Here is a 72089-nt window from a genome sequence, read left to right as displayed (position 1 = left end):
TTTCTTAATTATTATGATGTTCTTCATTTCCTGCAGAGCTTTTTTTTGTTTGAAAGTCAAATTGGAATTTTTACTCATATTCTGATTACATTTATCCTTTAATTTCTTCAAATCTCCCTCAATTATTTCCTGGAATCTCTCCATACACTCCACTCTTGTTTGTACTGGATAGAAATAAGGGTTTTTTGTTTTGAAATTTTCTGATTGAATTATTTTTTCTGTTTGCAAACTTTGTTCTGATGATAAGTCTTGTAAAGTGATTAGTGCCATTTGTTCCTTAAAATCCAACTCTTTATACTCATTCTCTGCAGTTTTAATTGGCAGAGTATTTTCTCTTTCTTCTGCGTAAAAATGTTTCTTAATGGTCAGATCTCTAACAAATTTATTAATGTCCAGAATAGTCATAAATAAATTAAAACTGGTAATCGGTGCAAAATTCAAACCTAAAGAGAGGACATTTAACTGGTCTTCTGTAAACATCTGTTTTGATAAATTTACTACATAAAAATGTTATTTTAGGCTACTTTCACACTAGCGTCGTGCACGTCGCAATGCGTCGTTGTGGAGAACAAACGCATCCTGCAAAGTTGCCTGCAGGATGCGTTTTTTCTCCATAGACTTTTATTAGCAACGCATTGCGACACAGTGCCACACGTTGCAACCGTCGTGCGATGGTTGCGCCATGTTTTGGCTCACCGCCACAAAAAAGTTACATGTAACTTTTTTTGTGCGTCGAGACCGCCATTTTTGAAAGCGCATGTGCAGCCGAAACCCCGCCCCCTCATCCCTGGACCTTGCAATGGGGCAGCGGAATCGTCCTAAGACTGCTTTATCTGCCCACGTCGGGCATTTTTTGCACAGTATGCGTCGGTACGTCGGGCTGATGCAGCACGACGGCCCCGTACAGACGCTAGTGTGAAAGCAGCCTTACTTCAATTTCTTCTTGAAACGAGTGGTCACTCCTGGTTGATCTTTTATGTTTCCTTCCTCCTCTCCTCTTGCGTTTTTTGACAACTTGGAATTCCTTTTTCTATTTTCCTTTGTATTATATTCCATTGAAACATCTGATGTACTAGCATACACATCTGATGAATCAGAGTCTGAGGAAAAAATACTTACTTGTGGTCTGTGTTTTTTTCTGAGCATATGGCTGTTTGAGAATGGATCATGGTGATCTATGTGATCTCTCCCACTGTCCCATTTATAAACTTTCTCTTTAGCATAATTATTCAAATCCCTTTCAAATTTGCGTTTTTTCCGGTTCATGATACCATTTTCCAACGCACTTACATTTTCATGCATTTTAGTAACGGATACTTCATAATGTGGTAAGGTTTTAAATTCTTCCAAAGATTTTTTGATCTCTTCTATGTTATTTTGTACTTCCTTTAATTTTACTTCTTCATTTTTAACTATAAGTTTCATCAGATTTAAGGAACAGTCCGTTAATATTTGATTCCATTCTCTATTAAAATCTTTGGAATATGAGGTAGTTGATTCTTTTTTTATTCTTAATCCTCTCGGAATCATCTCTTTTGTTATATAGTTTTGCAAAGTAGTGAGATTCCACCATATTTTAGTTTCCAATTTGGCTAGTTTTTCAGCCTCATTCACATGTGCTAAAAAATCAGAGTTGCCACTTGCATTCGTGTCAGCATTGCCGAACACCTGTGCTGCTTTTGCCAATCTGTCTCCTGACTGCAGCATAGTCAGCGATATATATATGTGAAAAAACAAAGTGTGCTAGTGATTTAAAACCAAACCTCTGTCTGCAAAATTCACACCAAATAATTTATGGTAGGACATAAATAGTCAGGAGATCACGGCAAAATTAATATACATAAAGATAAGAAAGGCGGCTTAAACAGCCTCAGCCAGCTCACCGACAGACCTATGAAGCACGGGAATCTCCGTCCTGACCCAGACGTGAAACAGCATGCATGAAGAAAAAAAAAGGGTTGTAGATACCAGCTTCTTAAAAACTTGAAAGTCTTTATTAGTGCATTCCAATATAAAATATCGCAAGTCCTTACTTCTAGGTGGATGCAGATAGAGAGTATAGACAACGCGTTTCGATCTAACCGATCTTACTCATGTCTAATAACTTGTGTATGAGTGATGCTATTAAAGTACTATGTGACCTATCCTGATAGGATTTAAGGTCACATGATCTCAAGAGTGGAAGGTCCTAGTGCCTTAACGCTGCACAGTTCTAATATATGTAGTAAATTATGTTAAAACCAACTTATAATAAACTAATTAACAATAGTGATAAAGAATTTAATTTTTCTTGTTAAGTCCTAGAGGGGATCTGGTTTGTAATTGTAAATCCAGTACACCTCTCTTGTCAAGAGGCGTCTCTTAGTATCTCCTCCCCGACTAGGACATTTCACTTTCTCTATACCCTGAATAGTCATAGCTGCGGTATTACCATTATGACAGATGGCAAAATGCTTAGCTACCATAGATACATTTCTATTGCAACTACTATAATTATTAATATCTCTGATATGCTCTGATATTCTTAATTTGAGTTTTCTCGTGGTGCATCCCACATATGCAAGTCCACATTCTGAACAATTTATTTTATAAACCACGTTTTTTGAATGACAGTTTATGAAATCTTTAATTTTATCATTTTTAGAATTTTCAAAATTAGTAAATGTTTTACTCTGTTGACTAAATGCGCACGTACTACACGCAGTTGTACCACATTTAAAGAATCCCTTACATTCTAACCATGTGTTAGTTCTAGCTTTTGATATATACTGACTAGGGGAAATTTTATCACCAATCGTAGGGGCTATTCTAGCTACTACATTAATACCATCTTTAAGTATATTAGACAGTATATCATCCTGTTCCAAAATAGGTAAACGTTTATGTATAATGGATTTAATTTCCTTAAAATGGGCACTGTATTGTAAACATACATACGTTTTTTTTCTGTACATCCTTTTCTTTTACACCTGCCTCCATTTTTTGCCAGATATTAAGAGTTTTTCGCTATCTTTTCTATCCACTATATTACGGGCTAAAGCAGTTGCCTGACCCTGAGAACCAACCTTTCCCATTTTACAGACAAATAAAGGAAATACAGCGGGCATATAAGTGTACATGGGCAGACCTAGAGAGCTTGGTGAGTTCAAAGGCAGGTGACATACTAGGACACATAATTAAGACACATACAGATGTGCCAAGGGATCAAGCATGGGGCATGGATGATAAATCTGCACAGTCTGGGGAGACGTACTGTGAATCACTAAAACAATGGGCTATAGTGAAACAATCAGAGCAGTCTGTACTCCTGACTGATGTGACACAGCAAATAGGAGAGAGTACTCCAACTAAAAGAACGCACCAAAAAGAACCAAAAGTAAGAAAGTACAAAATTTTATTATTTATTACACAAAATCGCATAAAAAGTACAAGGAATGTGACAGGGGAATAGCCAGAACGTGAGACAGCACAGGGAAACCATTGCACTAGCAGGCACACATAGTATAAATCCAGTAACATTCCTCCATAGTGTGTAAGATAAGAGATTCAAGTACACAGACCCAAGAAATGGGCACACACCTCAGAGCAGAACATACGACCAGTAAAGGGGCTGTAAACCACCTCAAAGTCTATAACCGCAAAAGTGTCAGAATTTGGAATAAATCATAAATGACATTTACCTGCAAGTGCCTGGAGCCCTGTGAAGCCCACCGTCCCCTACGCGCGTTTCGGCGCACAAGCCTTCTTCCGGGGGAGTGGCTTCCAAGTAAAATGGGTTGTCTTAAAAAGGCAGGCTAACCAATGTGAAAGGTGGATCAATCTACTGCTATTAAGCGGCGCATGGAGCGCCGACATCTCCAGGAAGTCAGTGTCACCAAGGGCGTCACAAGGCAGGGCGGACCGAGAGTGAAACCCCGCCCACGTATGCCGTCAGCGGGGAATCCAAGCCCGGACAAAGCCCTGCCCAGAGAGACACCATCAGCGGCGCCGACCAGATGGGAGTCAGCCTACATGCGCACAAGCAGGTAGAAGTTACATCTAAAGGGGGAGAGGGACCCAGCGCTAATAAAATGGAATAACAGTGTATAAAAAGGGGATAACAATCCCATCAGTTGAGGCAATAAAGCGCAAGTGTTGAAAATATGATATGCAGTACAATAGAATATACATACTGCACAGTGCAAGTGATCATATATGGAGGCACACATATTACCATGCGTACAAACAAAAATAGGCATAATAATAAAAATACATATCAAATGAGTAACCTCACAGTGCAAGAATATGAAATAAGAAAAAGATGACATCCATTACAACAGTAACGTGCAAATATTAAAAAATACAATGCAAAACATGTCATGTGTAGACAAATACGCTACCAATTATATAATGAAGAACTATAAACACATAAGTAAAACAATTGAACATGTGAACGTGATAAATAGTGTATCAAAAAAAGCTAAATCTTCAAATTCAGTGAACGATGTCATGTCCAAAGCGATGTGTCCCAGGAAAAATCCACTTGAAATAAGGAGGGAGGCCAGCCAAATATAATATAAGCCTAGGGTATACATATAACAAAAAAATATTAAAATAAATTGACAGTACCAACACTGATTACATTTGGAAGAACACAGAAAATATTAAAAACGGATTAAGGTGACAATCATAAAAAGGGAACAAAACTCAAGATCTCCTTAAGGCCATGAGGATGTATAGTGCGCAGATTCCAAATCCAGAAAACCTCCCTCTGTGCCAAGAGACGGCCCAAATTACCCCCACGAGCGTTCGAAACAATGCAGTCAATGCCCTTAACCTTAAAGCCCGAAGGGTCACAAGAATGAAAGGCTTTAAAATGGCGTGGAATAGTTTTCAGGGTTTCCACATTATCCTCCTTCGCAGCCGCTACGATATCTCTGACGTGCTCCCGTGTTCGAACTTTAAGAGCTCTTGTTGTAAGACCAACATATGCTTTATTGCAAGGACATGAAGCATAGTATATTACCATGGTCGTAGAGCAGGTAATGGTTTGTGTAATGATAAAATTGCAACCGTCTGAGAAGTCTCTAGCATGAATGATGTTGGGACACGCCACACACTTTCCACAAGGCTTGCACCCCCACGGCACAATGTGAGGTGGCCGACTGGAAGAAAACAAAGGGGGAGGGATCTGGGGTGGAAAATAACTTCTTACCAGATGGTCACCTAAGTTACGTGACCGCCTGGCTGTAACTGAGGGCCGATCAGGTAAATACTGCTTCAGTACAGGGTCAGCAAGAAGTATTGGCCAATATTTGACCAACACCTCCTGCATCTTTTTCCATTGTGAATGGTACTGGGTAATCAATCTTACCTGAGAATTGTCCTTGACTTTTGCCGTTGAGTAGAGAAGCTGATGTCTTCGAGTATTTCTTGCCCGATTATATGCTCTTTTTAGGCACCTTTTACTGTAGCCTCTGTTCAGAAATCGATTGGTCATATCCTTAGCCTGAGCCTCAAAGTCCTCATCTGATAAGCAGATCCTTCTAATTCTAAGGAATTGGCCAGTTGGAACAGAATTAATCACATGGGGAGGGTGGGAGGAAGACGCATGTAGGACAGAATTGACTGCCGTGTCCTTACGGAAGGCATCGGCAACCAAAACTCCATCCAAGCCTCTCCTCACAGTGACATCCAAAAAATCAATCTTATTGAAATCAAATTTAACCGTTAACCGTAAATTCAAATCATTCTTTTTTAAATCTGCAACAAAATTTTGTAAATCAACTGAAGACCCCCGCCAGATCAGGAATATATCATCAATGTAGTGGGCCCAGAATATGACCTGCTCCATTGATGTGCCCTGATCCGACGAGAATAGGTCCCTCTCCCACAGCCCCAGGAAGAGATTTGCATAGGCGGGCGCACAAGCCGCGCCCATCGCAGTCCCCTGGAGCTGCAGGTAGAAGGACCCATTAAAAAGAAAAAATTGTGAGTCAACAAAAATTGTAAAAGAACAAGAAGAAAATCGTTGTCACTGGGGGAGAAGCTGGTCATGGATAGAAAATAAGATACCGCCCTCAGACCATCCTGGTGGCGAATGCTAGTGTATAGAGACTCTACGTCACACGTGACCAAGATCATATCTTCATCAATGTGGACGGAGTCAATCTTTTTGAGAAAATCTGGAGTATCCCTCAAATATGAGGGAATGGTCTCCACCAGGGGCCTGAGGAACGAGTCAATATATTTGCCGATGCCCTCCGTAAGCCCACCCACCCCCGAGACTATTGGCCTACCTGGAGGATTATGTACACTCTTGTGAACCTTAGGAAGAAGGTACAGAGTTGCAATGCATGGATTTTTGACGATCAGCACATCCCGTACCTGTGGGGTTATGACACCATCTGTAACCGCTCTTTGCATGATTTTTAACAATTCATCCTTGTAGGAGACAAGAGGGTTAAATGTTAATTTCTTATAACAAGAAGAATCCCTCAGTTGGCGATATGCCTCAGCAAGATACATTTTAGAAGGCCAAATCACAATGTTCCCGCCCTTGTCAGCTGGTTTGATTACAACATCCTTAAGGCTTTTCAACCTCTTAAGGCCCAAAAGTTCAGCCCCATTTAGGTTATTGCCACGTGTCGATGTAGGAATCCCATCAAATTCATGGGAGACCAATTTGACAAAGATCTCCACATTAGGGCATAGTGACAAGGGCGGGAACTTGGTAGACCTAGGGTGAAGTGATGGTGGTAACCTACCCAAGGTGGGATTAGAGTGCTCAACTGCAAGCTCTTCTAATGTCTGTAATGCCAATTGTTCCTCAGGTAAGGGAAAGGCCTGCTTAATCTCCTCGCTGTGGTGCCATTTTTTGAAAATCAAGGACCGAGCAAACATGTGAAGGTCCTTAAGGGCCACAAACGGGTCAAACCGCATACTAGGAGAAAAAGTAAGGCCTTTAGAAAGCACTGATACCTCATCAATACTCAAAGTATGCTCAGATAAATTAATTACCTTAGGTGTATCTCTTTGGTGAGAGGGAGGTTGGTCACGTTTATTGGCTTTAGATTTTTGATCCCACTTCCTTTTGCCTGAGGTACCAAAACGGGTCTGCATAGATCGTTGAGAAGTACCTGAAGTCTCACCAGATGAGGACACAGAGGAAACAGAAGGAGATCTCTGGCTCCTATTGGTCGATATTGGTCTATTCCACCTATAGGCAGTTTTCTGCTGAAAGTCTGTACTATCACGAAGAAGTTTTTTTGCCTGACTGGTTTTAATTTGGGTTTCCCAATCAACCGAGGTTTTATCCAAACTACTGTTAAACGTTGTAATCATATCTGGAGATGCCACTTTCTTAAATTCAAGAAACAGGCTATCAATTTCAGTCTCCAAGGTAAAAACCGATTTCTTGTTTAGCTCAACAAGTAGTTCCATGAACTGAAATGAGGCCTTAGTGCATACTTCCTCCCATTTAGTCACAAACATTTCATCATTTACTGGGAATGAAGGAAAGACCTGGATACGTAATCCACGTGGAATTAAATTTTTCTTCAGGTAATTTTCCAAGAAGGCCCTGTTCCACCATAGTTTTGTGCGCTTATGCAGTAGCCTTTTAATTTGAGTTTGTAGAATATTAATATCCCCATTGTCACCTATTGCCATACTGGCAGAACCACTGTCAAACACCTGTGCAACTTGTACTTGCCAGGCAGCATCCCTGATTTTATAATCCATTTGGGCCTAGCAAAAACCTGTGAAAAATACACAGTAAGATAATTAAGCCTACAACCAAGGCCAAAATCCACATACACACACCAAGATCAGATGTGGAACCAACATACGGAAAGGATTCAGTGCAAAAATTGATAATACTCCAACTAAAAGAACGCACCAAAAAGAACCAAAAGTAAGAAAGTACAAAATTTTATTATTTATTACACAAAATCGCATAAAAAGTACAAGGGATGTGACAGGGGAATAGTCAGAACGTGAGACAGCACAGGGAAACCAGGCACTAGCAGGCACACATAGTATAAATCCAGTAACATTACTCCATAGTGTGTAAGATAAGAGATTCAAGTACACAGACCCAAGAAATGGGCACACACCTCAGAGCAGAACATACGACCAGTAAAGGGGCTGTAAACCACCTCAAAGTCTATAACCGCAAAAGTGTCAGAATTTGGAATAAATCATAAATGACATTTACCTGCAAGTGCCTGGTGCCCTGTGAAGCCCACCGTCCCCTACGCGCGTTTCGGCGCACAAGCCTTCTTCCGGGGGAGTGGCTTCCAAGTAAAATGGGTTGTCTTAAAAAGGCAGGCTAACCAATGTGAAAGGTGGATCAATCTACTGCTATTAAGCGGCGCATGGAGCGCCGACATCTCCAGGAAGTCAGCGTCACCAAGGGCGTCACAAGGCAGGGCAGACTGAGAGTGAAACCCCGCCCACGTATGCCGTCAGCGGGGAATCCAAGCCCGGGCAAAGCCCTGCCCAGAGAGACACCATCAGCGGCGCCGACCAGACGGGAGTCAGCCTACATGCGCACAAGCAGGTAGAAGTTACATCTAAAGGGGGAGAGGGACCCCACTGTGCTCTGATGTACGGCCGGCCGGCGCTGACACAGGATGCAGGAGGAGTGCAGGAAAGCTGAAGGAGTTGAACAAATAAGGATAATAAGATGACCTGTCATGTATACTGAGCACAAGGAAAACAGTGGAGACATAGTAGGGGACCTAAGGACCTAGAAACAGTGAGGTGCTGGAATTGTGGAGAAAATGGACATTATGTCAGCCACTGCAAAAACTCTGCGAAGGAGACTAAGCAGACCAATCTTCCACCTCCTTCACCTTCAGACTAGGAAACTGGCAACCCAGTGACAAATGTTTGCCCTGTTCTTGTCCCCTCCAGACCTGGTCCTGCCTTGATGACCACCATAAGAATGCCAGGGGGGAAAGAGGCAGAATTTTTGATTGACACTGGGCAGCCGGGACTGTGGTGCACAAAGACTTGATAATACCAGACATGATTACTAACAAGATTGTGGAATGTGTAGGGGTAAAGGGACAAGTTACTAAAGCCCCTATGACTAAACAAATTCTGCTAAAATTACTAGATAGCCAAGAGGTGCTTAGAAAACTTATTGTTAGCGACAATACCCCTATGAATTTGCTGGGAGCAGATGTGTTGAGTGCTATCCAGGCCACCATGCAATACTCTCCTGAGAGTATTACAGTCACAAGTCCCCTCTCAGATAAACACTTGTGTAAGATTGCAGCAATGGTGTATATGACAAAAGCAGTGAAAGTAACGTGTGACATCAGAATGTCTGAGGATGGGGAAATGAGTCAGGTGCCAGACATCGTTTGGGCAAAGGGAAAAATGGATGTGGGTCGGCTGCCCATTCCCCCGATCATAATAAAATTAAAATAGGGAACCACTCCTCCTTGTGTAAAAGAATACCCCTTGAGCCAAGCCAAATCAATGGCCCTGAACAGGGATATTAAAGAGTATGTTAAGGCAGGGGATCTGGTGCAAAGATCTTCCCCCTGCAATACCCCTTTGTTTCCCATTAAGAAAAAATGACCCAAGGGTTCCCCTGACACAGAATGGTTCATGACTTAAGGGCTATTAATGTGACCTCAAGTGTCCCTAACCCACACACCTTACTGTCACAGATCCCAGCGATGTCAAAATGTTTTACAGTGATTGATTTGGCAAATGCATTCTTCTCTGTACCCCTGCACCCTGACTGTCAGTATCTTTTTTCTTTTACTCATGAAGGTAAACAATACTGTTGGATGGTCCTCCCACAGGGAGGAAATAACTCCCCTACAATCTATTCAACAGCAATGGCAGGGATCCTTGAGCAGTGGCAACCACTTCATCCACAGATTGTACTATTACAGTACGTGGATGACCTCTTGCTCTGCTGCCCGGACCAGAAGTCCTGCAAGAAAGCTACAAATTCCTTGCTATGCTTTTTAGAAGAAAAGGGTTGCAAAGTCTCACGTGACAAATTACAGTATTGCAAACGAAAGGTGACATTTTTAGGTCACTGTATTGCTGAAGGTATAAGACACCTGACTGAAGAGAGAAAACAGGCAATTCAAAATCTCCCTTTACCCAGGTCACACCAGCATCTACGAACTTTTCTAGGCTTGGTGAATTATTGTAGGCCTTGGATAAGGTCTGCTTCAAAGATTATGCAATCACTCTATGACTGCTAGTCATCTGACCCCTTTAACACTAGAACTACTGAACTCGTGACCCGACTAGAACTACTGAATGTAGTCATTTTGACTACTGACTTGTTTTTGTTTATTTTTAGAGTTTAATTTGTGGTTATTTATTAATATTTTTAATGTATTATTATTGTGAGATCCAATAGTAATGCTTTGGAATGTTTTTTTTCTGATTTTTCATATTTTTCTACAGGAAATAACAAAAGTAAACTAAGTAAAACAATAATAATAGACGTATAATGTTCGTTCATTTTTGACTGGACCTATAAAAGTCTTGATGTTTTAGCTAATTTATACATTTTTTCACAGAATTATACTGTATGTGAACATGGTTGATCATAAACAAAAGAAACCATTACATTGCATTATTGCTATATTCATGCATATTGCCCATTTGCAGATAAAAAAATATTCTTTCTAGCTGTAAACTATAACTAATAACATCAAGCTGTATGCAAATATAGTTTTTCCCCCCAAAAAATTGCTGCTTCACACTATAAAGTACAAAATAATTGAATAATATGACAATGAAATGTTGTATCTGCTATATACTTGTATGAGTTTTTTGAGCTCTTATGTCTGCATGTGTTCGCTTTGTCTCTTCAGCTGAACTGAAAGTAAACTTACTATCCAGACTACTGTCTACTGCTAGGACCAGAGAAAAACAACACCCTTCTTTAGCAAAAGATAAGAGCCTACAGTATTACAAACAAGCTCTTTTCAGTTCAGCATTACACAGTATGCATGATACAGGGATTGGATTATAACCAAATTGGATTATGTAACCCATGCTTTAGGCCATGTGCACACGTTCAGTATTTTTCGCGTTTTTTTCGCTATAAAAACGTGCGAAAAAAACGCTAACATATGCCTCCCATTATTTTCAGTGTATTCCGCATTTTTTGTGCAAATGTAGCCTTTTTTTCCGCGAAAAAATCGCATCGCGGAAAAAAAAGCAACATGTTCATTAAAATGCGGAATTGCAGGGGATTCCGCACACCTAGGAGTGCATTGATCTGCTTACTTCCCGCACGGGGCTGTGCACACCATGCGGGAAGTAAGCAGATTATGTGCGGTTGGTACCCAGGGTGGAGGAGAGGAGACTCTCCTCCACGGACTGGGCACCAAATAATTGGTCAAAAAAAAGAATTAAAATAAAAAATAGTCATATACTCACCTTCGATGTCTTCCCGCCTCTCCGCTGCATGCTGCCGCTTCGGTTTCTATAGCTGGTGTGCGGTGAAGGACCTGCGATGACGTCGCGGTCTTGTGATTGGTCGAGACCGGTCATGTGACCGCTCACGTGACCGCGACATCATGGAAGGTCCTGAACCACACCGGCATCTATAGGAACGGACGCCTGCAGGTGAGTATAACCATTTTTTTTTATTTTTTTTATTATTTTTAAACATTCTATCTTTTACTATAGATGCTGCATAGGCAGCATCTATAGTAAAAAGATGGTCACACTTGTCAAACGCTATGTTTGACAAGTGTGACCAACCTGTCAGTCAGTTTTCCAAGCGATGCTACAGATCGCTTGGAAAACTTTAGCATTCTGCAAGCTAATTACGCTTGCAGAATGTTAAAAAAACACGAAAAAAACGGGAAAAAACGCAAAAAAAAAAAAGCGGATTTCTTGCAGAAAATTTCCGGTTTTCTTCAGGAAATTTCTGCAAGAAATCCGGACGTGTGCACATACCCTTACACTACACCTCTTCTCTCTGAAGTCAGTGCTATGGTAGGTGACATTGGATAAGGCTACTTTCACACATCCGCTGCCCCCGTTGTGATTTGATTTCACAGGATGCGTCGGTACGTCGGCCCGACGCACTGCGACGGGTCCGTACCGACGCTAGTGTGAAAGTATCCTAACACAAGGAAAATGTGAAAAGTTGCCATCTGAATTGAACTACATCTATATGAACATCAGGATAAATAAGATACAGTGAAAAAATTATGCACAAAACTTTACAGCAACATTTAGTGACAAAAGGACAGCAAAATATAGTAGGTAGTCAAAATGACTACCTTTAGTAGTTAAGGTAAATTGTGAAAAAAAAACGCAATTTTTTCACCAAAATTATTTATTGTCACAAAATCTTTTTTAACATCCTATTTTAGGAAAAGTCACTGAGTCTCAAGCCGGAATTCCGAAAAACGTAGTCACAGAAGAGAAATAAAAAATGAAAATAGTAAAAATGACTATACCAGTAGTTCTAGTGTTAATCTCACTCAAGAAGCAATTGATTCCTCGCTTTCTCTCAAACTGCTTATTGTGTCAGCCCCATTCCTAGGCATTCCAAACTATGATCAGCCATTTTTCTTGTTCTGAACAGAAGAAGGAGGACATGCTACAGCAGTACTTACACAACAACAAGGAGGAAAACAGAGACCGATAGCTTACTACTCAGCACAATTAGACCCAGTGATCAGAGGGTCTCCTACTTGTGTCCGTGCTGTAGGGGCTGCTGCACTACTGCTAGGAAAGGCATGTGAAATCACACTGACTTTTCCTTTGACAATTTACTCACCACATGACATCCATGCCATACTTGTACAAGTTCAACCAAAAGACCTGTCTATGGCCAGACAGCTCAGACTTGAATGTGCTCTACTAATTCCTGAATATGTTACCCTCAAAAGATGCAATGTTCTGAATCCAGCCACCCTTCTACCTGTGGATTCAGAAAAGGGGGAATTGGTGACAGTATTAGCTAGTGAGGAAGAGTACTTTGACATGACACATGAACATGACTGCATAGAACTGATGAGTCAGGAGACAGTGGGTTTTGCACATATTCATGAAAAACCTGTTCCTAATGCAGATTCTTCTGGGTACATGCTAAATAAAGGTCAGCATGACCCAGGGTATCAGGGGGGCTACATGAGTTACATTTGCTGTACTTTTGCTGTAAATGGTATAAAATACTGCCTATTGCTCCATTAAATCAGATAAAGTGATTTGCTCACAACACGTGTGTATTTTTCTTTTCTCCAAAATAACTTCACAATTTGGACTCACTGGTGATCTGGCTATCTGACTCTGGGTCAGAACAGAAACAGCTATAACAATCCTACCACAATATCTGAGCAACATGACTGGGAAAAAGCGAGGCTGTAATGGAAGGGGAATTAGGCTTGGTGTTGAAGGTGGGGTAGGTGGTAATATTTGTGAAAGCACTAGTGAACCAACAACGTCATGTCCTATGCAAAGACTTGTGAAACTTCTGTTACTAGAAAGGCTACTCCACTACCTTTCTTTGGTAGATGCACAGCTGTACGCCTTGTTGATAAGGCCCAGACAGAGCATGTGCTTGAGTGGATGGTAAGCGCAGCTTGAAGTGGCCTCTTCTCCTCTTCCTTCACCTCAACATCACACCCAATACAGTCCACAGAGATGGCACCCAAATTAATCTTGCTTTCCCCCACATCCCAACTCGCCAACTGTACAACTGACTGTACGGAACCACAGATGGGAGAGTCTGAAGAGTTGCTCATGTGGACTGTACTCTGCTGCCAGGGCAGGTAGATGTGGAGGGCAACTACAAGGATGAGGAATTTGATAACACAGATGATGATTATGATGATGAGGTGTTAGATCCCAGTTGGCATGAACATAGAGGCACACTGCTTAGTAGGTCATCTGAGGAGGAAGACGAGGACGTTATGTTGGGCCATAAGTCGCAAAAACACGTAGTGATGCAGCCACAACGAGCAATGGATCCTCAGCCATAACTGTGGCTGTAATCAGCAGCGTCCACGGGTTTGCAGCTTGCAGGGGTGGCAAGGGTTACCTAGCCTGTGTCTTTGTGACACTTCAAAAGATGAGCCAACTCACATAATCTGCCAACTTTGCAAAAAAATTGAGTAGTTGTAAAAGGTGCAAAAATTTGACTACTACATGTGTGAATCTTCACATGTGCAATCAAAATGCATTACTCTGGGAATCCCACTGTGCTAAAATGTGGACGAGCGGCCCTCAACTACAATCAGCCACCCTTCAATTGCATCTGCTGCTTCTTCCTCCTCTGTTATCGCGCCAACTATTGAGACACAGGTCTTCGACCGTAGAACCTCGTGTTATTTACCTGCTCCAGTGTCGATGACTGAGAACCCACTGCCAGCTGTAATGGAAGAGGACATGCCTGCTGTTTTTGACTGATCTCAGTGAACGAGCACACCACAACTTTATCAATCCACTGTAACATTTCCACCTGCACCTCTCTCATGGTCCAGCAGTTCGTTCGGTTCACCATACTCCGCCCTCTCTCGGCACTACAGCCAGCCCCCGGTACCACAGTTATGGTCACGTAAAAGATTGTTTCCTCCTACGCATGACAAACCTAAGAGGTTGAACTCCACCATCTCCAATCTGTTGGCCTTGGAAATGCTGCCTTTCCAACTGGTAGATACAGACGGTTTCCAAATGTTGATGGCCGTCGCTGCCTCCAGTACCAATTGCCCAGTCGCCATTACTTTTCTAAGAAAGCTGTGCCTACACTACACCAGCATGTCGCAGACAACATCACCCTTTCCTTGACTAAATCTATGTCTGCCAGGGTGCATTTCACCACAGACACTTGGACGAGTAAGCATTGCCAAGGGCATTACATCTCACTGACTGGGCACTTGGTGACTCCGGTGGCTGTGGGGGCAGGCACTGCTCCACAAGTCTTGGAATTCCCAAGGCTTGCAGGACAAACCTCTACATTAACACTTCCTCCACTGCTTCTGCCTCCTCCTCTATCTCTTCTACGGCCTCCACCTGCATCCTCAACCTCTGCCTTAATGTGATAGGCCTTCGAACAGTGCAGAGCGAATTCCCACCACCTCTGTACTTCGCAGCCAAGGCTCATTGCAATCAGGCAGTGTTAAAATTAATATGTCTTGGATATCGCAGTCATACAGCTGAAGAGTTGTGGACAGCTCTCCAGGCTGAGTTTGATCAATTGCCATATCCAATAATGGTGTACACCTCGTGGCAGCCCTACGACAAGGCAAGCTGGTAGTACAAGCCAAGCTGGTGGTACAGCATTTTCTACATCACTATCCTGGCCTGGGTGTGCTGCTACAGAAAGCACAGAAGCTGTGTGCTCCTTTCTGACATTTGCACCCCTCAAGTCATCGACTTGCATCGATACAGAGAGATCTTTGTTTCTTTGTCTATGCCAGTTAACAGGTTGATATGCGATGTGCAGACAAGGTGGAATTCCATTCTGCACATGTAGCTGTGCCTTTGGTAGCAGTGATGAGCCCTGACTCAGTATGTCATGTTGTATAGACTGGGCCAATGCAGTACAGATGTGGTGCATATCATGATTTTAGAGTGGACACAGATTAAGGACCTCTGCACCCTTCTGCAGAGTTTCAAAATGGCTTCTAAGATGGTTAGCACTGACGTTGCTGTCACCAGCATCCCTATTCTGGTCATCTATATGCTGGAGAAGACTTTGAATAGCCTGTGGGAGGAGGTGGTGGTCCCAGAGGAAGAGGAGGAAGCAGAGGAGGAAGCAGAAGGGATAACATTGTCTCAAAGTTCCAGACTATCATCCCACAGGCGGGTGCCAAGGGATGGTAGATTACTGTGGTAGAGGGGGGCTGGTGATAACAGACAAACTTTTCGTGAAGGTGCAAGATCTGAGGAACAAATGGAGGAGGAAGAGGTTATGAGTGAGCAACTGTCAGGAGATAAAGAGAATAATCATCCCTTTTCTGTTGCTCAAGGTTGACGGGAGGGGTGGAGGAAACAAGGATCAGTGTTACCCAGCAACCAACACAGCATGGGCTTGGACCTCATGGTAGAACCTGACATATGAGTGCCTTCTTGCTGCCATATCTTCAACATGATCCCTGTATAGTTATGATTAGAAATAGTGCTGACTACTGTGTTGCCACTCTGTTATATTCACATTATAAAACCACATTTTGCCAGATGCTTCCCGCCCTGAAAAGGGACCCGCGAATGTTGAAGTATCAAAACACGCTGTTACACAACCTTACGAGAGCTTTTCCCCAAGACAGCAGTGAAGCACACATTTCGCATTTCAGCTCTAGACTTACAACCTCCAGCACGTCAATTCATCAACATCAAAACATTAGCAGTAGCAGCAGTAGTGTCAGTGGAAGAAGCAATTTCTATGAGTCTTTGACACTTGTTTTAAACCAGCTTGGGAACCAGCACAACAGAGTCCATGTCTTACACATGATGAGCGAATGTAGAGGATGATGCAGGAGTATCTAGAACTGTATATCAATGCCACCAGAGAGTGTTTGGACCATTTCACATTTTGTTCTTCCAAAATGGATGAGTGGCCTCACATACCATGGAGGTTTTATCATGCCCGGGGGCCATGCATTCTCTCAGAACACATCTTCAGCGCTGCTGGTGGTATCCTGACAGACAAGCACATCCGGCTGTCCCCTGAAAGTGTAGCACACCTAACTTTCATCAAGATGAACAAGTCATAGATCCCCATGGACTTTTGCACTATACAAAAATAAAGATTATGATTATTATTTTGCACCACAATTGCAGACTGTACAGACCAGGTGCTATTGCATTTTTTAGTGTGCTGCATTAATGTCACGTAACTGCACTCTGTGATATCTTTAGTGTGGCTTCTATGCCTGCTGTTGCTGCTGCTGATGTTAGCACAAATTTGCGGAAATGTGAACAGTCATGGTTGGTCTACATCTGCTGGGTTAGCTGTAGTGGAAGACATATCAGTCCCAATTATACTATTTTTACTCTCGTTAAATTTATGCTACTTCGGTGGTGCTGACCCTCATTTGTTTAAATGTAAACACTCCAAGTTGTGTGTCCATCTGCTGGATTGGGCGTAGTGGAAGATCTGTTGGTCCCTATTATACTATTTCACTATATTTATACTATTTTAACCATTCAGACAGGTGCTGACAAACCTGACTCGTAAGGGTGGAATCTTTCCACATGGTGTCAGTGGCCCATCTATGGAATTCTGAACAAAATTCCTCTGCCATTCAGTCTCCCTGCTGGTTATTATGTTGTTTAGACTCCACAACGGAGACCTGGTCATCATAAACAAGGCCAAGAGCCCCAAATAATCCATCCACCGACTGGAGTGACAGTGAGTCGGATGAGAGTGAGAAGGCCCAGGATTGAGGGTCTCCTTGAAGGAGGGAGACAACAACCCTCACCCTCTGTACCTCACTCCCAGATGACCACGGACAAAGCCTGAAATAGAGCTTACAGGCTTCCCAGAACATGACACCTTTGTCCTGACCCCCCAAAAACCTATCCGAGAGTGCCACTTTAGGTTCCCGTCCAGCTGTCTGGTGTGAAAAAACCTTACATCATAGGTCTGGTAGCTCAAGACAAACCCTGCAACTGTCTCACAAGGCTAGCGATGGGATCCATGTCAGGATCAAAACTTATGTGGCCTGTGAAAATGTCATCCTGTGACCGTCTTCAGTAAGGAATGGGGGCCTCAAACTTTCCCTGGAATTGGGACCATAGCTATCCTTATCCTGGAGGATTCTTAAAGGTAGAGAGGCTCGAGTCTCCAAATTTATTATGCTCCTGTTAATGGCCTAAGCTGTCCCCTCCCCCCAGGAGGCCTGGGACAGATATGGTAGTGTATATGCACTTAAGACAAACAGGGATAACCAAAAGCAACTTAAGGCCCCGTCACACTTAGCGAGATCGCTGCTGAGTCACAAGTTTTGTGACGCAACAGCGACCTCAGTAGCGATCTCGCTATGTTTGACACGTACCAGCGACCAGGCCCCTGCTGTGAGATCGCTGGTCGTGTCGGAATGGCCTGGACCTTTTTTGATCGTTGAGGTCCCGCTGACATCGCTGAATCGGTGTGTGTGACACGGATTCAGCGATGTCTTCACTGGTAACCAGGGTAAACATCGGGTTACTAAGCGCAGGGCCGCGCTTAGTAACCCGATGTTTACCCTGGTTACCATCGTAAATGTAAAAAAAAAAAACACTACATACTCACATTCCGGTGCCCGTCAGGTCCCTTGCCGTCTGCTTCCCGTACTGACTGACTGCCGGCCGGAAAGTGAAAGTACAGCACAGCGGTGACGTCACCACTCTGCTGTTAGGGCCGGCGCTCAGTCAGTGCAGGAAGCGGATGCCGGGGGACGCGAAGGTGAGTATGTACTGTTTGTTATTTTACATTTTACACTGGTAACCAGGGTAAACATCGGGTTACTAAGCGCGGCCCTGCGCTTAGCAACCCGATGTTTACCCTGGTTACCCGGGGACCTCGGCATCGTTGGTCGCTGGAGAGCGGTCTGTGTGACAGCTCTCCAGCAACCACACAGCGACTAAACAGCGACGCTGCAGCGATCGGCATCGTTGTCTGTATCGCTGCAGCGTCGCTAAGTGTGACGGGGCCTTTACATACAAAAAATACTCATCAGGGGTAGAAAGGAATAATAAAGGGATGGATAGGAAGGTACAAACCAAAAGGGAATAGGATAATGGAGAAAGCATACACCAAAAAACAGCAGAAAACAATGTCCAGCAGCAACTACGAACTTTACTTTCAGCACACCAACTCCAGGAAGCAAAACTTTCATAGACAGGGATGAGAAGGTCTGGCCAGACTTTATAGATAGAGAAAATTAGCAGGTCAGCAGAAGCCGTCAGATGGAGCTGCATGTCTCTAACCAGCATACAAAGAGTTGTTAGTTACCTTTAACAAAATACACAGGCTAAATGCTTCCATACTGTGATTTACAGTATAAAAAGATCACCTAACCCCAGATCTCCCAGGAGGATGTGACACACTCGTGACAAGGCACTTCAGGAAAAATGCTCACGTTTCCTATTGACTTCCATTATATTCATTAGTCGAGTCGATCCCATACGAGAGTTTGAGCTGCTCAATTCGAGTACCAAGCCGTCGATCATCACTAAACACTACTAAACACTAGATGAGCATGTTCATATGAGACTTACTCTTCATCAGAAAAGCTGGGATCCACTATCACTGCTTCTGTTTTACATAGGCAAGATGAGAAAATGGTCAGATTTTCCACAATAGAAACACTGATTTTCCTCAAGTCTCCATTCTTTTCCATCTGCGTTTTCACATTTTAATAGTCTGTCAATCTGCATGAGTTCACCTTCAAATATCTTAGTACTCTTTATTTCAAAGTCTCTAGGACTGGTGGTTGGAGCAGGTAGATCACAGTGACTGTTATAAACCCAGGTTGAATTCCGTTTCTCCAGTCTTCTCTCTAACAATCATGGGATTATTTAAATTTAGTGGTGAATGAAGTCTTTAAAATTTGTGGGAGCATTAGCCCAGGCTAGTTCGTCTTTAATTGTGCTGGACAGTCCGTTCTTAAAAAAAGATGTAGTACAGAAAACAAAGAGCTAGCACTCGACTAATTGTAGAGTTCGGAGGTGCATGTGAAAGGAACCAATGGTCCCATAAACATTCGGTATACAAGAATCACTGCACTCATCCAGTTCAGAGAAAACAAAAGTTCTTTGCTGAAGTGAAAAATTTATTTTTAGAAAATGGTGATGCAGATGAAACGGAAAGTGGTTATGGCAGTTTTAACGTTTCGACCACACAGTGGTCTTGATCACAATACAGTGCCTTATAGGTTATTCGTTTCAAGTATAATATGCTGCATCATTCGTGTACACACGAAGAAGGAGATAGAGAAGTTTCAAGCAAGAAAGGGGGGACTTATCTGCGATTCGGATAGCTCCATACACATGTGCTGCGCGGTGTGGAGAGTGAAGTAACCAGTACCCAGCGTTGGTGGTCCAGTGGGAGGTGCCGACACGGTCCGTGTCCTGGCAAGTGAAGTAAAAAAAGATAATTCTGCAGCATTATTCCATTCAGTATTAATCACCAACCATCTCAATCTGTGGTGCACTCCATAACAGATTGCTTTCCCTGATGTATAGCCATCAGTGTAGTTGAAGGTGTTGCACAACAATTAAGATCATCAAACACTTTGATTATGGCTTCTGGGAAGGCCTGCATGTCCTCAAACTTAACATAATGAGTTTCAATAGGGGGGCTGGCCCAAGCCAATGCTTTATGTGAGTAGCATAATCATACACAATACTTTTGATCAGTCAGTAGGAAAGTAAGCAAGATGTGCACTGAAGTATAATCTGCACTGGTTGATAAATCCGTTATATTTGTCACAATCTGCACTGAAACTGAAAGGTGGGAATGGAAAAGTGGATAGAGGTGCCAAAGCCGTACATCAATTTTATAACTAAAGAATCTTTTCTGCCTGCTGAGCAACAGCATTCTGCAGATCATGTAGAACTTGTCCAAAACCATAAACATTATAGGATCACTGTGTTTCAAAGCTGTATATTTTGTCTTCCACTCTTGCACGTCAGAAAGGCCGTACTGGGCCACTGGCCCTCAAGGGAGGCCGCCATGACAGGGCGACGTGGGACATTAGGGAGCTTTTAGGAAGGTTGGGGAGCCATAGGGTTAACAGTGGCTGAGGGGAGGGACGGAGTTTTTTGAATTTGAAGAGGATGAGGGTTCGGGCACAGGGCAAGTGGCTGGGGGGAGGGACGGAGTTTTTTGAATTTGAAGAGGAGGAGGGTTCGGACACAGGGCAAGGGGGAGGGACCTTATAAGAGGCAGTGGCCACGTGAAGGGGGCAACCATTTGGGTACTCACCAGCCAGTGAAGAGAAGCTCCGCAGTACCCAAGCGATGGATGTAGAGGCCTTGCTTCAGCAGCTCCGGAGGGAAGCAGCCACCCAAAGGACTGATTGGTTGCAGGCTTCGGTTAACAGCCTGCTTCAGGGGTCGGTAGCCGGAGCCTCCATCGCCCCTCCAGCAGGACCCCGGCCGTGGAGGTCCCGTCCTCCGGCGCACCTTAGTCCTGAGGCTACCCCCCGGGTCCGGCGCCGAATTCAGAGCCCCTCCAGGGACCCTCCAGCCAGGGCTGGTGGACGCGTCCCCCCTGCTCCCCGCCATCAGGCTGGGAGGAATCCACCTGTCAGGTGGGACCTACAACAGGGGCCGGGTTCCTCCCCCCCCCACGGCACAGAGACGACGGGATCCGGGACCAGGAGCGGCGGGTGTCAGCATCCCTGCAGGCCCCGCTCGGCGTGGAGGATCGAGAGGAGCCAGGGGGCAGGCCCCTGTGCGGCGACGTCCTTGCGGCCGGCAGCCGGCCGGCCTGTCTGCAGGCACACCAGATGGAGCGGCGTGCAGAGGACCCTCAGCCCAGGGAGCGGTGGGGGCGGCTCCGGTGAACGGCGGGCAGAGTTCGGCTGCCTCGGTCGGCAGCGCTGCAGCGGCGCCGCTCGCACGGGACTTCTTTCAAGATGGCGCCGCTACAGGAAGTGTGGCACCTCGTGGAGAAGGACTCCAGCAAGATGGCGCCGGATTATGGGACCCGGCGCCTGCGCACCAGCACCCGGGACTTCTCCAGGATGGCGGCGCGCTGTGGGGAACTCCCCAAGATGGCGGCGCCTCACAGATCACGGCGGCAGCTCCGAGGGGCCCTGCGATTCTCGCCGGTTCGCCTGCTTCTGGCGGTGGGCAGCCGGTGAGGCAGGTTGACCCGGGAGCTGCGGAGCCACCAGCGGACAGAACCAACCCGGGATTGGCATGCCTGCACCAGGACTCAGGATCTTCGGCTGCTGGGTTCACAGCGCCCAGGCAGCCAGGTGAGAGCCAGCATCTTACTAATTTTAACCCCTTTGTAGCTCCCAGTGATAGTAGGGAACGGGAGTCATTTATGGGGGGGGCTAGCAGGGGGATGGGATTGATATTACATGGCCTTAGGGATTTAGCTAGAATATGGTATGGGGGCCCTCAAGGTGGGGGGTCACCTGCGGCGGCGTGGCTAGGAAGCGCGGAAGGGCCAGCGGGGATAAGGAGGTTAACAAGGTCTGAGGTAGTGTCGCAGTGTGGGGGCCAAAGTACAGCGGTCCCAGCTGCACTGGGGGGGGACAGCAATGAAGCAGAAAGGGGGTCAGGGTCAGTTGTCGCGGGAGACCGCAGTGAAGGGGCTCACAAAGATAAAGAAAATGAGGAGTCGGTGCGTTTGGATGATTCCGCTAGGACCGAGGTATATGTTTGTTTTGAGGGGCCGCTGGGGTCACATTTGAAGGAAGAGGTGAAAGAAAAGATCTGGAAGGGAGATTATGTTGATATTTTTTCGTTATTGCCATTGGAAAGATTTAATCTGGATAGGTTAAGGAGAGATGATTCCAAAAAAGATGACGAGGAGAGGAGGAGGTACCGCCTGATCCCTCGTACATTTGCTAATTGGCTACAGGCGTTTGCTATATTGGCGAGTGTAATAGGCAAGAAGGCGCCCGAGAATTGTTCGGGACTTTTTTGTTATATGGACGCAATTGGAGAGGCTTACAGGGTATATGGCGGTTTAGGATGGTTAAGGTACGACGAGCAGTTCAGGCAGCGTAAAGCGGTACGACCGAGCATGCGTTGGGAACATAAGGATATAGCGTTATGGATGAGACTTACGGCCCCAGTTAGAGCGAATCAGGGATCTCAGCCATTTCAAGGGGGCGCCGGGAGTTCAGGACAGTCAGGACACTCGGTCGCAATGCAGAAGGGACTGTGTTTCTCCTTTAATGAAGGGGCATGTAGGTTTGGGAGCAAGTGTAAGTTCAAACATGAATGCTCAAGTTGTGGGGGCACACACGGGGGCGGCTAGGTGTTTCAAGGGGGGAAAAGCAAGAGGGGGAGATGGCGTTGAAAAAAGGGGAGACACCAGTGCGGCTGGATGCGATGGAAGCGTATCTAAATAGATACCCCGATGTATCAGCAGCGTCACTTTTAAGGGAAGGTTTTGGTTATGGTTTTAAAATTCCGTTTATTGAGCAGGATGTTTGTCTGTCAAGGCAGAATCTAAAATCGGCTTTGCAATTTCCTAGCGTTGTGTCTGAAAAATTAAAAAAAGAGGTTGATCTGGGTAGGATGGCCGGACCTTTTCCAATGGCTCCACTCAGTAATTTGAGGGTGTCACCGCTGGGAGTGGTTCCAAAAAAAGAGCCCAATAAATTTAGGCTTATTCATCATTTATCCTTCCCAAAAGGTCTGTCAGTGAACGACGGCATTGATCCTCAACTGTGTGCAGTTTCTTATACGTCTTTTGATGTAGCAATGAATTTAATACGGCTGTGTGGTAGGGGAGCTTTGATGGCGAAAACGGATATCGAGGCGGCGTTTCGCCTGTTACCGGTGCACCCTGAGAGTATGCACCTGCTAGGTTGTTTTTGGGACGGAGGTTTTTTCATTGATCGTTGTCTTCCCATGGGCTGTTCACTATCATGCGCCTATTTTGAAACGTTTAGTACATTCCTGGAATGGGTTGTTAAGGATGTATCTGGTTTAAATTCTTGTCTACATTACCTCGATGATTTCTTTTTTTTAGGCCCGCCACAGTCTGCGGCTTGTTCGATTCTATTGCACACGATGGAAAGAGTAGCGAAAGGTTTCGGAGTTCCATTGGCGGCTGAAAAAACTGTCGGGCCAGTGACGTCACTAAGTTTCCTAGGCATAGAGATTGATTCTATGGCAATGGAATGTAGATTGCCTGATGATAAGTTAGTTGCTTTTCGGGAGGAAGTTGGAAAGGCAATCACACGGCGCAAGATAACGTTGCACGATTTGCAATCTTTATTGGGCAAGCTGAACTTTGCCTGCAGAATTATGCCAATGGGCCGCGCATTTTGTTGGCGTTTGTCCTTAGTGACGGTGGGAGTAAAGTCTCCCCTGCATTTCATCAGATTGACCAAGGAGTTGAAACAGGATTTGAAGGTGTGGGCTCTTTTCTTAGAGGAATACAATGGCAAATCCATTTGGATTCAGTCAGTTGAGAACGCGGTTGATCTAGGTCTTTTCATTACTGTGATTGAAAAGCGGGGTTTCAATCTGCGGTATCGTGGTCAGACAGTGGTGGCGGAGTGGCCACTTAATTGGCGTGAACGAGGTTTGTTACAAAATCGGGCGCTACTACAGTTATTTCCTCGAGTGGTAGCGTTGTCAGTGTGGGGCGAGTCGGTTAGGAATAAAAAGATCTGTTTTTCTTGCGAGCATGCGAATGTCGTGGAAGCCATCAATACGTTATCTGCGGCGTCTTCAGAAGTTGTCAGGGTACTGCAGCACCTGGTCTTCTTGGGCCTAAGGCTTAATTTGTGGATTGTAGCGGAGTATAAGTCAACTGGGCCTACTAATGCTGATGATGTCCTTTTCCATTCACAGTGAGATCAATTTCAGGGGCCGAGGCCTTACTTCGACTCAGCGTGCCGGGAGTGTCCAGTGGAGCTGTGGAACCTGCCTTTAGGGCCGTGAGGGATCTATTTGCTAGATCGCTATCAGACAGGTCTTGGCTGCAGTATGAGCAGGCCTGGAGGACATGGGAAGATTGGAAGGTGTCTTACGGGTCCGGCATAGACGACGGGGGTAGATTGTTGTTGCTAGTAGGCCATGTGTGGGAATCGGGTTGGTCGGTGTCTAAAGTGAATAAGTTTCTAGCTGGATTAGCGTTCGGTTTTAAGGCTAGAGGCTTACAGGATGAGACAAAGTCATTTATGGTGATTCAAGTGGTAAAGGGTTTGAAAAAAGGGCAGAAGTCGTTCGACGGCAGACGACCGGTCTCCTTTGAGGTGCTGCTAACAATTGGAAGGCAATTACGGGTTGTTTGTTTCTCGGATTGGGAAGTAATTTTATTTCAAGCGGCCTTTTCATTGGCATTTTTTGGAGCATTTCGCTTGGGGGAGCTGGTTAGCCCTTCAAGATATAAGGGAGGGGGTTTGCGGAGAGAGGACGTGGATTTTACGTTTGACAAGGTGGTGGTGTTTATTAGGTCATCTAAAACGGACGTGTTTGGAAAAGGCTGCAAATTAGTGTTATTTCAGGTTCCAAATTGTTCATTATGCCCGGTAACCTGCGTGGATAGATTGATGAGTAGGGGGGTGTATTATCCGATCCACTGTTGGTTCATGCAGATGGTTCTTTCTTGTCGCGTTTCCAATTTGTTTCTGTGTTTCGAAAGTGTTTGGTGACCGGGGGAATTTCGCCCACAAAATACAGTGGCCATTCATTTCGGATAGGGGCTGCAACGGAAGCAGCCAGGAGAGGTTTGGGGGAGGAAGTGGTAAAAAGAATTGGGCGGTGGGAATCAGAAAGATTCCGGTCTTATGTTCGCCCGGATCTGGTCTAATTTCGTGGGGGCATGCATTCGGTCGAATTTTCTCGTCTTGATCGGTATTATTGTTTATTCTCTTACAGAACACGAAAAATTGCTGGTGTGGATAATGGGACACTCATTTGTGTTCCGGGCGGCGGAGCGGGCAGCGGTTCGTCCAGATGGCCGGCAATTGGGGTTTTCACGGGACGTCGCGTCGCTGAAATGGATCGGAAAAAGGGGGATGACTTGGAGTCAATTTTTGCCTGAGTTTCATCGTTTCGTGCGTTGGGATCAGGTCCCACAAATTGTAGTTATTCACCTGGGGGGGTAATGACTTGGGGAAGAGGCCGTGCAGGGAACTTATCAAAGACATTAAGTTCGACATGTTGAGGTTGTGGGCAATGTTTCCAAGGGTCTTGGCGGTCTGGTCGGACATCGTTCCGCGGAAGGTTTGGCGGGGAGCTAGATCACCAGAAGGGGTAAACAAGGCGAGGATCAAGGTGAACAAAGCTGTTTCGCGGTTCATGGCAAGGAACGGAGCGGTAGTGGTGCGGCACATAAATCTAGAATCCGGCACTGGAGGTTATTGGAGGTTGGATGGGGTGCATTTGAATGCAGTGGGTACCGACATGTGGTGTTTGGCGATCCAGGAGGGTATCGAAACAGCTTTGAGGGTGTGGAGGGACATAAATGGCTAAGGGGTTTAGTGCATTTATGTTTGTGGCAGGGGGTGGTGGTCCTCGAAGTTGGTGGAGGTGAAAAATGGCGGATCGATGGGGGGGGATCTCAATAGGTCCTGGACTCCCCGGGGTGAGGATGAGGGTTCGGGCACAGGGCAAGTGGCTGGGGGGAGGGACGGAGTTTTTTGAATTTGAAGAGGAGGAGGGTTCGGACACAGGGCAAGGGGGAGGGACCTTATAAGAGGCAGTGGCCACGTGAAGGGGGCAACCATTTGGGTACTCACCAGCCAGTGAAGAGAAGCTCCCACCCACCCTCCCTTTATAGTTACGGTTTTAGTGTGCTGCATTAATGTCACGTAACTGCACTCTGTGATATCTTTAGTGTGGCTTCTATGCCTGCTGTTGCTGCTGCTGATGTTAGCACAAATTTGCGGAAATGTGAACAGTCATGGTTGGTCTACATCTGCTGGGTTAGCTGTAGTGGAAGACATATCAGTCCCAATTATACTATTTTTACTCTCGTTAAATTTATGCTACTTCGGTGGTGCTGACCCTCATTTGTTTAAATGTAAACACTCCAAGTTGTGTGTCCATCTGCTGGATTGGGCGTAGTGGAAGATCTGTTGGTCCCTATTATACTATTTCACTATATTTATACTATTTTAACCATTCAGACAGGTGCTGACAAACCTGACTCGTAAGGGTGGAATCTTTCCACATGGTGTCAGTGGCCCATCTATGGAATTCTGAACAAAATTCCTCTGCCATTCAGTCTCCCTGCTGGTTATTATGTTGTTTAGACTCCACAACGGAGACCTGGTCATCATAAACAAGGCCAAGAGCCCCAAATAATCCATCCACCGACTGGAGTGACAGTGAGTCGGATGAGAGTGAGAAGGCCCAGGATTGAGGGTCTCCTTGAAGGAGGGAGACAACAACCCTCACCCTCTGTACCTCACTCCCAGATGACCACGGACAAAGCCTGAAATAGAGCTTACAGGCTTCCCAGAACATGACACCTTTGTCCTGACCCCCCAAAAACCTATCCGAGAGTGCCACTTTAGGTTCCCGTCCAGCTGTCTGGTGTGAAAAAACCTTACATCATAGGTCTGGTAGCTCAAGACAAACCCTGCAACTGTCTCACAAGGCTAGCGATGGGATCCATGTCAGGATCAAAACTTATGTGGCCTGTGAAAATGTCATCCTGTGACCGTCTTCAGTAAGGAATGGGGGCCTCAAACTTTCCCTGGAATTGGGACCATAGCTATCCTTATCCTGGAGGATTCTTAAAGGTAGAGAGGCTCGAGTCTCCAAATTTATTATGCTCCTGTTAATGGCCTAAGCTGTCCCCTCCCCCCAGGAGGCCTGGGACAGATATGGTAGTGTATATGCACTTAAGACAAACAGGGATAACCAAAAGCAACTTAAGGCCCCGTCACACTTAGCGAGATCGCTGCTGAGTCACAAGTTTTGTGACGCAACAGCGACCTCAGTAGCGATCTCGCTATGTTTGACACGTACCAGCGACCAGGCCCCTGCTGTGAGATCGCTGGTCGTGTCGGAATGGCCTGGACCTTTTTTGATCGTTGAGGTCCCGCTGACATCGCTGAATCGGTGTGTGTGACACGGATTCAGCGATGTCTTCACTGGTAACCAGGGTAAACATCGGGTTACTAAGCGCAGGGCCGCGCTTAGTAACCCGATGTTTACCCTGGTTACCATCGTAAATGTAAAAAAAAAAAACACTACATACTCACATTCCGGTGCCCGTCAGGTCCCTTGCCGTCTGCTTCCCGTACTGACTGACTGCCGGCCGGAAAGTGAAAGTACAGCACAGCGGTGACGTCACCACTCTGCTGTTAGGGCCGGCGCTCAGTCAGTGCAGGAAGCGGATGCCGGGGGACGCGAAGGTGAGTATGTACTGTTTGTTATTTTACATTTTACACTGGTAACCAGGGTAAACATCGGGTTACTAAGCGCGGCCCTGCGCTTAGCAACCCGATGTTTACCCTGGTTACCCGGGGACCTCGGCATCGTTGGTCGCTGGAGAGCGGTCTGTGTGACAGCTCTCCAGCAACCACACAGCGACTAAACAGCGACGCTGCAGCGATCGGCATCGTTGTCTGTATCGCTGCAGCGTCGCTAAGTGTGACGGGGCCTTTACATACAAAAAATACTCATCAGGGGTAGAAAGGAATAATAAAGGGATGGATAGGAAGGTACAAACCAAAAGGGAATAGGATAATGGAGAAAGCATACACCAAAAAACAGCAGAAAACAATGTCCAGCAGCAACTACGAACTTTACTTTCAGCACACCAACTCCAGGAAGCAAAACTTTCATAGACAGGGATGAGAAGGTCTGGCCAGACTTTATAGATAGAGAAAATTAGCAGGTCAGCAGAAGCCGTCAGATGGAGCTGCATGTCTCTAACCAGCATACAAAGAGTTGTTAGTTACCTTTAACAAAATACACAGGCTAAATGCTTCCATACTGTGATTTACAGTATAAAAAGATCACCTAACCCCAGATCTCCCAGGAGGATGTGACACACTCGTGACAAGGCACTTCAGGAAAAATGCTCACGTTTCCTATTGACTTCCATTATATTCATTAGTCGAGTCGATCCCATACGAGAGTTTGAGCTGCTCAATTCGAGTACCAAGCCGTCGATCATCACTAAACACTACTAAACACTAGATGAGCATGTTCATATGAGACTTACTCTTCATCAGAAAAGCTGGGATCCACTATCACTGCTTCTGTTTTACATAGGCAAGATGAGAAAATGGTCAGATTTTCCACAATAGAAACACTGATTTTCCTCAAGTCTCCATTCTTTTCCATCTGCGTTTTCACATTTTAATAGTCTGTCAATCTGCATGAGTTCACCTTCAAATATCTTAGTACTCTTTATTTCAAAGTCTCTAGGACTGGTGGTTGGAGCAGGTAGATCACAGTGACTGTTATAAACCCAGGTTGAATTCCGTTTCTCCAGTCTTCTCTCTAACAATCATGGGATTATTTAAATTTAGTGGTGAATGAAGTCTTTAAAATTTGTGGGAGCATTAGCCCAGGCTAGTTCGTCTTTAATTGTGCTGGACAGTCCGTTCTTAAAAAAAGATGTAGTACAGAAAACAAAGAGCTAGCACTCGACTAATTGTAGAGTTCGGAGGTGCATGTGAAAGGAACCAATGGTCCCATAAACATTCGGTATACAAGAATCACTGCACTCATCCAGTTCAGAGAAAACAAAAGTTCTTTGCTGAAGTGAAAAATTTATTTTTAGAAAATGGTGATGCAGATGAAACGGAAAGTGGTTATGGCAGTTTTAACGTTTCGACCACACAGTGGTCTTGATCACAATACAGTGCCTTATAGGTTATTCGTTTCAAGTATAATATGCTGCATCATTCGTGTACACACGAAGAAGGAGATAGAGAAGTTTCAAGCAAGAAAGGGGGGACTTATCTGCGATTCGGATAGCTCCATACACATGTGCTGCGCGGTGTGGAGAGTGAAGTAACCAGTACCCAGCGTTGGTGGTCCAGTGGGAGGTGCCGACACGGTCCGTGTCCTGGCAAGTGAAGTAAAAAAAGATAATTCTGCAGCATTATTCCATTCAGTATTAATCACCAACCATCTCAATCTGTGGTGCACTCCATAACAGATTGCTTTCCCTGATGTATAGCCATCAGTGTAGTTGAAGGTGTTGCACAACAATTAAGATCATCAAACACTTTGATTATGGCTTCTGGGAAGGCCTGCATGTCCTCAAACTTAACATAATGAGTTTCAATAGGGGGGCTGGCCCAAGCCAATGCTTTATGTGAGTAGCATAATCATACACAATACTTTTGATCAGTCAGTAGGAAAGTAAGCAAGATGTGCACTGAAGTATAATCTGCACTGGTTGATAAATCCGTTATATTTGTCACAATCTGCACTGAAACTGAAAGGTGGGAATGGAAAAGTGGATAGAGGTGCCAAAGCCGTACATCAATTTTATAACTAAAGAATCTTTTCTGCCTGCTGAGCAACAGCATTCTGCAGATCATGTAGAACTTGTCCAAAACCATAAACATTATAGGATCACTGTGTTTCAAAGCTGTATATTTTGTCTTCCACTCTTGCACGTCAGAAAGGCCGTACTGGGCCACTAGCCCTCAAGGGAGGCCGCCATGACAGGGCGACGTGGGACATTAGGGAGCTTTTAGGAAGGTTGGGGAGCCATAGGGTTAACAGTGGCTGAGGGGAGGGACGGAGTTTTTTGAATTTGAAGAGGATGAGGGTTCGGGCACAGGGCAAGTGGCTGGGGGGAGGGACGGAGTTTTTTGAATTTGAAGAGGAGGAGGGTTCGGACACAGGGCAAGGGGGAGGGACCTTATAAGAGGCAGTGGCCACGTGAAGGGGGCAACCATTTGGGTACTCACCAGCCAGTGAAGAGAAGCTCCGCAGTACCCAAGCGATGGATGTAGAGGCCTTGCTTCAGCAGCTCCGGAGGGAAGCAGCCACCCAAAGGACTGATTGGTTGCAGGCTTCGGTTAACAGCCTGCTTCAGGGGTCGGTAGCCGGAGCCTCCATCGCCCCTCCAGCAGGACCCCGGCCGTGGAGGTCCCGTCCTCCGGCGCACCTTAGTCCTGAGGCTACCCCCCGGGTCCGGCGCCGAATTCAGAGCCCCTCCAGGGACCCTCCAGCCAGGGCTGGTGGACGCGTCCCCCCTGCTCCCCGCCATCAGGCTGGGAGGAATCCACCTGTCAGGCGGGACCTACAACAGGGGCCGGGTTCCTCCCCCCCCCACGGCACAGAGACGACGGGATCCGGGACCAGGAGCGGCGGGTGTCAGCATCCCTGCAGGCCCCGCTCGGCGTGGAGGATCGAGAGGAGCCAGGGGGCAGGCCCCTGTGCGGCGACGTCCTTGCGGCCGGCAGCCGGCCGGCCTGTCTGCAGGCACACCAGATGGAGCGGCGTGCAGAGGACCCTCAGCCCAGGGAGCGGTGGGGGCGGCTCCGGTGAACGGCGGGCAGAGTTCGGCTGCCTCGGTCGGCAGCGCTGCAGCGGCGCCGCTCGCACGGGACTTCTTTCAAGATGGCGCCGCTACAGGAAGTGTGGCACCTCGTGGAGAAGGACTCCAGCAAGATGGCGCCGGATTATGGGACCCGGCGCCTGCGCACCAGCACCCGGGACTTCTCCAGGATGGCGGCGCGCTGTGGGGAACTCCCCAAGATGGCGGCGCCTCACAGATCACGGCGGCAGCTCCGAGGGGCCCTGCGATTCTCGCCGGTTCGCCTGCTTCTGGCGGTGGGCAGCCGGTGAGGCAGGTTGACCCGGGAGCTGCGGAGCCACCAGCGGACAGAACCAACCCGGGATTGGCATGCCTGCACCAGGACTCAGGATCTTCGGCTGCTGGGTTCACAGCGCCCAGGCAGCCAGGTGAGAGCCAGCATCTTACTAATTTTAACCCCTTTGTAGCTCCCAGTGATAGTAGGGAACGGGAGTCATTTATGGGGGGGGCTAGCAGGGGGATGGGATTGATATTACATGGCCTTAGGGATTTAGCTAGAATATGGTATGGGGGCCCTCAAGGTGGGGGGTCACCTGCGGCGGCGTGGCTAGGAAGCGCGGAAGGGCCAGCGGGGATAAGGAGGTTAACAAGGTCTGAGGTAGTGTCGCAGTGTGGGGGCCAAAGTACAGCGGTCCCAGCTGCACTGGGGGGGGACAGCAATGAAGCAGAAAGGGGGTCAGGGTCAGTTGTCGCGGGAGACCGCAGTGAAGGGGCTCACAAAGATAAAGAAAATGAGGAGTCGGTGCGTTTGGATGATTCCGCTAGGACCGAGGTATATGTTTGTTTTGAGGGGCCGCTGGGGTCACATTTGAAGGAAGAGGTGAAAGAAAAGATCTGGAAGGGAGATTATGTTGATATTTTTTCGTTATTGCCATTGGAAAGATTTAATCTGGATAGGTTAAGGAGAGATGATTCCAAAAAAGATGACGAGGAGAGGAGGAGGTACCGCCTGATCCCTCGTACATTTGCTAATTGGCTACAGGCGTTTGCTATATTGGCGAGTGTAATAGGCAAGAAGGCGCCCGAGAATTGTTCGGGACTTTTTTGTTATATGGACGCAATTGGAGAGGCTTACAGGGTATATGGCGGTTTAGGATGGTTAAGGTACGACGAGCAGTTCAGGCAGCGTAAAGCGGTACGACCGAGCATGCGTTGGGAACATAAGGATATAGCGTTATGGATGAGACTTACGGCCCCAGTTAGAGCGAATCAGGGATCTCAGCCATTTCAAGGGGGCGCCGGGAGTTCAGGACAGTCAGGACACTCGGTCGCAATGCAGAAGGGACTGTGTTTCTCCTTTAATGAAGGGGCATGTAGGTTTGGGAGCAAGTGTAAGTTCAAACATGAATGCTCAAGTTGTGGGGGCACACACGGGGGCGGCTAGGTGTTTCAAGGGGGGAAAAGCAAGAGGGGGAGATGGCGTTGAAAAAAGGGGAGACACCAGTGCGGCTGGATGCGATGGAAGCGTATCTAAATAGATACCCCGATGTATCAGCAGCGTCACTTTTAAGGGAAGGTTTTGGTTATGGTTTTAAAATTCCGTTTATTGAGCAGGATGTTTGTCTGTCAAGGCAGAATCTAAAATCGGCTTTGCAATTTCCTAGCGTTGTGTCTGAAAAATTAAAAAAAGAGGTTGATCTGGGTAGGATGGCCGGACCTTTTCCAATGGCTCCACTCAGTAATTTGAGGGTGTCACCGCTGGGAGTGGTTCCAAAAAAAGAGCCCAATAAATTTAGGCTTATTCATCATTTATCCTTCCCAAAAGGTCTGTCAGTGAACGACGGCATTGATCCTCAACTGTGTGCAGTTTCTTATACGTCTTTTGATGTAGCAATGAATTTAATACGGCTGTGTGGTAGGGGAGCTTTGATGGCGAAAACGGATATCGAGGCGGCGTTTCGCCTGTTACCGGTGCACCCTGAGAGTATGCACCTGCTAGGTTGTTTTTGGGACGGAGGTTTTTTCATTGATCGTTGTCTTCCCATGGGCTGTTCACTATCATGCGCCTATTTTGAAACGTTTAGTACATTCCTGGAATGGGTTGTTAAGGATGTATCTGGTTTAAATTCTTGTCTACATTACCTCGATGATTTCTTTTTTTTAGGCCCGCCACAGTCTGCGGCTTGTTCGATTCTATTGCACACGATGGAAAGAGTAGCGAAAGGTTTCGGAGTTCCATTGGCGGCTGAAAAAACTGTCGGGCCAGTGACGTCACTAAGTTTCCTAGGCATAGAGATTGATTCTATGGCAATGGAATGTAGATTGCCTGATGATAAGTTAGTTGCTTTTCGGGAGGAAGTTGGAAAGGCAATCACACGGCGCAAGATAACGTTGCACGATTTGCAATCTTTATTGGGCAAGCTGAACTTTGCCTGCAGAATTATGCCAATGGGCCGCGCATTTTGTTGGCGTTTGTCCTTAGTGACGGTGGGAGTAAAGTCTCCCCTGCATTTCATCAGATTGACCAAGGAGTTGAAACAGGATTTGAAGGTGTGGGCTCTTTTCTTAGAGGAATACAATGGCAAATCCATTTGGATTCAGTCAGTTGAGAACGCGGTTGATCTAGGTCTTTTCATTACTGTGATTGAAAAGCGGGGTTTCAATCTGCGGTATCGTGGTCAGACAGTGGTGGCGGAGTGGCCACTTAATTGGCGTGAACGAGGTTTGTTACAAAATCGGGCGCTACTACAGTTATTTCCTCGAGTGGTAGCGTTGTCAGTGTGGGGCGAGTCGGTTAGGAATAAAAAGATCTGTTTTTCTTGCGAGCATGCGAATGTCGTGGAAGCCATCAATACGTTATCTGCGGCGTCTTCAGAAGTTGTCAGGGTACTGCAGCACCTGGTCTTCTTGGGCCTAAGGCTTAATTTGTGGATTGTAGCGGAGTATAAGTCAACTGGGCCTACTAATGCTGATGATGTCCTTTTCCATTCACAGTGAGATCAATTTCAGGGGCCGAGGCCTTACTTCGACTCAGCGTGCCGGGAGTGTCCAGTGGAGCTGTGGAACCTGCCTTTAGGGCCGTGAGGGATCTATTTGCTAGATCGCTATCAGACAGGTCTTGGCTGCAGTATGAGCAGGCCTGGAGGACATGGGAAGATTGGAAGGTGTCTTACGGGTCCGGCATAGACGACGGGGGTAGATTGTTGTTGCTAGTAGGCCATGTGTGGGAATCGGGTTGGTCGGTGTCTAAAGTGAATAAGTTTCTAGCTGGATTAGCGTTCGGTTTTAAGGCTAGAGGCTTACAGGATGAGACAAAGTCATTTATGGTGATTCAAGTGGTAAAGGGTTTGAAAAAAGGGCAGAAGTCGTTCGACGGCAGACGACCGGTCTCCTTTGAGGTGCTGCTAACAATTGGAAGGCAATTACGGGTTGTTTGTTTCTCGGATTGGGAAGTAATTTTATTTCAAGCGGCCTTTTCATTGGCATTTTTTGGAGCATTTCGCTTGGGGGAGCTGGTTAGCCCTTCAAGATATAAGGGAGGGGGTTTGCGGAGAGAGGACGTGGATTTTACGTTTGACAAGGTGGTGGTGTTTATTAGGTCATCTAAAACGGACGTGTTTGGAAAAGGCTGCAAATTAGTGTTATTTCAGGTTCCAAATTGTTCATTATGCCCGGTAACCTGCGTGGATAGATTGATGAGTAGGGGGGTGTATTATCCGATCCACTGTTGGTTCATGCAGATGGTTCTTTCTTGTCGCGTTTCCAATTTGTTTCTGTGTTTCGAAAGTGTTTGGTGACCGGGGGAATTTCGCCCACAAAATACAGTGGCCATTCATTTCGGATAGGGGCTGCAACGGAAGCAGCCAGGAGAGGTTTGGGGGAGGAAGTGGTAAAAAGAATTGGGCGGTGGGAATCAGAAAGATTCCGGTCTTATGTTCGCCCGGATCTGGTCTAATTTCGTGGGGGCATGCATTCGGTCGAATTTTCTCGTCTTGATCGGTATTATTGTTTATTCTCTTACAGAACACGAAAAATTGCTGGTGTGGATAATGGGACACTCATTTGTGTTCCGGGCGGCGGAGCGGGCAGCGGTTCGTCCAGATGGCCGGCAATTGGGGTTTTCACGGGACGTCGCGTCGCTGAAATGGATCGGAAAAAGGGGGATGACTTGGAGTCAATTTTTGCCTGAGTTTCATCGTTTCGTGCGTTGGGATCAGGTCCCACAAATTGTAGTTATTCACCTGGGGGGGTAATGACTTGGGGAAGAGGCCGTGCAGGGAACTTATCAAAGACATTAAGTTCGACATGTTGAGGTTGTGGGCAATGTTTCCAAGGGTCTTGGCGGTCTGGTCGGACATCGTTCCGCGGAAGGTTTGGCGGGGAGCTAGATCACCAGAAGGGGTAAACAAGGCGAGGATCAAGGTGAACAAAGCTGTTTCGCGGTTCATGGCAAGGAACGGAGCGGTAGTGGTGCGGCACATAAATCTAGAATCCGGCACTGGAGGTTATTGGAGGTTGGATGGGGTGCATTTGAATGCAGTGGGTACCGACATGTGGTGTTTGGCGATCCAGGAGGGTATCGAAACAGCTTTGAGGGTGTGGAGGGACATAAATGGCTAAGGGGTTTAGTGCATTTATGTTTGTGGCAGGGGGTGGTGGTCCTCGAAGTTGGTGGAGGTGAAAAATGGCGGATCGATGGGGGGGGGATCTCAATAGGTCCTGGACTCCCCGGGGTGAGGATGAGGGTTCGGGCACAGGGCAAGTGGCTGGGGGGAGGGACGGAGTTTTTTGAATTTGAAGAGGAGGAGGGTTCGGACACAGGGCAAGGGGGAGGGACCTTATAAGAGGCAGTGGCCACGTGAAGGGGGCAACCATTTGGGTACTCACCAGCCAGTGAAGAGAAGCTCCCACCCACCCTCCCTTTATAGTTACGGTTTTAAAGTTAGAATCGGTGTTTGTTATTTATGAAATTAGAGCTGGGTTTCTTCACAATATGGATATACTTATGTACGTTTTCGTATGGAAGATATTATGTCGCGGCAGCATGGCAGGGGGTGGTGGTCCTCGAAGTTGGTGGAGGTGAAAAATGGCGGATCGATGGGGGGGATCTCAATAGGTCCTGGACTCCCCGGGGTGATTTGAAATCGGAAAAGTGGTATCGATAATCCCGTGGAGGGGATTATTAGGGGACCCACAAACAGGTGTGCGGTTTTGGCCTGGCGGGTGGAGTTTGCCTCCGAGCTGGTGCATAGCGGCTGGGGGTAAGGCGGATATGAGGCCAAAATAGGTGGGACGGTTGGCAAAAAATATTTAATACAGGTTTCGGGCTTCGAGGATCATCCACTTCCAGGGTTTATTGTTATATCATTTTGTATGTTAAATGTTAATAAACGGCTGCTGTGGCCAATTAATCCAACCTATTTGTCGTGTGTTTTAATAGGGGGTGTTCTTTGGCCGCAAGAAAAGGGGGAGGTGGCTATCCAGGGGGTGTCGTAAGGTAAGGTAAAAGGTTTTATTTTGAGCTCACAGGAGTCACGGATACCCTTTGTCATGCATAGATGTCAGTAATCAAATAGTTGATTTTATTTAAACATACCTCCAAACTTGTTCCTTTGGTGGACTACATAATAGGAATTGTGTCTCCTATGGTGGAACATGGCAGGAATCCAATGGCCTGAGAAGCATCAGCAGGGAACAGCAAGTGGGGGTAGAAGTCCTTGGACGTAGCAATGGAAGTTGTGGAAGCAATCAAGGGAGGAGGGTAAGACAGTTCAGATGCGGGAGACTGGAACAAGACGACAACAGTTAGGCTGCCGTCACACTAGCAGTATTTGGTCAGTATTTTACATCAGTATTTGTAAGCCAAAACCAGGAGTGGGTGATAAATGCAGAAGTGGTGCATATGTTTCTATTATACTTTTCTTCTATTTGTTTCCCTCCTGGTTTTAGCTTACAAATACTGATGTAAAATACTGAACAAAAACTGAAATATCACATAGTCATAAGTATTCGGACCCTTTGCTCAGACGCTCATATTTAAGTCACATGCTGTCCATTTCCTTGTGATCCTCCTTGAGATGGTTCTACTCCTTCTTTGGAGTCCAGCCATGTTTAATAAAACCAATAGGACTTGATTTGGAAAGGCACACACCTGTCTATATAAGACCTCACAGCTCACAGAGCATGTCAGACCAAATGAGAATCATGAGTTCAAAGGAACTGGCCAAGGAGCTCAGAGACAGAATTGTGGCAAGGCACAGATCTGGCCAAGGTAACAACATAATTTCTGCAGTACTCAAGGTTCCTAAGAGCACAGTTTGGGACCACCAGAAGTCTTCCTAGACCTGGCCATCCAGCCAAACTGAGCAATTGTGGGAGAAGAGCCTTGGTGAGAGAGGTAAAGAAGAACCCCAAAATCACTGTGGCTGTGCTCTAGAGATGCAGTAGGGAGATGGGAGAAAGTTCCACAAAGTCAACTATCACTGCAGCCCTTCACCAGTCATGCCTTTTTGGCAGAGTGGCCTGACGGAAGCCTCTCCTCAGTGCAAGACATATGAAAGCCCGCATAGGGTTTGCTAAAAAACACATTAAGGACTCCCAGGCTATGAGAAATAAGATTCTCTGGTCTGACAAGATGAAGATAGACCTTTTTGGTTATAATTATAAGTGGTATGTGTGGAGAAAAACAGGCACTGCTCATCACCTGCCCAATACAATCCCAACAGTGAAACATGGTGGTAGCAGCATCATGCTATGGGGGTGTTTTTCAGCTGCAGGGACCGGTTGCCATTGAATGAAACATTAATGCAGCCAAGTACAGAGATATCTTGGATGAAAACCTCTTCCAGAGTGCTCTGGACCTCAGACTTGGCCGAAGGTTCACCTTCCAACAAGACAATGACCCTAAGCACACAGCTAAAATAACAAAGGAGTGGCTTCAGAACAACTCTATGACCATTCTTGACTGGCCCAGCCAGAGCCCAGACCTAAACCCAATTGACCATCTCTGGAGAGACCTGAAAATGGCTCTCCACCAATGTTTACCATCCAACCTGACGGAACTGGAGAGGATCTGCAAGGAAGAGGATCCCCAAATCCAGGTGTGAAAAACTTGTTGCATCATTCCCAAGAAGACTCATGGCTGTACTAGCTCAAAAGGCTGCTCCTAGTCAATACTGAGCAAAGGGTCTGAATACTTATGATCATGTCATATTTCAGTTTTTCTTTTTTAATAAATTTGCAAACATTTCTACATTTCTGTCTTTTTTCAGTCAAGATGGGGTGCAGAGTGTACATTAATGAGAAAAAAAAAAGAACTTTTTTGAATTTACCAAATGGCTGCAATGAAACAAAGAGTGAAACATTTAAAGGGGTCCAAATTAGGGTTGAGCGAAACGGGTCGGCAATTTTCAGAAGTCGCCGACTTTTGGCAAAGTCGGGTTTCATGAAACCCGACCCGACCCCTGTGTGGGGTCGGCCATGAAGTCGGCGATCTTCTGAATCTGGAATCGGAATTCCGATACCGATTCCCGATATGTTTAAGATATCGGGAATTGGTATCGGAATTCAGATTTAAGTGTAAAATAAAGAATTAAAATAAAAAATATCGCTATACTTACCCTCTGACGGGCCCTGGTACTAACCGGGAACCTTCCTTCCTTAGAATCAGCCTTCCAGGACCTTGCGGTGACGTCGCAGTGACATCGCGGCTTGTGATTGGTCGCGCGGCCGCCCATGTAACCGCTCGCGCGACCAATCACAAGCCGCGACGTCACCGTGACATCACCGAAGGTCCTGGAAGGGCTGATTCTTAGGAAGGAAGGCTGCCGGAACGAAGCCGAGGGTGAGTATATTCCTATTAGGTATATACTCACCCTCGGACACGTCCTGCTTCTTTCCGGCAGCCTTCCTTCCTAAGAATCAGCCCTTCCAGGACCTTCGGTGACGTCACGGTGACGTCGCGGCTTGTGATTGGTCGCGCGAGCGGTCACATGGGCGGCCGCGCGACCAATCACAAGCCGCGACGTCACCGCGACGTCACCGCTAGGTCCTGGAAGGCTGATTCTAAGGAAGGAAGGTTCCCGGTTAGTACCAGGGCCCGTCAGAGGGTAAGTATAGCGATATTTTTTATTTTGATTCTTTATTTTACACTTAAATATGGATCCCAGGGCCTGAAGGAGAGTTTCCGCTCCTTCAGACCCTGGGAACCATTGGAAACCCAATGCACTGCATTGGGTTTCGAGTTTCGGCCGACCCCGACCCTGACTTTTTTATAGGATCGGACGATTTCACTCGACCCGACTTTTGAAAAAGTCGGGTTTCGTGAAACCCGACCCGATCCTATAAAAGTAAAGGTCGCTCAACCCTAGTCCAAATACTTTCCGTGCCCATTGTATATCCACTTTAGACATTATATGTAGGTGAATAGATGGACAGCACATGCCTAAAGATGATTAAATACTAGATGCATCAAAGCTTACAAGGAATTAAAACAAACTTTGAAAATAGTGCTGTACTTAAGAAATGTTTACAGAGTGTTTGAAAGTTTATTGACCCTAATTTTATATTAAAGTAATACTGCTATGAAATCTATTAATATATATAGTAGCTTCACTGCAGCGCTAATTATTTAAAATGACTCATTTTCAGTGGATTCAGCCATATATTGTAGATGGAAAGTTAGACTTTTTTTTCCATTATTAATAATGCAAATAGGATTCTAATCTTGGACCCTCAGTAAGTCACTTTAATTAAATTAAATGTTTCAACAATTTATCTTTGACTTGGAAAATGTTGAGAAAATAAAAGCACTTTTAGTTCTTAGTCTTCCTGGAAAAAATACAATCAAAAAATGACATTGTACCAGTAAAATGCCATTAATTATACATTCATAATCAAGCTTACAAATGTCTGCTCAAACATTATCTCCTAGTACTACATTCATTTAGTTCACATTTAGAAACTTAAGAGACAATAATAGTTTTTATTGTTGAGGTGCATCTTCCCTGGATTATTTCAGATTATGCTGTGGGGAAGATGATAATGTATCTGAAGTCTGTGGATTAGTTTGGACTATTATAACTATTACATGTTTTTAGTATAACTTTTATTGGTTCCTTATTTACTGACTATTGACCTCCCTAAGCAATGTTTTATAGCACTGCATATACTTTTAGAGATAAAACATACTGTATTTGTAATTGGCTGTAACTGAAAAATTTCTACCACTTGGCTTCCACAGATTGCATGTATTATAATTCAAGTCAAGCTGCTCTATACCATTCTGTACTCATTCCGCCAGATAGAATCTGCTTTTTCCAGAAGCCATAACATTCTTATTTTTTCTGGATTTTGTACTTAAGCCTGCCTTCCTATTCTGCAATAGTTTTTGGGTTTTGATTTTACAGTGTTCATTGTGCTATAAAAGTGACCTGTCAATATGATTCTCCAGGACAGTACAATTACAAAGGTATCAAATGGGTATGTATTGGGCTTTTTTTTTCTTAAAATAAGTCATGAAAACAAAATCTAAAATTTGTAATGAATTAAAAAATGATTTTGTGTCACCATTTTCCGAGTCACTTAATGTTTTCATTATTACATTAATGGAACTGTACGAGTCCTTGTTTTTTGCGTGGCAAGATGGTGTATTCAATTTGGAGGTAGATATTACTTTTCATGGCTCCATTAAAAAATAATTCTGGAGTTTCAATTATTTTTCACCTTCTGTATCAGGTTAATTAAATTTATATTTTGATAGATCAGACTGTTCTATATGCATCGATACCAGATACAATAGTCAAAATTGAAATTGCAACATCAAAAATAAAACACATGATAGAGAGACATATCTATGATATGCAAATGATGAAAACATAGAGACAACATTTTCAAAACATTTCATGTCGAGTATGAGTATCACAAGCAGAAATTCATGCATTTACATGCTTGGCTGCTAATTATTGAGGTTATTCGTGGTTGTCTGAGGAATGTCCTGCTATGCTTAATGCACTTTAGCATGCAAATTAGGAAGATTCACTAATGGTAGCTCCCTTTCCATTTGTCATCAAGCTACAACATTTAGCTCATGCAGGTTGCTCACAGTAGCAGGAGCAACATGTGGCCTGTCATTTGAAGGGGGGCACTGCTAGATCTAATATTAACCAACAGGCCAGACCGCATAGCAAATATAAGGGTTGAGGGTCACTTGGGGAATAGTGATCACAAAATAATAAGTTTTCATGTATCCTTTAATAAGATGTGTAGTAGAGGGGTTACAAGGACACTAAACTTCAGGAGGGCAAATTTCCAAAAGATGAGAGATGATCTTGGTGCAATTAACAGGGACGATATCCTGAGGCATGAAAATACACAAAGAAAATGGGATACGTTTATTAGCATCCTAGATAGGACCTGTGCACAGTATATACCGTATGGGAATAAACATACTAGAAATAGGAGAAAACCAATATGGCTAAATAAAGCTGTAAGGGGTGCAATCAGTGACAAAAAGAAAGCATTTAGAGAATTAAAGGAAGTAGGTAGTGATGAGGCATTAAATAAATACAGAAAATTAAATAAATTCTGTAAAAAGCAAATCAAGGCAGCAAAAATTGAGACAGAGAGACTCATTGCCAGAGAGAGTAAAAATAATCCCAAAATATTCTTTAACTGCGTAAATAATAAAAAACGAAAAAATATAGTGTTGGCCCCCTTAACAATAGTTTGGGTGAAATGGTGGATGAAGATGAGAAAAAAGTCAATATGCTAAATGACTTTTTTTCATCAGTATTTACACAAGAAAATCCCATGGCAGACAATATGATCAGTGATAACAAAAATTCTCCATTAAGTGTCACCTGCTTAACCCAGCAGGAAGTACGGCGGCGTCTAAAAATCACTAAAATTGACAAATCTCCGGGCCCGGATGGGATACACCCCCGAGTACTGCAGGAATTAATTGCAGTCATTGATAGACCATTATTTTTAATCTTTAAAGACTCCATAATAACAGGGTCTGTACCACAGGACTGGCGTATAGCAAATATGGGGCCAATATTCAAAAAGGGGACAATGTTGTGAATTTGGATTCTGGGCTCCCCCGGTGGCTACTGGTGGAATTGAACTTGTGACATCATCTTCCCTGTTCACCTGTTCTGATTAGATCTGGGTGTCGCTATATAACCTGGCTTCTCTGTTAGATGCTTGCCGGTCAACAATGTTATCAGAAGCCTCTCTGTGCTTGTTCCTGCTCCCAGACATCTACTAGATAAGTTGGACATTCGTCCATGTTTTGTTTTTGTATTTTGGTTCCAGTTCACAGCTGCAGTTTCGTTACTGTGTCTGGAAAGCTCTTGTTGATCAGGAATTGCCACTCTGGTATTATGAGTTAATGCCAGAGTCCTAAAGTAATTTCTGGATGTGTTTTGTTAGGGTTTTCTACTGACCATGAAAGTATGCTTTCTGTCTTCTGCTATCTAGAAAGCGGACCTCAAATTTGCTAAAACTATTTTCCTGCTGCGTTTGTTGTTTCATCTCATATCACCGCCAATATATGTGGGGGGCTTCTGTCTCCTTTTGGGCATTTCTCTAGAGGTGAGTCAGGTCTTATATTTCCCTCTGCTAGCATTATTTAGTTCTCCGGCCGGCGCTGGGCATATAGGGATAAAAAGTAGGACATGCTACCTGGCTACTTCTAGATGATGCGGTAGGTTTAGTTCATGGTCAGTACAGTTACATCTTCCAAGAGCTTGTTCCTATAGAGGCTTATGCTAGTTCTCTGGCCATGGAGATCATGACAGTTTGACCGGACGCACTAAAGGGTTAAAATCCTTGGCTGAGAAAGGAGAGAAATAAGAAGTCTGCTGAGAGTTTTTTTTTTTTTTTTTTTTTTCCTCTGTGCTCTTAATTGGATCACTTGCCAGTCTGTCTATGCTGCAGTCTTTCTTTTTTTTCTCTCTCCTTATAATCTTTGAATGGCTTTGTGTTCACCTGTTAATAATGGATCTTCAGAGTGTAACTGCAGGTTTGAATAATCTCACCACGAAAGTACAAAATTTGCAAGATTTTATTATTCATGCTCCGGTATCTGAGCCGAGAATTCCTTTGCCGGAATTCTTCTCAGGGAATAGATCTAGCTTTCAGAATTTTAGAAATAATTGTAAGCTATTTTTGTCCCTGAAATCTCGTTCTGCTGGAGACTCTGCACAGCAGGTTGGGATTGTGATTTCCTTGCTCCGCGGCGACCCTCAAGACTGGGCTTTTGCATTGGCACCAGGGGATCCTGCGTTGCGCAATGTGGATGCGTTTTTTTTGGCCTTGGGCTTGCTGTATGAGGAACCTCATTTGGAACTTCAGGCAGAAAAAACTTTGATGTCCCTATCGCAGGGGCAAGATGAAGCTGAAATTTACTGCCAAAGATTCCGTAAATGGTCTGTGCTTACTCAGTGGAATGAGTGTGCCTTGGCGGCTACTTTCAGAGAGGGTCTCTCTGATGCCATTAAGGATGTTATGGTGGGGTTCCCTGTGCCTGCGGGTCTGAATGAGTCCATGACAATGGCCATTCAGATCGATAGGCGTCTGCGGGAGCGCAAACCTGTGCTCCATCTGGCGGTGTCCACTGAGAAGACGCCAGAAAGCATGCAGTGTGATAGAATTCTGTCCAGAAGCGAGCGGCAGAATTTTAGACGGAAAAATGGGTTGTGTTTCTATTGTGGGGATTCTACTCATGTTATATCAGCGTGCTCTAAGCGTACTAAAAAGCTTGATAAATCCGTTTCCATTGGCACTTTACAGTCTAAATTTATTTTGTCTGTGACCCTGATTTGCTCTTTGTCATCTATTACTACTGACGCCTATATCGACTCTGGCGCCGCTTTGAGTCTTATGGATTGGTCCTTTGCCAATCGTTGTGGGTATGATTTAGAGCCTTTGGAAACTCTTATTCCTCTGAAGGGGATTGACTCCACCCCATTGGCTAATAATAAACCACAATACTGGACACAAGTGACTATGTGTATTAATCCGGATCACCAGGAGACTATTCGTTTTCTAGTGCTGTATAATCTACATGAGGATTTGGTGCTGGGATTGCCATGGCTGCAGTCTCACAACCCAGTCCTTGACTGGAGAGCTATGTCTGTGTTGAGCTGGGGATGTAAGGGGACTCATGGGGACGTACCTTTGGTGTCCATTTCATCATCTATTCCCTCTGAAATCCCTGAGTTCCTGTCTGATTATCGTGACGTCTTTGAAGAACCCAAGCTGGGTTCACTACCTCCGCACCGTGAGTGCGATTGTGCTATAGATTTAATTCCGGGTAGTAAATACCCAAAGGGTCGTTTATTTAATCTGTCTGTGCCTGAACATACTGCTATGCGAGAATATATAAAGGAGTCCTTGGAAAAGGGACATATTCGTCCATCGTCATCTCCCTTAGGAGCCGGTTTTTTCTTTGTGTCAAAAAAAGACGGCTCTTTGAGACCATGTATTGATTATCGGCTTTTGAATAAAATCACGGTTAAATATCAATACCCATTGCCGTTGCTGACTGATTTGTTTGCTCGCATAAAGGGGGCCAAGTGGTTCTCTAAGATTGATCTCCGTGGGGCGTATAATTTGGTGCGGATCAGGCAGGGGGATGAGTGGAAAACCGCATTTAATACGCCCGAGGGCCACTTTGAGTATTTGGTGATGCCTTTTGGTCTTTCTAATGCCCCTTCAGTCTTCCAGTCCTTTATGCATGATATTTTCCGCGATTTTTTGGATAAATTTATGATAGTGTATCTGGATGATATTCTGATTTTTTCGGATGACTGGGACTCTCATGTCCGGCAAGTTAAGAGGGTTTTTCAGGTTTTGCGGTCTAATTCTCTGTGTGTCAAGGGTTCTAAGTGCGTTTTTGGGGTTCAGAGAATTTCCTTTTTGGGATATATTTTTTCTCCCTCTTCCATTGAGATGGATCCTGTCAAGGTTCAAGCTATTTGTGATTGGACGCAGCCCTCTTCTCTTAAAAGTCTTCAGAAATTTTTGGGCTTTGCCAACTTTTATCGTCGATTTATTTCTGGTTTTTCGGATGTCGTTAAGCCATTGACCGATTTGACTAGACAGGGTGCTGATGTTGCTAATTGGTCCCCTGATGCTGTGGAGGCCTTTCAGGAGCTTAAGCGCCGTTTTTCTTCTGCCCCTGTGTTGCGTCAGCCTGATGTGACTCTTCCTTTTCAGGTTGAGGTCGACGCTTCTGAGATCGGAGCTGGGGCAGTGTTGTCGCAGAAAAGTTCTGACTGCGCCGTGATGAGGCCTTGTGCCTTCTTTTCCCGTAAATTTTCGCCCGCTGAGCGGAATTATGATGTTGGGAATCGGGAGCTTTTGGCCATGAAGTGGGCGTTTGAGGAGTGGCGCCATTGGCTCGAGGGGGCCAGACATCAGGTGGTGGTATTGACTGACCACAAAAATTTGATTTATCTTGAGACCGCCAGGCGCCTGAATCCTAGACAGGCGCGCTGGTCATTATTTTTTTCTCGGTTTAATTTTGTGGTATCGTACCTACCAGGTTCTAAGAATGTTAAGGCGGATGCCCTTTCTAGGAGTTTTGAGCCTGATTCACCTGGCAACTCTGACCCCACAGGTATTCTTAAGGAGGGAGTTATCTTGTCAGCTGTTTCTCCAGACCTGCGGCGGGCCTTGCAGGAGTTTCAGGCGGATAGACCGGATCGTTGTCCGCCTGATAGGCTGTTTGTTCCTGATGATTGGACCAGTAAAGTCATCTCTGAGGTGCATTCTTCTGCGTTGGCAGGTCATCCTGGAATTTTTGGTACCAGGGATTTGGTGGCAAGATCCTTCTGGTGGCCTTCCCTGTCACGAGATGTGCGAGGCTTTGTGCAGTCTTGTGACGTTTGTGCTCGGGCCAAGCCTTGTTGTTCTCGGGCTAGTGGATTATTGTTGCCCTTGCCTATTCCTAAGAGGCCTTGGACACACATCTCGATGGATTTTATTTCAGATCTGCCTGTTTCTCAGAAGATGTCTGTCATCTGGGTGGTGTGTGACCGTTTTTCTAAGATGGTTCATTTGGTTCCCCTGCCCAAATTGCCTTCTTCTTCCGAGTTGGTGCCCCTGTTTTTTCAAAATGTTGTTCGTTTGCATGGTATTCCTGAGAATATCGTTTCTGACAGAGGAACCCAATTTGTGTCTAGATTTTGGCGGGCATTTTGTGCTAGGATGGGCATAGATTTGTCTTTTTCGTCTGCTTTTCACCCTCAGACTAATGGCCAGACCGAGCGGACTAATCAGACCCTGGAGACATATCTGAGGTGTTTTGTGTCTGCTGACCAGGATGATTGGGTTGCTTTTTTGCCATTGGCGGAGTTCGCCCTCAATAATCGGGCCAGCTCTGCCACCTTGGTTTCCCCGTTTTTCTGTAATTCGGGGTTCCATCCTCGATTTTCCTCCGGTCAGATGGAATCCTCGGATTGTCCTGGAGTGGATGCGGTGGTGGAGAGATTGCATCATATCTGGGGGCAGGTGATGGACAATTTAAAGTTGTCCCAGGAGAAGACTCAGCTTTTTGCCAACCGTCACCGTCGTGTTGGTCCTCGGCTTTGTGTTGGAGATTTGGTGTGGTTGTCTTCTCGTTTTGTCCCTATGAGGGTCTCATCTCCTAAGTTTAAGCCTCGGTTCATCGGTCCGTATAAAATATTGGAGATTCTTAACCCTGTTTCCTTCCGTTTGGACCTCCCTGCATCCTTTTCTATTCATAACGTTTTTCATCGGTCGTTATTGCGCAGGTATGAGGCACCGGTTGTGCCTTCCGTTGAGCCTCCTGCTCCGGTGTTGGTTGAGGGTGAGTTGGAGTACGTTGTGGAAAAAATCCTAGACTCCCGTGTTTCCAGACGGAGACTCCAGTATCTGGTCAAGTGGAAGGGATACGGCCAGGAGGATAATTCTTGGGTCACTGCATCTGATGTTCATGCCTCTGATCTGGTTCGTGCCTTTCATAGGGCCCATCCTGATCGCCCTGGTGGTTCTGGTGAGGGTTCGGTGCCCCCTCCTTGAGGGGGGGGTACTGTTGTGAATTTGGATTCTGGGCTCCCCCGGTGGCTACTGGTGGAATTGAACTTGTGACATCATCTTCCCTGTTCACCTGTTCTGATTAGATCTGGGTGTCGCTATATAACCTGGCTTCTCTGTTAGATGCTTGCCGGTCAACAATGTTATCAGAAGCCTCTCTGTGCTTGTTCCTGCTCCCAGACATCTACTAGATAAGTTGGACATTCGTCCATGTTTTGTTTTTGTATTTTGGTTCCAGTTCACAGCTGCAGTTTCGTTACTGTGTCTGGAAAGCTCTTGTTGATCAGGAATTGCCACTCTGGTATTATGAGTTAATGCCAGAGTCCTAAAGTAATTTCTGGATGTGTTTTGTTAGGGTTTTCTACTGACCATGAAAGTATGCTTTCTGTCTTCTGCTATCTAGAAAGCGGACCTCAAATTTGCTAAAACTATTTTCCTGCTGCGTTTGTTGTTTCATCTCATATCACCGCCAATATATGTGGGGGGCTTCTGTCTCCTTTTGGGCATTTCTCTAGAGGTGAGTCAGGTCTTATATTTCCCTCTGCTAGCATTATTTAGTTCTCCGGCCGGCGCTGGGCATATAGGGATAAAAAGTAGGACATGCTACCTGGCTACTTCTAGATGATGCGGTAGGTTTAGTTCATGGTCAGTACAGTTACATCTTCCAAGAGCTTGTTCCTATAGAGGCTTATGCTAGTTCTCTGGCCATGGAGATCATGACAGGACAAAAACTGAACTCGGAAATTATAGGCCAGTAAGCTTAACCTCTACTGTGGGTAAAATCCTGGAGGGTATTCTAAGGGATGCTTGTCATGAATCCCAATGGCTAGGGATAGCACAGGACAAGCAAAGTACAAATATATTACGGACGAGCTCTAGGGTGATGGAACCTGGGCTGACCGCTGCCCTACGCCTGACAAACGCAACTAGAGATAGCCAGGGAGCGTGCCTACGTTGGTTCTAGACGCCACGCACCAGCCTAAGTGACTGGACACACTTACAACGCAACTAGAGATAGTCACAAATCGCCTGAACCTTGACGGGATCCATCTCAATAGTAGAAGGAGAAAAAATGTACCCCAAAAAAGAAATCTTCTGGACTCCGAAGAGACACTTTGAGCCCTTCACAAACAGAGAATTGGCCCGCAGAACCTGAAACACCTTCCTGACCTGTAGAACATGAGTCTCCCAGTCATCAGAAAACACCAAAATATCATCCAAATACACAATCATAAACTTATCCAGATATTCACGGAAAATATTGTGCATAAAGGACTGAAAGACTGACGGAGCATTGGAGAGTCCAAAAGGCATTACCAAATACTCAAAATGGCCCTCAGGCGTATTAAATGCGGTTTTCCACTCATCACCCTGTTTTATCCGCACCAGATTATACGCACCACGAAGATCTATCTTAGTGAACCACCTAGCCCCCTTAATGCGAGCAAACAAATCAGTCAATAATGGCAATGGATACTGATACTTGACTGTAATCTTATTCAGAAGGCGATAATCTATACAAGGCCTCAGGGAACCATCTTTTTTTGCCACAAAAAAAAAAACCTGCTCCCAGAGGGGACGAAGATGGACGAATATGTCCCTTTTCCAAGGACTCCTTAATATAATTCCGCATAGCAGTATGCTCTGGCAGTGACAGATTAAATAAACGACCCTTAGGGAACTTACTGCCAGGAATCAATTCTATAGCACAGTCACAATCTCTATGCGGAGGGAGCGAATTGAGCTTAGGCTCCTCAAAAACATCCCTATAGTCAGACAAAAACGCAGGGATCTCAGAAGGAGTAGATGAAGCGATTGAAATCGGAGGTGCGTCATCATGAATTCCCTGACATCCCCAGCTTAACACAGACATTGTTTTCCAGTCCAGGACAGGATTATGAGTTTGTAACCATGGCAGACCAAGCACTAGTACATCATGTAAATTATAAAGTACAAGGAAGCGAATCACCTCCTGATGAACGGGAGTCATGCGCATGGTCACTTGTGTCCAATACTGCGGTTTATTCATAGCCAATGGTGTAGAGTCAATTCCCTTCAGAGGAATAGGAACTTCCAGAGGTTCCAGACTAAAACCGCAGCGTTTAGCAAATGACCAATCCATAAGACTCAGGGCAGCGCCCGAATCTACATAGGCATCGACGGAAATGGAAGACAGTGAAAAAATCAGAGTCACAGACAAAATGAACTTAGGCTGCAGAGTACCAATGGCAAAAGATTTATCAACCCTTTTTATGCGTTTAGAGCATGCTGATATAACATGAGCTGAATCACCACAATAGAAACACAATCCATTTTTCCGCCTATAATTTTGCCGTTCACTTCTGGACTGAATTCTATCACATTGCATAGTCTCAGGTGCCTGTTCAGAAGACACCGCCAACTGGTGCACGGGTTTGCGCTCCCGTAAACACCGATCAATCTGAATGGCCATAGCCATAGACTCATTCAGACCTGTAGGCGTAGGGAACCCCACCATAATATCCTTAATGGCCTCAGAAAGACCATTTCTGAAGTTTGCAGCCAGGGCGCACTCATTCCACTGAGTAAGCACTGACCATTTCCGAAACTTCTGACAATATATCTCCGCTTCATCATGCCCCTGAGAGAGGGCTAATAAAGCCTTTTCAGCCTGAATCTCCAGGTTAGGTTCCTCATAGAGCAATCCCAATGCCAGAAAAAACGCATCCACACTGAGCAATGCAGGATCCCCTGGTGCCAATGCAAATGCCCAACTCTGAGGGTCGCCCCGCAGGAAAGATATTACAATCTTGACCTGTTGAGCAGGGTCTCCAGAGGAGCGAGATTTTAAAGAAAGAAACAATTTACAATTGTTCCTGAAATTCAGGAAGGTAGATCTATCTCCAGAGAAGAACTCTGAAATAGGAATTCTAGGTTCAGACATGGGAGTGTGAACAACAAAATCCTGTATGTTTTGAACTTTTGCTGCGAGATTACTCAGGCTGGAAGCCAAACTCTGGACATCCATGTTAAACAGCTAAGATCAGAGCCATTCAAGGGTTAAGAGGAGGTAAGAAGCAGCTAGACAGCAATTAAGGGCTAGGCAGCAAAACTCTGAAGGGAAAAAAAAAAAAAAAAAAAAAAAATTCCCTTAAACACTTCTCTTTCTCCTGCTTTAGCCCAAACAATTAACACTTTGTGGGCCGGCTATACTGTCATGAATCCCAATGGCTAGGGATAGCACAGGACAAGCAAAGTACAAATATATTACGGACGAGCTCTAGGGTGATGGAACCTGGGCTGACCGCTGCCCTACGCCTGACAAACGCAACTAGAGATAGCCAGGGAGCGTGCCTACGTTGGTTCTAGACGCCACGCACCAGCCTAAGAGCTAACTAGCACTGCAGAGAAAATTAAGACCTCACTTGCCTCCAGCGGAATGAACCCCAAAAGATATAGTTGCCCCCCACATGTATTGACGGTGAAATGAGAGGAAGGCACACACATAGAGATGATATATATAGTTTTAGCAAATTGAGGCCCGCTGTAAACTAGAAAGCAGAACGATACAAAAGGGGACTGAGCGGTCAGCAAAAAACCCTAATCAAAAAAACCATCCTGAGATTACAAGAACCCATGTGCCAACTCATGGCACATGGGGAGAACCTCAGTCCACTAGAGCTACCAGCTAGCATAGAGACATAATAAGCAAGCTGGACAAAAAACCAAACAACTGAAAATCAGCACTTAGCTTATCCTGAAAGATCTGGGAGCAGGTAGGCAGGAACCAAACAGAGCACATCTGAATACATTGATAGCCAGCAAGGGAAATGACAGAAAGGCCAGGTAAAATAGGAAACACCCAGCCACAGATGGACAGGTGGAAACCAAAGGCCGCAACCCACCAAAGTCACCCAGTACCAGCAGTAACCACCAGAGGGAGCCCACAAACAGAATCCACAACAGTACCCCCCCCTTGAGGAGGGGTCACCGAACCCTCACGAGAACCCCCAGGGCGATCAGGGTGAGCTCTATGGAAGGCGCGGACCAAATCAGTCGCATGAACATCGGAGGCGACCACCCAGGAATTATCCTCCTGACCATAACCCTTCCACTTAACCAAATACTGGAGTTTGCGTCTGGAAACACGAGAATCCAAGATCTTCTCAACAACATACTCCAATTCTCCCTCCACCAGCACCGGAGCAGGAGGCTCAACCGAAGGAACAACGGGCACCTCATACCTCCGCAACAACGACCGATGGAACACATTATGAATAGCAAACGATGCTGGGAGATCCAAACGAAAAGATACAGGGTTAAGAATCTCCGAGATCCTATAAGGACTGATGAACCGAGGCTTGAACTTAGGAGAAGAGACCTTCATAGGGACAAAACGAGAAGACAACCACACCAAATCCCCAACAAGAAGTCGGGGACCCACGCGGCGACGGCGATTAGCAAACTGCTGAGTCTTCTCCTGAGATAACTTCAAATTGTCCACCACCTGATTCCAAATCTGATGTAGCCTGTCCACCACCACGTCCACTCCAGGACAATCCGAAGGCTCCACCTGACCAGAGGAAAAACGAGGATGAAACCCCGAATTACAAAAAAAAGGAGAGACCAACGTGGCCGAACTAGCCCGATTATTAAGAGCAAATTCGGCCAGTGGCAAAAAAGCAACCCAGTCATCTTGATCAGCAGAAACAAAACACCTCAAATAAGTTTCCAAGGTCTGATTAGTTCGCTCCGTCTGGCCATTCGTCTGAGGATGGAATGCAGACGAGAAAGACAAATCAATGCCCATCTTGGCACAAAACGTCCGCCAAAATCTAGACACAAACTGGGATCCCCTGTCAGAAACGATATTCTCCGGAATCCCATGCAAACGAACCACGTTCTGAAAAAATAAAGGGACCAACTCAGAGGAGGAAGGCAACTTAGGCAAGGGCACCAAATGAACCATCTTAGAAAAGCGGTCACACACAACCCAGATAACGGACATTTTCTGTGAAACCGGGAGATCAGAAATAAAATCCATGGAAATGTGCGTCCAAGGCCTCTTCGGGATGGGCAAGGATAACAACAACCCACTGGCCCGAGAACAGCAAGGCTTAGCTCGAGCACACACTTCACAAGACTGCACAAAGGTACGCACATCCCTAGACAAGGAAGGCCACCAAAAAGACCTGGCCACCAAGTCTCTAGTACCAAATATTCCAGGATGACCAGCCAACACAGAAGAATGGACCTCGGAGATGACTCTACTGGTCCAATCATCCGGAACAAACAGTCTTTCTGGTGGACAACGATCCGGTTTATCCACCTGAAACTCCTGCAATGCACGTCGCAAGTCTGGGGAGACTGCGGACAATATTACCCCATCCCTAAGGATACCAGTAGGCCCAGAGTCTCCAGGAGAGTCAGGCACAAAACTCCTGGAAAGAGCATCTGCCTTCACATTCTTTGAACCTGGCAGGTATGAAACCACGAAATTGAAACTAGAAAAAAACAACGACCAACGAGCCTGTCTAGGATTCAAACGCCTGGCAGACTCAAGGTAAATGAGATTCTTGTGATCAGTCAAGACCACCACACGATGTTTAGCACCCTCAAGCCAATGACGCCACTCCTCAAATGCCCACTTCATGGCCAAAAGCTCCCGATTACCCACATCATAATTGCGCTCGGCGGGCGAGAATTTTCTAGAGAAGAATGCACATGGCTTCATCACCGAGCCATTAGAACTTCTCTGTGACAAAACCTCCCCCGCTCCAATCTCGGAAGCATCAACCTCAACCTGAAAAGGAAGTGAAACATCTGGTTGACACAACACAGGAGCAGAAGAAAACCGGCGCTTAAGTTCCTGAAAGGCCTCCACGGTCGCAGGAGACCAATCGGCAACATCAGCACCCTTTTTAGTCAAATCAGTCAAAGGTTTAACAATACTGGAAAAATTAGCAATGAACCGATGATAAAAATTAGCAAACCCCAAGAACTTCTGAAGGCTCTTAACAGATGTAGGTTGTGTCCAGTCACAAATCGCCTGAACCTTGACGGGATCCATCTCAATAGTAGAAGGAGAAAAAATGTACCCCAAAAAAGAAATCTTCTGGACTCCGAAGAGACACTTTGAGCCCTTCACAAACAGAGAATTGGCCCGCAGAACCTGAAACACCTTCCTGACCTGTAGAACATGAGTCTCCCAGTCATCAGAAAACACCAAAATATCATCCAAATACACAATCATAAACTTATCCAGATATTCACGGAAAATATTGTGCATAAAGGACTGAAAGACTGACGGAGCATTGGAGAGTCCAAAAGGCATTACCAAATACTCAAAATGGCCCTCAGGCGTATTAAATGCGGTTTTCCACTCATCACCCTGTTTTATCCGCACCAGATTATACGCACCGCGAAGATCTATCTTAGTGAACCACCTAGCCCCCTTAATGCGAGCAAACAAATCAGTCAATAATGGCAATGGATACTGATACTTGACTGTAATCTTATTCAGAAGGCGATAATCTATACAAGGCCTCAGGGAACCATCTTTTTTTGCCACAAAAAAAAAACCTGCTCCCAGAGGGGACGAAGATGGACGAATATGTCCCTTTTCCAAGGACTCCTTAATATAATTCCGCATAGCAGTATGCTCTGGCAGTGACAGATTAAATAAACGACCCTTAGGGAACTTACTGCCAGGAATCAATTCTATAGCACAGTCACAATCTCTATGCGGAGGGAGCGAATTGAGCTTAGGCTCCTCAAAAACATCCCTATAGTCAGACAAAAACGCAGGGATCTCAGAAGGAGTAGATGAAGCGATTGAAATCGGAGGTGCGTCATCATGAATTCCCTGACATCCCCAGCTTAACACAGACATTGTTTTCCAGTCCAGGACAGGATTATGAGTTTGTAACCATGGCAGACCAAGCACTAGTACATCATGTAAATTATAAAGTACAAGGAAGCGAATCACCTCCTGATGAACGGGAGTCATGCGCATGGTCACTTGTGTCCAATACTGCGGTTTATTCATAGCCAATGGTGTAGAGTCAATTCCCTTCAGAGGAATAGGAACTTCCAGAGGTTCCAGACTAAAACCGCAGCGTTTAGCAAATGACCAATCCATAAGACTCAGGGCAGCGCCCGAATCTACATAGGCATCGACGGAAATGGAAGACAGTGAAAAAATCAGAGTCACAGACAAAATGAACTTAGGCTGCAGAGTACCAATGGCAAAAGATTTATCAACCCTTTTTATGCGTTTAGAGCATGCTGATATAACATGAGCTGAATCACCACAATAGAAACACAATCCATTTTTCCGCCTATAATTTTGCCGTTCACTTCTGGACTGAATTCTATCACATTGCATAGTCTCAGGTGCCTGTTCAGAAGACACCGCCAACTGGTGCACGGGTTTGCGCTCCCGTAAACACCGATCAATCTGAATGGCCATAGCCATAGACTCATTCAGACCTGTAGGCGTAGGGAACCCCACCATAATATCCTTAATGGCCTCAGAAAGACCATTTCTGAAGTTTGCAGCCAGGGCGCACTCATTCCACTGAGTAAGCACCGACCATTTCCGAAACTTCTGACAATATATCTCCGCTTCATCATGCCCCTGAGAGAGGGCTAATAAAGCCTTTTCAGCCTGAATCTCCAGGTTAGGTTCCTCATAGAGCAATCCCAATGCCAGAAAAAACGCATCCACACTGAGCAATGCAGGATCCCCTGGTGCCAATTCAAATGCCCAACTCTGATGGTCGCCCCGCAGGAAAGATATTACAATCTTGACCTGTTGAGCAGGGTCTCCAGAGGAGCGAGATTTTAAAGAAAGAAACAATTTACAATTGTTCCTGAAATTCAGGAAGGTAGATCTATCTCCAGAGAAGAACTCTGGAATAGGAATTCTAGGTTCAGACATGGGAGTGTGAACAACAAAATCCTGTATGTTTTGAACTTTTGCTGCGAGATTACTCAGGCTGGAAGCCAAACTCTGGACATCCATGTTAAACAGCTAAGATCAGAGCCATTCAAGGGTTAAGAGGAGGTAAGAAGCAGCTAGACAGCAATTAAGGGCTAGGCAGCAAAACTCTGAAGGGAAAAAAAAAAAAAAAAAAAAAATTCCCTTAAACACTTCTCTTTCTCCTGCTTTAGCCCAAACAATTAACACTTTGTGGGCCGGCTATACTGTCATGAATCCCAATGGCTAGGGATAGCACAGGACAAGCAAAGTACAAATATATTACGGACGAGCTCTAGGGTGATGGAACCTGGGCTGACCGCTGCCCTACGCCTGACAAACGCAACTAGAGATAGCCAGGGAGCGTGCCTACGTTGGTTCTAGACGCCACGCACCAGCCTAAGAGCTAACTAGCACTGCAGAGAAAATTAAGACCTCACTTGCCTCCAGCGGAATGAACCCCAAAAGATATAGTTGCCCCCCACATGTATTGACGGTGAAATGAGAGGAAGGCACACACATAGAGATGATATATATAGTTTTAGCAAATTGAGGCCCGCTGTAAACTAGAAAGCAGAACGATACAAAAGGGGACTGAGCGGTCAGCAAAAAACCCTAATCAAAAAAACCATCCTGAGATTACAAGAACCCATGTGCCAACTCATGGCACATGGGGAGAACCTCAGTCCACTAGAGCTACCAGCTAGCATAGAGACATAATAAGCAAGCTGGACAAAAAACCAAACAACTGAAAATCAGCACTTAGCTTATCCTGAAAGATCTGGGAGCAGGTAGGCAGGAACCAAACAGAGCACATCTGAATACATTGATAGCCAGCAAGGGAAATGACAGAAAGGCCAGGTAAAATAGGAAACACCCAGCCACAGATGGACAGGTGGAAACCAAAGGCCGCAACCCACCAAAGTCACCCAGTACCAGCAGTAACCACCAGAGGGAGCCCACAAACAGAATCCACAACAGTACCCCCCCCTTGAGGAGGGGTCACCGAACCCTCACGAGAACCCCCAGGGCGATCAGGGTGAGCTCTATGGAAGGCGCGGACCAAATCAGTCGCATGAACATCGGAGGCGACCACCCAGGAATTATCCTCCTGACCATAACCCTTCCACTTAACCAAATACTGGAGTTTGCGTCTGGAAACACGAGAATCCAAGATCTTCTCAACAACATACTCCAATTCTCCCTCCACCAGCACCGGAGCAGGAGGCTCAACCGAAGGAACAACGGGCACCTCATACCTCCGCAACAACGACCGATGGAACACATTATGAATAGCAAACGATGCTGGGAGATCCAAACGAAAAGATACAGGGTTAAGAATCTCCGAGATCCTATAAGGACCGATGAACCGAGGCTTGAACTTAGGAGAAGAGACCTTCATAGGGACAAAACGAGAAGACAACCACACCAAATCCCCAACAAGAAGTCGGGGACCCACGCGGCGACGGCGATTAGCAAACTGCTGAGTCTTCTCCTGAGATAACTTCAAATTGTCCACCACCTGATTCCAAATCTGATGTAGCCTGTCCACCACCACGTCCACTCCAGGACAATCCGAAGGCTCCACCTGACCAGAGGAAAAACGAGGATGAAACCCCGAATTACAAAAAAAAGGAGAGACCAACGTGGCCGAACTAGCCCGATTATTAAGAGCAAATTCGGCCAGTGGCAAAAAAGCAACCCAGTCATCTTGATCAGCAGAAACAAAACACCTCAAATAAGTTTCCAAGGTCTGATTAGTTCGCTCCGTCTGGCCATTCGTCTGAGGATGGAATGCAGACGAGAAAGACAAATCAATGCCCATCTTGGCACAAAACGTCCGCCAAAATCTAGACACAAACTGGGATCCCCTGTCAGAAACGATATTCTCCGGAATCCCATGCAAACGAACCACGTTCTGAAAAAATAAAGGGACCAACTCAGAGGAGGAAGGCAACTTAGGCAAGGGCACCAAATGAACCATCTTAGAAAAGCGGTCACACACAACCCAGATAACGGACATTTTCTGTGAAACCGGGAGATCAGAAATAAAATCCATGGAAATGTGCGTCCAAGGCCTCTTCGGGATGGGCAAGGATAACAACAACCCACTGGCCCGAGAACAGCAAGGCTTAGCTCGAGCACACACTTCACAAGACTGCACAAAGGTACGCACATCCCTAGACAAGGAAGGCCACCAAAAAGACCTGGCCACCAAGTCTCTAGTACCAAATATTCCAGGATGACCAGCCAACACAGAAGAATGGACCTCGGAGATGACTCTACTGGTCCAATCATCCGGAACAAACAGTCTTTCTGGTGGACAACGATCCGGTTTATCCACCTGAAACTCCTGCAATGCACGTCGCAAGTCTGGGGAGACTGCGGACAATATTACCCCATCCCTAAGGATACCAGTAGGCCCAGAGTCTCCAGGAGAGTCAGGCACAAAACTCCTGGAAAGAGCATCTGCCTTCACATTCTTTGAACCTGGCAGGTATGAAACCACGAAATTGAAACTAGAAAAAAACAACGACCAACGAGCCTGTCTAGGATTCAAACGCCTGGCAGACTCAAGGTAAATGAGATTCTTGTGATCAGTCAAGACCACCACACGATGTTTAGCACCCTCAAGCCAATGACGCCACTCCTCAAATGCCCACTTCATGGCCAAAAGCTCCCGATTACCCACATCATAATTGCGCTCGGCGGGCGAGAATTTTCTAGAGAAGAATGCACATGGCTTCATCACCGAGCCATTAGAACTTCTCTGTGACAAAACCTCCCCCGCTCCAATCTCGGAAGCATCAACCTCAACCTGAAAAGGAAGTGAAACATCTGGTTGACACAACACAGGAGCAGAAGAAAACCGGCGCTTAAGTTCCTGAAAGGCCTCCACGGCCGCAGGAGACCAATCGGCAACATCAGCACCCTTTTTAGTCAAATCAGTCAAAGGTTTAACAATACTGGAAAAATTAGCAATGAACCGATGATAAAAATTAGCAAACCCCAAGAACTTCTGAAGGCTCTTAACAGATGTAGGTTGTGTCCAGTCACAAATCGCCTGAACCTTGACGGGATCCATCTCAATAGTAGAAGGAGAAAAAATGTACCCCAAAAAAGAAATCTTCTGGACTCCGAAGAGACACTTTGAGCCCTTCACAAACAGAGAATTGGCCCGCAGAACCTGAAACACCTTCCTGACCTGTAGAACATGAGTCTCCCAGTCATCAGAAAACACCAAAATATCATCCAAATACACAATCATAAACTTATCCAGATATTCACGGAAAATATTGTGCATAAAGGACTGAAAGACTGACGGAGCATTGGAGAGTCCAAAAGGCATTACCAAATACTCAAAATGGCCCTCAGGCGTATTAAATGCGGTTTTCCACTCATCACCCTGTTTTATCCGCACCAGATTATACGCACCGCGAAGATCTATCTTAGTGAACCACCTAGCCCCCTTAATGCGAGCAAACAAATCAGTCAATAATGGCAATGGATACTGATACTTGACTGTAATCTTATTCAGAAGGCGATAATCTATACAAGGCCTCAGGGAACCATCTTTTTTTGCCACAAAAAAAAAACCTGCTCCCAGAGGGGACGAAGATGGACGAATATGTCCCTTTTCCAAGGACTCCTTAATATAATTCCGCATAGCAGTATGCTCTGGCAGTGACAGATTAAATAAACGACCCTTAGGGAACTTACTGCCAGGAATCAATTCTATAGCACAGTCACAATCTCTATGCGGAGGGAGCGAATTGAGCTTAGGCTCCTCAAAAACATCCCTATAGTCAGACAAAAACGCAGGGATCTCAGAAGGAGTAGATGAAGCGATTGAAATCGGAGGTGCGTCATCATGAATTCCCTGACATCCCCAGCTTAACACAGACATTGTTTTCCAGTCCAGGACAGGATTATGAGTTTGTAACCATGGCAGACCAAGCACTAGTACATCATGTAAATTATAAAGTACAAGGAAGCGAATCACCTCCTGATGAACGGGAGTCATGCGCATGGTCACTTGTGTCCAATACTGCGGTTTATTCATAGCCAATGGTGTAGAGTCAATTCCCTTCAGAGGAATAGGAACTTCCAGAGGTTCCAGACTAAAACCGCAGCGTTTAGCAAATGACCAATCCATAAGACTCAGGGCAGCGCCCGAATCTACATAGGCATCGACGGAAATGGAAGACAGTGAAAAAATCAGAGTCACAGACAAAATGAACTTAGGCTGCAGAGTACCAATGGCAAAAGATTTATCAACCCTTTTTATGCGTTTAGAGCATGCTGATATAACATGAGCTGAATCACCACAATAGAAACACAATCCATTTTTCCGCCTATAATTTTGCCGTTCACTTCTGGACTGAATTCTATCACATTGCATAGTCTCAGGTGCCTGTTCAGAAGACACCGCCAACTGGTGCACGGGTTTGCGCTCCCGTAAACACCGATCAATCTGAATGGCCATAGCCATAGACTCATTCAGACCTGTAGGCGTAGGGAACCCCACCATAATATCCTTAATGGCCTCAGAAAGACCATTTCTGAAGTTTGCAGCCAGGGCGCACTCATTCCACTGAGTAAGCACCGACCATTTCCGAAACTTCTGACAATATATCTCCGCTTCATCATGCCCCTGAGAGAGGGCTAATAAAGCCTTTTCAGCCTGAATCTCCAGGTTAGGTTCCTCATAGAGCAATCCCAATGCCAGAAAAAACGCATCCACACTGAGCAATGCAGGATCCCCTGGTGCCAATTCAAGTGCCCAACTCTGATGGTCGCCCCGCAGGAAAGATATTACAATCTTGACCTGTTGAGCAGGGTCTCCAGAGGAGCGAGATTTTAAAGAAAGAAACAATTTACAATTGTTCCTGAAATTCAGGAAGGTAGATCTATCTCCAGAGAAGAACTCTGGAATAGGAATTCTAGGTTCAGACATGGGAGTGTGAACAACAAAATCCTGTATGTTTTGAACTTTTGCTGCGAGATTACTCAGGCTGGAAGCCAAACTCTGGACATCCATGTTAAACAGCTAAGATCAGAGCCATTCAAGGGTTAAGAGGAGGTAAGAAGCAGCTAGACAGCAATTAAGGGCTAGGCAGCAAAACTCTGAAGGGAAAAAAAAAAAAAAAAAAATTCCCTTAAACACTTCTCTTTCTCCTGCTTTAGCCCAAACAATTAACACTTTGTGGGCCGGCTATACTGTCATGAATCCCAATGGCTAGGGATAGCACAGGACAAGCAAAGTACAAATATATTACGGACGAGCTCTAGGGTGATGGAACCTGGGCTGACCGCTGCCCTACGCCTGACAAACGCAACTAGAGATAGCCAGGGAGCGTGCCTACGTTGGTTCTAGACGCCACGCACCAGCCTAAGAGCTAACTAGCACTGCAGAGAAAATTAAGACCTCACTTGCCTCCAGCGGAATGAACCCCAAAAGATATAGTTGCCCCCCACATGTATTGACGGTGAAATGAGAGGAAGGCACACACATAGAGATGATATATATAGTTTTAGCAAATTGAGGCCCGCTGTAAACTAGAAAGCAGAACGATACAAAAGGGGACTGAGCGGTCAGCAAAAAACCCTAATCAAAAAAACCATCCTGAGATTACAAGAACCCATGTGCCAACTCATGGCACATGGGGAGAACCTCAGTCCACTAGAGCTACCAGCTAGCATAGAGACATAATAAGCAAGCTGGACAAAAAACCAAACAACTGAAAATCAGCACTTAGCTTATCCTGAAAGATCTGGGAGCAGGTAGGCAGGAACCAAACAGAGCACATCTGAATACATTGATAGCCGGCAAGGGAAATGACAGAAAGGCCAGGTAAAATAGGAAACACCCAGCCACAGATGGACAGGTGGAAACCAAAGGCCGCAACCCACCAAAGTCACCCAGTACCAGCAGTAACCACCAGAGGGAGCCCACAAACAGAATCCACAACAGATGCTATGCTGGAGTATCTGAAGAGGAATAACCTCATGACCCAATATCAACTTGGGTTTAGTAGGGACCATTTCTGTAAGACTAATCTGATCAATTTCTATGAAGAGGTAAGTTCCGGACTGGACCAAGGGAACCCCAGTGGACGTAGTGTATATGGACTTTTCAAAAGTTTTGATACAGTGCCACAAAAATGATTGATACATAAAATGAGAATAAGGGGGATAGGGGAAAATATGTGTAAGTGGGTTAAGAACTGGCTCAGGGATAGGAAACAAAGGGGGGTTATTAATAGAGCATACTCGGACTGGGTCACGGTTAGCAGTGGGGTATCACTGGGGTCTGCATTGGGCCCTCTTCTTTTTAACATATTTATTAATGACCTTGTAGGGGGCATACAGAGCAGAATTTTAATATTTGCAGATGAAACTAAACTCTGCAGGGTAATCAATACAGAGGAGGACAATTTTATATTACAGGATGAATTATGCAAACTAGAAGCTTGGGCTGATAAATGGCAAATGAGCTTTAATGGGGATAAATGTAAGGTCATGCACTTGGGTAGAAGTAATAAGATGTATAACTATGTGCTTAATTCTAAAACTCTGGGCAAAACCGTCAATGAAAAAGACCTGGGTGTATGGGTGGATGACAAACTCACATTTAGTGGCTTGTGTCAGGCAGCTGCTACAAAGGCAAATAAAATAATGGGATGCATTAAAAGAGGCATAGATGCTCATGAAGAGAACATAATTTTACCTCTACACAAGTCACTAGTTCAACCACACTTAGAATACTGTGTACAGTTCTGGTCTCCAGTGTATAAGAAAGACATAGCTGAACTGGATCGGGTGCAGAGAAGAGCGACCAAGGTTATTAGAGGACTTGGGGGTCTGCATTACCAAGATAGATTATTACACTTGGGGCTATTTAGTTTGGAAAAATGAAGGCTAAGGGGTGATCTTATTTTAATGTATAAATATATGAGGGGACAGTACAAAGACCTTCTTTATGATCTTTTTAATCATAGACCTGAGACAGGGACAAGGGGGCATCTTCAATGTCTGGAGGAAAGAAGGTTTAAGAATAATAACAGACGCTGATTCTTTACTGTAAGAGCAGTGAGACTATGGAACTCTCTGCCGTATGATGTTGTAATGAGTGATTCATTACTAAAATTTAAGAGGGGACTGGATACCTCTTTTGAAAAGTAAAATATTACAGGTTATATATACTAGATTCCTTGATAGGGTGTTGATCCAGGGAACTAGTCTGATTGCCGTATGGGGAGTTGGGAAGGAATTTTTTTCCCCAATGTGGAGCTTACTCTTACCACATGGGTTTTTTTTTGCCTTCCCCTGGATCAACATGTTAGGGCATGTTAGGTTAGGCTATGGGTTGAACTAGATGGACTTAAAGTCTTCTTTCAACATACGCAGAACAATCCATGGGTTAACACTTCAACAGGTGATTTCACTTTGAATGATTCGATTAGCTCTTGTGAGCAGCATGTTATTGTGGTTCAGTAGGATTTTTGTGTATATATACAACTCCATTCACATTGAACCACAACCGTGACTAAGACTCTGTTGAGCTGAAATGGGTCTGTAGTTCACACCATGGCCAAAGCCGCTTGTCAACATGGTTTTTAAGAATTGATTTTTCAATAAATACTGTACTTTTATTACTTACCTGTGAACACGCTGGATTTCTTCTTCTTGTGTGTTCCTCCAGCCGAATCCCGGGCTCTTCCGTCTACAGCAGGACTCTGCTGCAACAGGTGGTGAGCTGACTCTCCCTTCCCCGTCTCCCTTTGTTTATCATGCCCTTGTGCTTGATTTGAACAATCATTTTGTGCAGAAAAATTCCCATCAAGGAATCAGGAAAAATGCACAGGAGGGTGTAAAAGGAAATGAGCTGGATGATCAAGTCTACCTCTGATTCATCAAATATAATAAAGTTACTATGCTAACAATAGTTAGGCACTAACTTAATAGAAAAACTCTGACACAGCAGGGAGGTATATAAGAGATTCTTTAAAATAGTATAGCATCTGCTTTAATTATGATGTTCCAGGTTGAAAATTGAGTGATTACATCTTGTAATTATGAAAATTGTGGAATGCATGGGGAGATTTCTTTCTTGCACCTTTCAACCTTTCAGGTGTTAATCAATTTTACCTATCTATAACAATGTTGGGTGCACCAAATCAAAGTTTAAAAATAAATTGGGAACATCCTGTGGTGTAGATGAGAGGTTTAATTTCATATAACATTTTACAGTGACTATATTGCAATGCAGATAGTAAGTCATGATCCTATAAACATAGAAGTGGATAAATCCCTTCCTATACAGAAAATTATTATGATGTTGCATAACTTTGAGAAGTGTTTTTACATTTATCATAGAGACCTGACACACTAATCAGCTAATAAGTTAAATGGAACCTGTCACCCTCCTCAGGCGTTTGTAACTAAAAGAGCCACCTTGTGCAGCACAAATGCTGCATTCTGACAAGGTGGCTCTTTTAGTTATGATGCCTGCACATGCTGAAATAATCACTTATAAAATGTGCCCTGTTGTGAATTCTGTTATTGGGCTCCCTCTGGTGGTTATAAGTGGTAGCGCTGCTGTCTGTCCTTCACAGCAGTTATCAGGTGTGTCCACTCTGGACTGGGCTATTTAGTCTGGCTTCACCCATTAGTCAGTGCCAGTTGTCCATTGTTTCTGAGGATTCACATCCCTTCATGGTTTCTCCTGCTTCCTGGTCTTTTCACCAAGATAAGTTCTGCTTGTTTTGCAGCCCACATTTTGTGGGCCTCATTGTTCAATGCATTTCATGTTTTTTCTTGTCCAGCTTAATCTGTGTAAGGATTTATGCAGTCAAGCTGGAATCTCTGGAGAGGCAGATATACCCTCCATGTCTTTAGTTAGATGTGGAGTTTTTTGTATTTTCTGTGGTGGATATTTCCTAGTATTTTAATACTGACCGCATAGTTCTCTGTCCTATCTTTCCTATTTAGCTAGATTGGCCTCCTTTGCTAAATCTTGTTTTCAGCCTGTGTATGTTTTTGCCTCTCCTCTCACAGTCAATATTTGTGGGGGGCTGCCTATCCTTTGGGAATTTTCTCTGAGGCGAGATAGTTTTCCCTTTTCTATCTATAGGGTTAATTAGTCCTCCGGCTGTGTCGAGGTGTCTAGGATCAGTAGGTACATCTCACGGCTACTTCTAGTTGCGGTGTTAAGTTCAGGGTCCACGGTCAGTACAGATACCACCTTCTCCAGAGTACATCCAATGCTACTCCTAGGCCACCAGATCATAACAGTACAACTGTCCAACATTGAGTTAACCGCATCTCAGAAGAAGGGAAAGAAAGTGCTGAACCATTTTTTTTTCTGTACTCTGTTGTGTTTTTTTTTTCCCTCTTTACCTCTGGGTGGTTCAGGAGTTTGGCGCTGACATGGATGTTCAGGGACTTGCTTCTCGTGTGGATCAACTTGCTGCTAGAGTACAGGGTATTTCTGATTATATCGTTCAGACTCCAGTTTTAGAGCCTAGAATTCCAACTCCTGATCTGTTTTTTGGGGACAGGTCTAAATTTCTGAGCTTTAAAAATAACTGTAAACTGTTTTTTGCTCTGAAGCCCCGTTCCTCTGGTGATCCCATCCAGCAGGTTAAGATTGTCATATCTCTGTTGCGTAACGACCCCCAGGATTGGGCATTTGCCCTGGAACCTGGGAATCCAGCGTTGCTTAATGTAGACACCTTTTTTCAGGCGCTTGGGTTATTGTATGATGAACCTAACTCTGTAGAGCATGCTGAGAAAACCTTGTTGGCCCTGTGCCAGGGTCAAAAAGTGGCAGAATCATATTGGCAGAAATTTAGAAAATGGTCTGTGTTGACTAAATGGAATGAGGATGCTTTGGCGGCAATTTTCAGAAAGGGTCTTTCTGAATCCGTTAAAGATGTTATGGTGGGGTTCCCCACGCCTGCTGGTTTGAGTGATTCTATGTCTCTGGCCGTTCAAATTGATCGGCGCTTGCGTGAGCGCAGAATTGTGCACACTATGGCGTTGTCTTCCGAGCGGAGTCCTGAGCCTATGCAATGTGATAGGATTGAGTCTAGAGCTGAACGACAAGGATTCAGATGTCAGAATGGGTTGTGTTTTTACAGCGGCGATTCTGCTCATGTTATTTCTGATTGCCCTAAGCGTGTCAAGAGAATCGCTAGTTCTGTTACCATCAGTACTGTACAACCTAATTTTCTGTTATCTGTGACCCTGATCTGCTCATGATCGTCATCTTCTGTCATGGCATTTGTGGATTCAGGCGCCGCTTTAAATTTAATGGACTTAGAATTTGCCAGACGTTGTGGGTTTCCCTTACAGCCTTTGCAGAGTCCTATCCCTTTGAGGGGGATTGATGCTACACCATTGGCTAAAAATAAACCTCAGTTTTGGACACAGCTGACCATGTGCATGGCGCCAGCCCATCAGGAAGATTGTCGTTTTCTGGTGTTGCATAATCTGCATGATGCTATTGTGCTGGGGTTTCCATGGTTACAGGTGCATAATCCGGTGTTGGATTGGAAATCTATGTCTGTGACTAGTTGGGGTTGTCAGGGGGTTCATGATGACGTTTCTTTGATGTCAATTTCCTCCTCCCCCTCTTCTGAAGTTCCTGAGTTTTTGTCAGATTTCCAGGATGTTTTTGATGAGCCCAAGTCCAGTTCCCTTCCACCGCATAGGGACTGTGATTGTGCTATTGACTTGATTCCAGGCTGTAAGTTCCCTAAGGGCCGACTTTTCAACCTGTCTGTGCCAGAACATGCCGCCATGCGGAGTTATGTTAAGGAGTCTTTGGAGAAGGGGTATATTCGGCCATCTTCTTCTCCATTGAGAGCAGGTTTCTTGTTTCTTTTTTGTTGCCAAGAAGGATGGCTCCTTGAGACCCTGTATTGATTATCGCCTCTTGAATAAGATCACGGTCAAATTCCAATACCCTTGCCTTTGCTCTCTGATTTGTTTGCCAGGATTAAGGGTGCTAGTTGGTTTACTAAGATTGACCTTCGAGGGGCATATAATCTTGTTCGTATTAAGCAGGGCGACGAATGGAAAACTGAGTTCAATACGCCCGAGGGCCATTTTGAATATCTTGTGATGGCATTCGGACTCTCTAATGCTCCATCTGTGTTTCAGTCCTTCATGCATGATATATTTCGGAATTATCTTGATAAATTCATGATTGTATATTTGGATGATATTTTGATTTTTTCGGATGATTGGGAGTCTCATGTGAAACAAGTCAGGATGGTATTTCAGATCCTTCGTGATAATGCCTTGTTTGTGAAGGGGTCTAAGTGCCTCTTTGGAGTACAGAAGGTTTCTTTTTTGGGCTTCATTTTTTCTCCCTCATCTATAGAAATGGATCCGGTTAAGGTTCAGGCCATTCATGATTGGATCCAGCCCACATCCGTGAAGAGCCTTCAGAAATTTTTGGGCTTTGCTAATTTTTATCGCAGTTTCATTGCCAACTTCTCCAGTGTGGTTAAACCCCTGACTGATTTGACGAAGAAAGGCGCTGATGTGACGAATTGGTCCTCTGCGGCCGTTTCTGCCTTTCAGGAGCTTAAACGCCGATTTACTTCTGCCCCTGTGTTGCGTCAGCCGGATGTTTCTCTTCCTTTTCAGGTTGAGGTTGACGCTTCTGAGATTGGGGCAGGGGCAGTTTTGTCTCAGAGGAATTCTGATGGTTCCTTGATGAAACCGTGTGCCTTCTTTTCTCGAATGTTTTCGCCTGCGGAACGCAATTATGATGTCGGTAATCGTGAGTTGTTGGCTATGAAGTGGGCATTTGAGGAGTGGCGACATTGGCTTGAGGGGGCTAAGCACCGTATTGTGGTCTTGACCGATCATAAGAATCTGATTTACCTCGAGTCTGCCAAACGGCTGAATCCTAGACAGGCCCGATGGTCCCTGTTTTTCTCCCGTTTTGATTTTGTTGTCTCGTATCTTCCGGGTTCTAAGAATGTTAAGGCTGATGCCCTCTCTAGAAGTTTTTTGCCTGATTCCCCTGGGGTCCTTGAGCCGGTCGGCATTCTGAAGGAGGGGGTGATTCTTTCTGCCATCTCCCCTGATTTACGACGGGTTCTTCAGGAATTTCAGGCTGATAAACCTGACCGCTGTCCAGTGGGGAAACTGTTTGTTCCTGATAGATGGACTAGCAAAGTGATTTCTGAGGTTCACTGTTCTGTGTTGGCTGGCCACCCTGGGATTTTTGGTACCAGATATTTGGTTAGTAGGTCATTTTGGTGGCCTTCTTTGTCACGGGATGTGCGTTCCTTTGTGCAGTCCTGTGTGACTTGTGCGCGGGCTAAACCTTGCTGCTCACGTGCCAGTGGGTTGCTTTTACCTTTGCCGGTCCCTGAGAGGCCTTGGACACATATTTCTATGGATTTTATTTCGGATCTTCCGGTTTCCCAGAGGATGTCGGTTATCTGGGTGGTTTGTGACCAGTTTTCTAAGATGGTTCATTTGGTACCTTTGCCTAAATTACCTTCCTCTTCTGAGTTGGTTCCGTTGTTTTTTCAGCATGTGGTTCGTTTGCATGGCATTCCGGAGAATATTGTGTCCGATAGAGGATCCCAGTTTGTTTCCAGGTTTTGGCGGGCCTTTTGTGTTAGGCTGGGCATTGATTTGTCTTTTTCTTCTGCATTTCATCCTCAGACAAATGGCCAAACCAAGCGAACTAACCAGACTTTGGAAACTTATTTGAGATGCTTTGTGTCTGCCGATCAGGATGATTGGGTGGCTTTCTTGCCATTGGCCGAGTTTGCCCTTAATAATCGGGCTAGTTCTGCTACCTTGGTTTCACCTTTTTTTTGTAATTCTGGGTTTCATCCTCGTTTTTCTTCAGGGCAGGTTGAGCCTTCTGATTGTCCTGGGGTGGACTCTGTGGTTGACAGGTTGCAGCAAATTTGGGCTCATGTTGTGGACAATTTGGTCTTGTCTCAGGAGGAGGCTCAGCGTTTCTTCCCCTAAGTTCAAGCCTCGGTTTATTGGTCCTTATCAATCCAGTGTCTTTTCTTTTGGCCCTTCCAGCCTCTTTTTCCATCCACAATGTTTTTCATAGATCTTTGTTGCGGAAATATGTGGTACCCGTCGTTCCCTCTGTTGATCCTCCTGCCCCGGTGTTGATTGATGGGGAGTTGGAGTATGTTGTTGAGAAGATCTTGGATTCTCGTTTTTCAAGGCGGAGGCTTCAGTATCTTGTCAAGTGGAAGGGTGATGGCCAGGAGGATAATTCTTGGGTTGTTGCCTCTGATGTTCATGCTGATGATTTGGTTTGTGCCTTCCATTTGGCTCATCCTGATTGGCCTGGGGGCTCTGGTGAGGGTTCGGTGACCCCTCCTCAAGGGGGGGTACTGTTGTGAATTCTGTTCTTGGGCTCCCTCCGGTGGTTATAAGTGGTAGCGCTGCTGTCTGTCCTTCACAGCAGTTATCAGGTGTGTCTACTCTGGACTGGGCTATTTAGTCTGGCTTCACCCTTTAGTCAGTTCCAGTTGTCCATTGTTTCTGGAGGATTCACATCCCTTCATGGTTTCTCCTGCTTCCTGGTCTTTTCACCAAGATAAGTTCTGCTTGTTTTGCAGCCCACATTTTGTGGGCCTCATTGTTCAGTGCATTTCATGTTTTTTCTTGTGCAGCTTAATCTGTGTAAGGATTTATGCAGTCAAGCTGGAATCTCTGGAGAGGCAGATATACCCTCCATGTCTTTAGTTAGATGTGGAGTTTTTTGTATTTTCTGTGGTGGATATTTCCTAGTATTTTAATACTGACCGCATAGTTCTCTGTCCTATCTTTCCTATTTAGCTAGATTGGCCTCCTTTGCTAAATCTTGTTTTCAGCCTGTGTATGTTTTTGCCTCTCCTCTCACAGTCAATATTTGTGGGGGGCTGCCTATCCTTTGGGAATTTTCTCTGAGGCGAGATAGTTTTCCCTTTTCTATCTATAGGGTTAATTAGTCCTCCGGCTGTGTCGAGGTGTCTAGGATCAGTAGGTACATCTCACGGCTACTTCTAGTTGCGGTGTTAAGTTCAGGGTCCACGGTCAGTACAGATACCACCTTCTCCAGAGTACATCCAATGCTACTCCTAGGCCACCAGATCATAACAGTACAACTGTCCAACATTGAGTTAACCGCATCTCAGAAGAAGGGAAAGAAAGTGCTGAACCATTTTTTTTTCTGTACTCTGTTGTGTTTTTTTTTTCCCTCTTTACCTCTGGGTGGTTCAGGAGTTTGGCGCTGACATGGATGTTCAGGGACTTGCTTCTCGTGTGGATCAACTTGCTGCTAGAGTACAGGGTATTTCTGATTATATCGTTCAGACTCCAGTTTTAGAGCCTAGAATTCCAACTCCTGATCTGTTTTTTGGGGACAGGTCTAAATTTCTGAGCTTTAAAAATAACTGTAAACTGTTTTTTGCTCTGAAGCCCCGTTCCTCTGGTGATCCCATCCAGCAGGTTAAGATTGTCATATCTCTGTTGCGTAACGACCCCCAGGATTGGGCATTTGCCCTGGAACCTGGGAATCCAGCGTTGCTTAATGTAGACACCTTTTTTCAGGCGCTTGGGTTATTGTATGATGAACCTAACTCTGTAGAGCATGCTGAGAAAACCTTGTTGGCCCTGTGCCAGGGTCAAAAAGTGGCAGAATCATATTGGCAGAAATTTAGAAAATGGTCTGTGTTGACTAAATGGAATGAGGATGCTTTGGCGGCAATTTTCAGAAAGGGTCTTTCTGAATCCGTTAAAGATGTTATGGTGGGGTTCCCCACGCCTGCTGGTTTGAGTGATTCTATGTCTCTGGCCGTTCAAATTGATCGGCGCTTGCGTGAGCGCAGAATTGTGCACACTATGGCGTTGTCTTCCGAGCGGAGTCCTGAGCCTATGCAATGTGATAGGATTGAGTCTAGAGCTGAACGACAAGGATTCAGATGTCAGAATGGGTTGTGTTTTTACAGCGGCGATTCTGCTCATGTTATTTCTGATTGCCCTAAGCGTGTCAAGAGAATCGCTAGTTCTGTTACCATCAGTACTGTACAACCTAATTTTCTGTTATCTGTGACCCTGATCTGCTCATGATCGTCATCTTCTGTCATGGCATTTGTGGATTCAGGCGCCGCTTTAAATTTAATGGACTTAGAATTTGCCAGACGTTGTGGGTTTCCCTTACAGCCTTTGCAGAGTCCTATCCCTTTGAGGGGGATTGATGCTACACCATTGGCTAAAAATAAACCTCAGTTTTGGACACAGCTGACCATGTGCATGGCGCCAGCCCATCAGGAAGATTGTCGTTTTCTGGTGTTGCATAATCTGCATGATGCTATTGTGCTGGGGTTTCCATGGTTACAGGTGCATAATCCGGTGTTGGATTGGAAATCTATGTCTGTGACTAGTTGGGGTTGTCAGGGGGTTCATGATGACGTTTCTTTGATGTCAATTTCCTCCTCCCCCTCTTCTGAAGTTCCTGAGTTTTTGTCAGATTTCCAGGATGTTTTTGATGAGCCCAAGTCCAGTTCCCTTCCACCGCATAGGGACTGTGATTGTGCTATTGACTTGATTCCAGGCTGTAAGTTCCCTAAGGGCCGACTTTTCAACCTGTCTGTGCCAGAACATGCCGCCATGCGGAGTTATGTTAAGGAGTCTTTGGAGAAGGGGTATATTCGGCCATCTTCTTCTCCATTGAGAGCAGGTTTCTTGTTTCTTTTTTGTTGCCAAGAAGGATGGCTCCTTGAGACCCTGTATTGATTATCGCCTCTTGAATAAGATCACGGTCAAATTCCAATACCCTTGCCTTTGCTCTCTGATTTGTTTGCCAGGATTAAGGGTGCTAGTTGGTTTACTAAGATTGACCTTCGAGGGGCATATAATCTTGTTCGTATTAAGCAGGGCGACGAATGGAAAACTGAGTTCAATACGCCCGAGGGCCATTTTGAATATCTTGTGATGGCATTCGGACTCTCTAATGCTCCATCTGTGTTTCAGTCCTTCATGCATGATATATTTCGGAATTATCTTGATAAATTCATGATTGTATATTTGGATGATATTTTGATTTTTTCGGATGATTGGGAGTCTCATGTGAAACAAGTCAGGATGGTATTTCAGATCCTTCGTGATAATGCCTTGTTTGTGAAGGGGTCTAAGTGCCTCTTTGGAGTACAGAAGGTTTCTTTTTTGGGCTTCATTTTTTCTCCCTCATCTATAGAAATGGATCCGGTTAAGGTTCAGGCCATTCATGATTGGATCCAGCCCACATCCGTGAAGAGCCTTCAGAAATTTTTGGGCTTTGCTAATTTTTATCGCAGTTTCATTGCCAACTTCTCCAGTGTGGTTAAACCCCTGACTGATTTGACGAAGAAAGGCGCTGATGTGACGAATTGGTCCTCTGCGGCCGTTTCTGCCTTTCAGGAGCTTAAACGCCGATTTACTTCTGCCCCTGTGTTGCGTCAGCCGGATGTTTCTCTTCCTTTTCAGGTTGAGGTTGACGCTTCTGAGATTGGGGCAGGGGCAGTTTTGTCTCAGAGGAATTCTGATGGTTCCTTGATGAAACCGTGTGCCTTCTTTTCTCGAATGTTTTCGCCTGCGGAACGCAATTATGATGTCGGTAATCGTGAGTTGTTGGCTATGAAGTGGGCATTTGAGGAGTGGCGACATTGGCTTGAGGGGGCTAAGCACCGTATTGTGGTCTTGACCGATCATAAGAATCTGATTTACCTCGAGTCTGCCAAACGGCTGAATCCTAGACAGGCCCGATGGTCCCTGTTTTTCTCCCGTTTTGATTTTGTTGTCTCGTATCTTCCGGGTTCTAAGAATGTTAAGGCTGATGCCCTCTCTAGAAGTTTTTTGCCTGATTCCCCTGGGGTCCTTGAGCCGGTCGGCATTCTGAAGGAGGGGGTGATTCTTTCTGCCATCTCCCCTGATTTACGACGGGTTCTTCAGGAATTTCAGGCT

The sequence above is a fragment of the Ranitomeya variabilis genome, chromosome 1 (assembly GCF_051348905.1).
Source record: "Ranitomeya variabilis isolate aRanVar5 chromosome 1, aRanVar5.hap1, whole genome shotgun sequence".
NCBI classification, from domain to species: domain Eukaryota; kingdom Metazoa; phylum Chordata; class Amphibia; order Anura; family Dendrobatidae; genus Ranitomeya; species Ranitomeya variabilis.
Note: the sequence above shows the minus strand (reverse complement) of the source record.